Consider the following 72,089-nt stretch of genomic DNA (forward strand, 5'->3'; position numbering starts at 1 on the left):
AAACATTTTGGAACAGAGCTACCTCTCGCGTGAATGCGCGCCAATGAACTGACATCCTTCCCTGGGTCACCAACTTCCCAGCCTTCTCATTCGGATTCTCTGTTCATCATAGACGCCTCAAACAACTTTCTAAAGACTGTTGACATCTAGTGGAAGCCTTAGGAAGTGCAAAATGAATCCTTAGTCACTGTGTGTTCGATTGGCAATGACTTGAAAAACCTACAGGCACCAGATTTTTCATTTCCTGGTTGTATGTTTCTCAGGTTTTTGCCTGCCATATGAGTTCTGTTATACTCACAGACACCATTCAAACAGTTTTAGAAACTTCAGAGTGTTTTCTATCCAAATACTAATAATATGCATATTCTAGTTTCTGGGCCAGAGTAGTAACCTGTTTAAATTGGGTACATTTTTCATCCGGCTGTGAAAATACTGCCCCCTAGCCCAGACAGGTTAAAACCGGATGTGAGTTGTTAATCCCCACTTGAGTCATTTATATAACACAAAGATGATGCATATGTTTTGTATACTGTCTGTAGGGCTACATTATACTTATATAGATTTTCTATATCAATATAAGTTTACCCTTTATTTGCCTATGCATAATATCTAGTCCACAAGAGATATGGGGGGGGTTGTGACAGTCTTCATTTGGTATTTCTGGGACAAACGCTGTATTGTAAGCACAAAAATAATATGGTTTAGCCTAGAAAAACAGCAGGAGGAAATCATTTCTTCCAACTCATTAGCATAAATTTTTTTATTATGCAGAGAAAAGTAACATAATTAGTTCCTCTGGTGTAAAACTAGAAAACTAGGAGCGGAGGTACTAGAGTTAATGTCCCACATCTTCAGTAAACAGAGAAAGGACTATGACTTATTTTGAGGCATGTGCTCTATGCACACAACAGGAGATTCAATGACACATCTAAATAAACAAGAATGCTTAACTTTATATAAGTCAGATCTTTGGGAATTTGGCTAATTTAACAACTTAATTCCGGCAGCCCACAGGATAGATGGATATGTGTCTCTAACTCTGTGTTCTAGTGAAAAATATTACATCAACTTAACAACTCTCCCAAGAACACATTATACAGAGCTTCAGGCTCCTTAGTGGGCAATCATTGTAACCCACAGTGACTTCTTCTTAGACTTAGTTTTGCTCCATTCAGATAAGTTATTATGTTAGGCAGCCTTATTGCACCAGATTGCATCAAATCCAGTGGAGGCTGCTGAGGAGAGAATAAAAAAAATATGGTTTCCATGTGGTTGATACCACTCCATTGACTCTATTCCAGCCATTACTATGAGCCGTCCTCCCCTCAGCAGCCTCCACTGATCAAATCCTTTTATGTCATTCACTCCTTTTTACCCGTCAGAGGCTATTGGAATGAGAATGCATTATTGCTGTTTAACTTTGATTAACTTCTCTTTGTAAAGCTGCCATTGTCCCCATTACTTTCTATCAAGGCTGCAGCCAACTGCAAAAAATATAAGCCCAAAAGATAAATCAACTTATCTGAATCGTTCCATGTTGCACTGTATATTATACAGTACAATGTCCTATACCATATACACTGAACAGCCTCAATTTGTCAGGGCATGGACTCTACAAGTTGTTGAAAGCATTCCACAGGGTTGCAGGCCCATGTTGACTCGAATGCTTCCCACAGTTGTGTCAAGACGGCTGGATGTCCTTTGGGAGGTGGACCATTCTTGATACACATGGGAAACTGTTGAGAAAAACCCAGCAGCGTTGCATTTCTTGACACTCTCAAACTGGTGTGCCTGGCACCTACTACCGTACCCTATTCAAAGGCACTTAAATATTTAGTCTTGTCCATTCACCCTCAGAATGGCACATGTACAAAATCAATGTCCCAATTGTCTCAAGCCTTAACAATCCTTTTAACCTGTCTCCTCCCCTTCACCTACGCTGATTGAAGTGGATTTATCAAGTGCATCAATAAGGGATCATAGCTTTCATCTGGATTCACCTGGTCAGTCTATGTCATAGAAAGAGCTGTTCTTAACGTTTTTGTACACTGTATATCCCAGTGTATATCCATGATACACAATGGTTACACCAACAACAGCACTACATATACAGTGCATTCGGAAAGTATTCAGACCCCTTCACTTTTTCCACATTTTGTTACATTACAGCCTTATTCTAAAATGAATTAACCTTTTCATACGTGAGATCCAAATATCTCTAACGGTTGCCCCAGCGTGAGTTTTTTTTACGCAGCTGATGTTAGAACGTTCTCTCCATTCCAGAATGTGATTGTTACGCAACAGTACATTTAATCCGTGCTGCGCTCAAACCAAGGCAAGCAGCCTGTTTTTATTTATAGGCTGTTTTCAACTTGTCAATTTCAAATGATTTTCTACGTTTTTATTTTCTAAGAACAGTTTCAATTGAGGTGTGTTCCGCCTCCTCATTCATTCACATAAAAATAGTCCTTTTTACTTTTGCGGACAATACATTTTTTTTGGACATTTCTGACTTGTACAAAATTACCCAAGCACTTCCCAATTGTTTGTGCAGTTAAAGTCTGCAGACATTTGCACATCTCCCGTTACAACAGGATCTGCACACACATGTTCACATTTTCCGTCTGTTGCCCACATCGCAGTCATTGTGGTTTTCATTACCAATAATAACTTTGTAAATGTGTGCGTTTCTATCAAAGTGCCTTAATACGTTATAATAGTTTCTGTATGTTGTGTTATGTCGTTTCTACTGTAGCTCACTGTATGTATGGAGCATAATATATTTGTGTATATTCCTTATAACCGCGGACACGCAAAGTAACGTTACTCATTTCATAAACTTAATGGTGTTATATTCAATCGCGCTTATGTAGCTAGCTACATTCTTCTATTAGCTCTGTAAAACAATGCTAATTGAGTCAGATAAGTATTAGCTTGTGTTGTGTTTTAAAGCTGACCTGGCCTTATGACTCCCAAGTGGCGCAGCTGCCTAAGGCACAGTGCTAGAGGCGTCACTATAGACACCCTGGTTCAAATCTAGGCTGTGTTTCTATCAAAGTAAGTGCCTTATTACGTTATAATAGTTTCTGTATGTCATGATATGCTGTTTTTACTGTAGCTCACTGTATGTATGGAGCATAATACATTTGTGTATATTCCTTAGAACCTCGGACACGCGAAGTAGCGTTACAAATTTCATCAACTTTATGGTGTTATATTCAATCGTGCTTATGTAGCTAGCTACATTCTTCTATTAGCTCTGTAAAACAATGCTAATTGCGTCAGAGAAGTATTAGCTTGTGTTGTATTTTGAAGCTACCCTGGCCTTATGACTCCCAAGTGGCAAAGTGCTCTAAGGCACAGCATTTCAGTGCTAGAGGTGTCACTACAGACGCCCTAGTTAAAATCTAGGCTGCGTTTCTATCAAAGTGCCCTATAACATTATAATAGTTTCTGCATGTGAACTGTACTTCCAATTACAAAAAAATATTTTGTTTGGTAATAATGCACCAATTTGTAAGTCGCTCTGGATAAGAGCGTCTGCTAAATGACTTAAATGTAAATGTAAATGAAAAACTATGTGGCCATTGAGGGCAGCAGTGTCGACCAGATGGAAAAATATGTTCTTATACTATTTGGTCATTTTCCGACTGCATTCCACGAAGCTGTTTATCATGTCCGCCTTATCCACTGCCCCCATTTTGAGGTTATAGTCAAGCACACAGTCTGGTTAGATTTTTCTCTCTCTCGTCAGGTGGTCCATCTTCCCTGTGGCCGACATGGTTGCTGTATGGACAGTGGAGAGGACATGGATGTCTGGTTTGTCATGCCACTTTACTGCCAGCTGTTAACCATTCTCCATGAACTCTACCTCCACTCTCTGCATCTGAATGCCGGCATCCCCTTCCTGTTCAACCTGACTGTGCCACAGGCCCCTGTGCTGATGGAGAGCAGATGCTGGAAGAGTGTGGGACTGCTGTAACAATTGTCCACATACAAAGTGTGTCCCTTGCTGAGATGAGGAGCCAGCATGGTGTGGTATGTCAGTGGTGGACCCTGTGTAAACAATAATGTCCTGGACAAATCCTGTCTTCACATCGCACATGATAAAGAACTTGACCCAAAACCTGTACCTTATGGAGGGAATATATTGATGGAACGCCAGTCTACCTTTCCATAACATCAGGGACTCATCAATGCATAGGTCCTTTAATGGCACAAAAACCTGACCAAATGCTGATGTCAGGCTGGTAAGAACATGTCTTATTTTGTATAACGGTTCACTTAGGATGGCAGTAGCATTGTTGATGAAATGCAGGCATCGCAGCAGAACTAGGAAGTGGTCTTGGGAAAAGAAGGGAGTTGCAAACATAAGATCTAATTATCTTAGGGAGTTCTTCTTTAATATCCCCATGAGAAGGACTGTCACTAGGAAGGTATACCTTTCCCTAATTGTGGTTGTCACCTATTTAGCGAGTTTCCCACTCCCGGGGAGCCGTCCTGGCTCTCTTCTCCTGTAACTCCAAGGCATAGTGATTGGTCTTCTCTACTATGTCTCCCACCAGCTCCTCTGTCAGAAACAACTTGAAGCACAATGCCTCAGATGGAAATGGCAAGGGGCGTTGCACTCCAGACTGGGACTCATCAAAGCAAACAGCAGGGCCAGGAGGGGTGAAATGGCTGGCGGCCTTCCAGATATCACAGAACTCCTGTACTTCATCCACTGTCGGTCTGCCTCCATCACCACCAGCATCTTCAAAGGGACCTGGGAATTTGTCAGTGGACAAGGAGTCCTCAGATTCAGGGTTCTCAATGGCTACAAGGTTGGGGGGCAGCTCCTCACTGTCAGAATCTGATTCCTGACTTTCATACTCAGACTCATTGTCAGAATTAAAACATTCTCCAGAATTCCTGCATTTGTGAGTTGTCTCCTTTTGAGAGACATTGCTAATGCTACAGCTTTTCTCACTAGCTACATACATAAACATACATAAACAACAACACTGAATGGCTCAGAGTGGGAGTAAGAGGTTACGTGATTGACTGCAGGCACGCGCCATTTGTAGCAATAAATCACAATCAGAAAATGTTTGTGGTAATTATTTATATATTTACTGTTTTACTCACGTTTTCACATACTATTGTCAAATCATGCATTCCGATTCTTGCATAGATTGTAATGGGCACATACTTTTTTTGAAGGTTGTACTGATTATGATGAGCTAACCTAATTCCAGCTGTGTGTGGAGCCATGCTTGTTGACATACAATGCATTCTGGGTGTCACAACATCATCTGTCGGACCAGAGATGTTATAACAAAATGAGGTGAGTAAAGGTTCACAAATCTTAGAACTTTTTTGAGATACTATAAAACAGACCAAACTCATCATGTCTTCTCTTATTATCTTTGGTTTCTGTGAGAGAAAAAAGCATCGCGGCATGCAGAAACTACCCATCATCAGATTACTTTCAATTTCTAAATATTTTTTTATTGATTAAAACAATAAATAATTTTTTACTCATTTATTTCGATCAATGGTGAGCTCACCTGTGATGTGATTAATTATAATAGTAATTGCTATTAGCTAATTCATATTGTAGTTTATGTCAGCCGAGAGTTATAAAAATGTAGCCTACATTTTTTTGGTTTGGATGATCTGAATAGTTTCAGAATGGACTGCCTACATATGTTGATAAGTATTGTGTTGGCTGGCTGCATGTGTAAACTTTCTCAAAGTGTTGTATTACAGTGGGTAATTGGGAGGCTAAAACCTTTCCTCCTCAGCTTTCATTTATATTCATTAAGTGTGATAAAGTAATTATTACAGTAATTATTATTTATGTAAGGATGTAATTATCTGAGTACATCAATACAAGGGAACCAGTGTTTCGGGGTTCTCACAGTATCTTGGTTTATTGACTCTTCTGCTTTCATGAGCCCCTTTTGTTTTTGTAAAGAATAGAATGTTTACAGTTGGTAATAACAATGTAAATGCCTCACATACAAATGTGAATGAACCTTGACTCTGTTGCCTACTTTTAGTAACACAGAAAATTTAAATCAATACAATATTTAAGCAAAATCCTGTACAAAATGAGTGTATGATTTAACCTATGGACCTGGTTAATAACGCTTCAGTGTCTGTATTTTGTTTACAGACTAAATGTATAGAATATAACTTTGCATTAATGTAAAAAATCATCTGTCCTCAGTTGCAACACTCCCTACCTCATACAAAATGCCTCTGGAAGCAATGTCAGCACAAGAACTGTTCGTAGGCAGCGTCATGAAATGGGTTTCTATGACCAAGCAGCTGCACACAACCCTAAGCTTACCATGCACATTGCGAAGCGTCGGCTGGAGTGGTGTAAAGTTCACCGACATTGGACTCTGGAGCAGTGGAAACGTGTTCTCTGGAGTGATGAATCACGCTTCACCATCTGGCATGCCAGTGGGCATGGGATGCCATCTGGGATGCCAGTAGAATGACAGGAGAACGCTACCTGCCCGAATGTATAGTGCCAACTGTAAAGTTTGGTGGAGGAGGAATATTGATGTGAGGCTGTTTTTCATGGTTCAGGCTAGGCCCCTTATTTCCGGTGAAGAGAAATCTTAATAATGCTACAGCATACAATGATATTCTAGACGATTCTGTGCTTCCAACTTTGTGGCAACAGTTTGGGGAATGCCCTTTCTTGTTTCAGCATGACAATGCCCTCGTGCACAAAGCGAGGTCCATACAGAAATGGTTTGTCGAGATCGATGTGGAAGAACTTGACTGACCTGCATAGACCCCTGACCTCAACCCCATTGAACACCTTTGGGATTAATTGGAACGCCGACTGCGAGCCAGCCTAATCGCCCAACATCAGTGCGGCCCTCACTAATGCTCTTGTGGCTGAATGGAAGCAAGTCCCCGCAGCAATGTTCCAACATCTAGTGGACCGCCTTCCCAGAAGAGTGGAGGCTGTTTTTGCAGCAAAGGGGGAAAGGGGACCAAATCCATATTAATGCCCATGATTTTGGAGTGAGATGTTTGACGTACAGGTGTCCACATACTTTTGGTCATGTAGTGTAAATTGAACACCCTCCCCCCTCATAGAATAAACTCAACATAATGCTTATGACCACAAATTACAATAGCTGTAGCGACCCTGTGTTTATAAACGTGTATATCTACTTTGCTTTTGTGGCACAGTCAATGCCATGCAGGACTACGGACCAGAAGGTTGAGGGTTCGCCGACCACCACAGAGGAGCTCACTCCCCTTGCCTGTTTCATTACTTCACTATCAGAGCCAGCCGGTTGCAGACAATGATCAGCTAGGGGAAATCAGATTTTAAATGTTTTGATGCTATATTTATACATTGATGCTATATTTAAACCTTCACATTTTCCACCAACAGGTTTCTATGTCAATGCACCACACAACCATTAAAAAAAACATTGGCGACATGCGGATATTCTAAAATCTACATGACAACATTTCAAGGTTTCCTTTAGGAAAATATGGCACTGGACAAACGTGACTGGGAAGATTTTAATTTACCTGACATTTGAGAAATTTACCAGACATCCATATCCTGTTTAGGATAGGGGGCAGTATTTTCACGGCCGGATAAAAAACGTACCCGATTTAATCTGGTTATTACTCCTGCCCAGAAACTAGAATATGCATATAATTGTTTGATTTGGATAGAAAACACCCTAAAGTTTCTAAAACTGTTTGAATGGTGTCTGTGAGTATAACAGAACTCATATGGCAGGCCAAAACCTGAGAAGATTGCATACAGGAAGTGCCCTCTCTGACCATTTCTTGGCCTTCTATAGGCTCTTTATGGAAAATAGAGGATCTCTGCTGTAACATGACATTTTCTAAGGTTCCCATAGGCTCTCAGAAGGCGCCAGAATGGGGAATGATGACTCTGCAGTCCCTGGCTGAAAAACAGTAGCGCATTTGGATAGTGGTCAATCTGAGAACAATGAAATGGGCGCGCGCGTGCACGTGAAGAGTCCATTTTACATTTTCAGTCTTTGAACGAAAACGACGTCTCCCGGTCGGAATATTATCGCTATTTTACGAGAAAAATCGCATAAAAATTGATTTTAAACAGCGTTTGACATGCTTCGAAGTACGGTAATGGAATAGTTTGAAATTGTTTGTCACGATATGCACTGGCATAGTGTCTTGAACGCAAGAACAAAACGCCGCTATTTGGATATAACTATGGATTATTTGGAACCAAAACAACATTGGGTGTAAACTAGAAGTCCTGGGAGTGCATTCTGACGAAGAACAGCAAAGGTAATCCAATTTTTCTTATAGTAAATCTGAGTTTGGTGAGTGCCAAACTTGGTGGGTGTCAAAATAGCTAGCCATGATGGCCGGGCTATCTACTCAGAATATTGCAAAATGTGCTTTCACCGAAAAGCTATTTTAAAATCTGACACCGCGATTGCATAAAGGAGTTCTGTATCTATAATTCTTAAAATAATTGTTATGTTTTTTGTGAACGTTTATCGTGAGTAATTTAGTAAATTCACCGGAAGTTTCGGTGGGTATGCTAGTTCTGAACGTCACATGCTAATGTAAAAAGCTGGTTTTTGATATAAATATGAACTTGATGCATGTATGTATTGTATAACATAATGTCCTAGGAGTGTCATCTGATGAAGATCATCAAAGGTTAGTGCTGCATTTAGTTGTGGTTTTGGTTTTTGTGACATTATATGTTAGCTTGAAAAATGGGTGTGTGATTATTTCTGGCTGGGTACTCTCCTGACATAATCTAATGTTTTGCTTTCGTTGTAAAGCCTTTTTGAAATCGGACAATGTGATTAGATAAAGGAGAGTCTTGTCTTTAAAATGGTGTAAAATAGTCATATGTTTGAAAAATGGAAGTTTGGGGATTTTTGTGGAGTTTGTAATTCGCGCCACGCCCTATCATTGGATATTGGAGCGGTGTTCCGCTAGCGGAACATCTAGATGTAAGAGGATATGCATTCAGATCTGACTTGGCGCAGCCAGCACCATCAATAAAACAGGGATATTGGCCAATTGTGTCACATTTACATGTTTTTTTTTAAAACAGTCTATAACAAATTACAAAAACACTATTCCATGAGGTTTGATGTGTAGTATATGCAAAACTTTGTAGCCAATTTTTGTATCGTTTTTTTTTGGCTACTTTCCTAAAATAATAATTGGCGGGCAACCAGGTTATGTCCCAGGCCCATGGGGCGTTATGAGCTCCTCTTCTCTTGGCAGCCCCTCATGTTTCTCTGCATTGGCCCACAACTGGTGGAAGAGTGGGCAGTCACGGCCAAGGAGGATGAGAACTGACAAGTTCGGTGACAGGCCCATCACCATAGTGACCTTTCCCACGGGTGTGGTCATCTTTGTCCGGGGGTACCCTGGACATCGCCGTGTATGCATGATACCTTCACTTCGCCTTCGAGCACTGTCCAGTCATCCTGTATATCCCTTTGGCTGAGGGAGACCATGCTGCCGGAGTCCAGGAATGCAAATGTTTCAGTTCCGCCTATTCTCACCGGAACGCGCTTGGGCGGGGGCTGTCTCTGACTGCCAGCAGGGCACTTCATGAGGAATGTCTCTTTCCTGGGAGGGGCCGGGGCTCAGTTTAGGGGACTCGGTGGGCATGGGCTCATCTGTTTTCTGGCAGTGTCGTGCGGTGTGTCTTAGGGCTTGACATTTAAAACACCGGACCGTGCGGGGAATAGGTTCATGTTTCGTTCTCTCCCTCTCTAATCATAGTAGGGCTTCTTGTGCCGGCTTCCCATGCCTACCGGCCTCTACAAGGGACTCTGTAGCCCTACAGGTCTCAATAGCCCTGACTAGAGCATCCATTGTCTGGGGGTTGCTCTGGGTTACTGTTCTTAGTAGGGTCGGCGGCAGCTCTCTCAAGCACTTGTCAACCGCGATTGTCTCCAGTAGTTCTGCTGTGGACCGGGTGGAACCCAGCCAGCCTTTCACTAGGCAGACAAACTGGAACGCTTGTACACTGGGTGATTCTCCATCCCTGTAGGTCCATCCGTGGAACCTCTGGGCTCTCTCGCAAGGGTTCAGGTTATACCGAGCCAACACCTCTGCCTTCAACTTGGTCTTGTTAGTCTTGTTTGACTACGGCCAGTGTTTGCGCCTGTTGTACGGCACATGCCACCAGCTGGGCCAGAAGGGCCTTGCTCATCTTCTGCACTTCACCTTCGTCTCTGCTATGGGGGGGGGGGGGGGGGGTGGGGGTGATTCGATCAGTCTCAGCTAGACGTGCCCACATTCTCCACCAATGTGAAAGGCCATAACTATTCATTAACAGAATCCTAGGAGCGATTCTGATGACTTTGATGAGTGCTAAACCTGCTGGGTGTCTAAATAGCTAGCCCTGTGATGTCGGGCTGTCTACCGAGAATATTGCAAAATGTGCTTTCACCGAAAAGCTATTTTAAAATCGGACATATCGAGTGCATAGAGGAGTTCTGTATCTATAATTCTTAAAATAATTGTTATGCTTTTTGTGAACGTTTATCGTGAGTAATTTAGTAAATTCACCGGCAGTGTTCGGTGGGAATGCTAGTCACATGCTAGTCACATGCTAATGTTAAAAGCTGGTTTTTTATATAAATATGAACTTGATTGAACAAAACATGCATGTATTGTATAACATAATGTCCTAGGGTTGTCATCTGATGAAGATCATCAAAGGTTAGTGCTACATTTAGCTGTGGTTTGGGTTTATGTGACATTATATGCTAGCTTGAAAAATGGGTGTCTGATTATTTCTGGCTGGGTACTCTGCTGACATAATCTAATGTTTTGCTTTCGTTGTAAAGCCTTTTTGAAATCGAGACAGTGTGGTCAGATTAACGAGAGTCTTATCTTTAAAATGGTGTAAAATAGTCATATTTTTGAAAAATTGAAGTAATAGCATATCTAAGGATTTGAATAACGCGCCACAGGATTCAACTGGCTGTTGAGTAGGTGGGACGCAAGCGTCCCACCTAGCCCATAGAGGTTAAAACTAATTTTTTAACCACTCCACACATTTCTTGTTAACAAACTATAGTTTTGGCAAGTCGGTTAGGACATCTACTTTGTGCATGACACAAGTCATTTTTCCAACATTTGTTTTCAGACAGATTATTTCACTTATAATTCACTGTGTCATAATTCCAGTGGGTCAGACGTTTCTAAGTTTACAAACACTACGTTGACTGTGCCTTTAAACAACAGTCCATCATTACTTTAAGACATGAAGGTCAGTCAATGCCGAACATTTCAAGAAATTTGAAAGTTTCTTTAAGTGCAGTCGCAAAAACCATGAAGCACTGTGATGAAACAGGCTCTCATGAGGACTGTCACAAGAAAGGAAGACCTCTGTTGCAGAGGATAAGTTCATTAGAGTTACCAGTCTCAGAAATCGGTAATTAACTGCACCTCAGATTGCAGCCCAAAAAAATGGTTCACAAAGTTCAAGTAACAGACACATCTCAACGTCAACTGTTCAGAGGAGACTGTGTGAATCAGGCCTTCATGATCGAATTCCTGCAACAACAAAAAACACTACTAAAGGACACCAATAAGAAGAAGAGACTTGCTTGGTTCGAGAAACACCAGCAAACGACAATAGACTTGTGGAAATCTGTCCTTTGGTCTGATGAGTCTGAATTGACGATTTTTGGTTCCAACCACTTTGTCCTTGTGAGATGCAGAGTAGGTGAATGGGTGATCTCTGCATGTGTGGTTTCCACTGTGAAGCATGGATGAAGAGGTGTGGGGGTGCTTTGCTTGTGACACTGTCAGTGATTTATTTAGAATTCAAGGCACACTTAACCAGCATGGCTACCACAGCACTCTGCAGCGATACGCCATCCCACCGCTTAGTGGGACTAATGACCCCAAACACACCTCCAGGCTGTATAAGGGCTATTTGACCAAGAAGGAGAGTGATGGAGTGCTGCATCAGATCACCTGATCTCCACAATCTCACCAGACCTCAACCCAATTGAGATGGTTTGGGATGAGTTGGACCGCAGAGTGAAGGAAAAGCAGCCAACAAGGGCTTAGCATATGTGGGAACTCCTTCAAGACTGTTGGAAAAGCATTCCAGGTGAAGCTGGTTGAGAGAATGCCAAGAGTCTGCAAAGCTGTCATCAAGGCAAAGTGTGGCTAATTTGAAGAATCTAAAATCTAAAATATATTTTCATTTGTTAACCTCTATGGGCTACTCAACAGCCAGTGTAATCCTGTGGCGCGTTATTCAAATACCTCAAAAATGCAAAAACTTCAATTTTTCAAACATATGACTATTTTACACCATTTTAAAGACAAGACTCTCGTTAATCTAACCACACTGTCTGATTTCAAAAAGGCTTTACAACGAAAGCAAAACATTAGATTATGTCAGCAGAGTACCCAGCCAGAAATAATCAGACACCCATTTTTCAAGCTAGCATATAATGTCACATAAACCCAAACCACAGCTAAATGCAGCACTAACCTTCGATGATCTTCATCAGATGACAACCCTAGGACATTATGTTATACAATACATGCATGTTTTGTTCAATCAAGTTCATATTTATATCAAAAAACAGCTTTTTACAATAGCATGTGACTAGCATGTGACTAGCATTCCCACCGAACACTGCCGGTGAATTTACTAAATTACTCACGATAAACGTTCACAAAAAACATAACAATTATTTTAAGAATTATAGATACAGAACTCCTCTATGCACTCGATATGTCCGATTTTAAAATAGCTTTTCGGTGAAAGCACATTTTGCAATATTCTCAGTAGATAGCCTGGCATCACAGGGCTAGCTATTTAGACATGCAGCAAGTTTAGCACTCACCAAAGTCAGATTTACTATAAGAAAAATGTTATTACCTTAGCTGTTCTTCGTCAGAATGCACTCCCAGGACTTCTACTTCAATAACAAATGTTGGTTTGGTCCCAAATAATCCATTGTTATATCCAAATAGTGGCGTTTTGTTCGTGCGTTCAAGACACTATCCGAAAGGGTAAATAAGGGTGACGAGCATGGCGCATTTCGTGACAAAAAAATTCTAAATATTCCATTACCGTACTTCGAATCATGTCAACCGCTGTTTAAAATCAATTTTTCGGCCATTTTTCTCGTAAAAAAGCGATAATATTCCGACCGGGAATCTGCGTTTAGGTAAACAGACGAAAGAAAATAAAGCATGGGGTTGACTCGGGCACGCGCCTAAGCCCATAGTACTCTGATCGGCCACTTGCCATACGCGATAACGTGTTTCAGCCAGAGGCTGCCTCGATATCGTTTCGCTTTTTCCCGGGCTCTGAGAGCCTATGGGAGCCGTAGGAAGTGTCACGTTATAGCAAAGATCCTCAGTCTTCAATAAAAAGAGCCAAGATGAACAATAACTTGTCAGATAGGCCACTTCCTGCATGGAATCTTCTCAGGTTTTGGCCTGCCATATGAGTTCTGTTATACTCACAGACACCATTCAAACAGTTTTAGAAACTTTAGGGTGTTTTCTATCCAAAGCCAATAATTATATGCATATTCTAGTTACTGGGCAGGAGTAGTAACCAGATTAAATCGGGTACGTTTTTTTATCCGGCCGTGTCAATACTGCCCCCTAGCCCTAACAGGTTAAACACTTGTTTCGTTACTACATGATTCCATATGTGTTACTTCATAGTTTTGATGTCTTCACAATTATTCTACAATGTAGAAAATAATAAAAATTAAGAAAATCCCTTGAATGAGTAAGTGTCAAAGTTTTTACTGGTACTGCATATATATATACAGTATGATGTGGATTGGGGCGCGCACTCTCTGCTGTCTCCTGTAGTCCACGTTCAGCTCCTTTGTTTTATTGACATTGAGGGAATGGTTGTTTTCCTTGACCCACTTCACCAGGGCTCTTGTCCCCTCCCTGTAGGCTGTCTCCTCATCGTTGGTGATCAGGCCTATCACTGTTGTGTCGTCAGCAAACTTGATGATGGAGTTGGAGACGTGCTTGGCCCCCATGTTGAGGATCAGCGTGGCGGAGGTGTTTTTGCCTACCTTCACCACCTGGGGTCGGCCCATCAGGAAGTATAGGACTCAGTTGCACAGGGTCGGGTTCAGACCCAGGGCCCCGATCTTAGCGATGAGCTTTAAGACACTCTGGTGTTGAAGCCTGAGCTGTAGTCAATGAACAGCATTCTTACGTAGGTATTTCTCTTGTCCAGGTGGGATAGGACAGTGTGCAGTGCAATGGCGATTGCGTCTTCCGTGGATCTGTTGGGGTGGTATGCAAATTGAAGTAGGTATAGGGTTTTGGGTAAGGTGGAAGTAATATCTCCTTAACTAGCCTCTCAAAGCACTTTGTGATAACAGAAGTGAGTGCTACGGTCCGATAGTCATTTAGTTTAGTTACCTTCACTTTCTTGGGTACAGGAGCAATGGTGGACATCTTGAAGCAAGTGGGAAAACAGACTGGCATATGGAGAGATTGAATAAACTGTCCAGCCAGCTGGTCTGCACATACTCTGGGGACGTGGCTTGGAATGTAGTGTGGCCTTGCGAGGGTTAACATGCTTAAATGACTTACTCACGTCAACCACAGAGTACGAGAGCACACAGTCATCGTGAACGACGATGGCCTGCAGCTCGATGAGGTTTCCTTGAAGCGGATGAATAACGTGTTCAGCATGTCCAAACAATTATTTTATGGCCCGAACAGAATTTCTACTGACCCAGACATGGTGTAGCTTTTAAATGCATTAGGGTCATGCAGGCCTATAGGTTGGCATGCTTTCTCTCTATATTCAGCTATTAATAATCTACATTTGGTTATTATGGTATGCATTAAAAAGCTGTGTTATATAATTTTGCAATGCAAGTCATTACTCTATTCTTTAGAATTGCTTTGTCACAATTGTATTAATTTTTGTTTCTAAAGTATGTCACTTTGAGGAGATTTGAAAATAGAAAGCCGTTCCAAAAGAGATATGGTCATGGCTACAGTAGGCTAGCCAAGATGAATGCTTGTTGTCTTTTTGTGGCTTTTTTATTGCATCAACAGTAATCAGCATATTGCTAGTATGTTCATTATTGAAGGTTTACTTTTGTAAATAAGCTCAGCGAGTAGATTGATGGATGCTTCTTTTTGCTCTGGACAGTTCGTGTGCTGTGTGAAGGCATCAACTCATGTACAGCTCGAGAAGTTGGGACTCACGGGAGCGTGGTAGTGCTTGAATAAGCGACCAATCCTATTCCTCAAATACAAATAGTATGACATTTACGTGTGTAGTCTTCAATGGTTTTCAATGGTAGACAGCGACAGAGTAGGTAAATGTTGAACTGTTGAACTGAAAATTTACTGGACCTGTCAGACCAGTGACTGGCAAGATCCACTGGGCCGACATGTTTTTACTGGCTCCGGGCCAGTAAGAAAATAAATGAATGTGTCAGAAAATAATAGGCTAAGTGGAGTTTTGACTCATCGTTATCACATTATATGGGATGTGCAACATACACACACCCAGGTACCAAGAGGCAGGAAAGACAGCACTGTCAAACCAGCAGTGCTTGCCTGTCATCGCTCACTTTGTGACTGACAGGCACCTGTCTTATCAAGAAATCACTAGAAGATGCATGTAGTTCATTGTAGCAGGAGAGGGCTCAACAGACTTTTTTCTGTATAGCTAATTGAAAAGTAGCTTACTAAATTTAAGTGGAAAAAGTACCCGGCTGAAAATGACTGTAATCGCCTGTATAGCTGATAGCAGGCCCTAGTGGAAAACTGCTGCTGCTGGAGTCCCACTGCTGGCAGCGAGCTTCACACTCGCTCCAGTCTACCAGGTGGTCTACTCTTCTGTAGTTACATCCTTTCAAGTCCAAGAATGTCATTGTTTAAAGTACCCATTCTACTCAGGAACAAGACTGCTCATGACATTGCAGAACTATCCATCCCCTCGTCTCTCTCCTCACTGCCAACATCCAGAAGCAAAGCTCAAGAACACAAAGTGTCACACTCTCCCACCACCACCGACAGGCCCTGAGAGGCCGCATCCGTCTCTCCGATCCAACTCAGACCCATCCATCCGTCTGACTACCAAACTGTACGACCTGAAAGAGCTTTGTGATGCCAACATCAGAGAGTCTGATAGTCCCTTCCCCTCACTGATAGTCATTGTGAAGAAGAAGAGTGGTGCCATCCGGCTATACATCGACTACAGGAAGTTAAACAACCAGACCATCAAAGACGCATACCCCTTACCAAACATCAAACAGCTCCGACAGGCTCGAAGTAGTTCTCTGTCATGCACTTGAAGTTGTGATACTATCAAGTTGAAATGGAGGAGAAAGAAAAACAGAAGACAGCCTTCGTTACACCCATGGGATTCTGGGAGTTCAATCGGATGCCACAAGGAGCAACAAATGCACCCAGCACTTTTCAGCGTGTCATGTATAAGTATATGGGCAGCCTGAACCTGAACGAAGTCCTTGTGTTCCTTGACAATCTCATTGTGTGAATTTACCATCATGACTGACAACAACACACTGACATATGTGCTGGAATCTGTCAAGCTCGATGCTGCCGTACACTAGTGGCTAGCCAATCTGCCAAACTTCAACATCCAGTACAGATCTGGCAAGAGGAATCAAGACGCCGACTGTTTGTCCAGATGTCCACACAACCAAGCAGAGACTGATCTCAGCTCCAAAGCCGAAGACGACAGAGTCCAGCAGTTCATTGCTCGATTCATGAAGGAAGACAATGAACCCCTGTTCCCTAGAGAATTTTTGAAAGCTGTCTGTCAGAGACATCAACTCTCAAGATCTTCAAGCACTGATGTCAGTACTGACTCACCTGCCGCTGTCTAGTGTCTCACCATGGATACCATACCAGCTAAGTTCTTCCACGCTGATCTACTTCCTGGTTCAAGCACTCTTCCCAAGATGTAACAGCAAGATTGGACTGCAGAACAGAGGAATGATGCCACCATCAGCAGAGTAATTACCATTGTCACCACTGGGAAATGTCTGTCGTACCGCATTAGGCAGCAGGAAGTCATGGATCAGCTCGTACTCAACAACGGAGTCCTGTACAGAAAACGGATGAACAGAGGGGAAGCATTCTACTAACTTTTTGTCCCAAAGAAATACAGAGAAATGGCTCTTGAAGGTCGCCACGATGCAGTTGGCTACATGGGAATCAACAGAGGACAATGGATCTCGTCCACACAGATTCTATTGGCCCAGGATGTCCATAGATCAAGAACTGTGAAAGATGCATCAAACAGAAGGCAAAGGCCGAGAAGCATGCCCCTCTAGTAAACATCAAGACCAGTCGACCTCTCAATTTTGTGTGAATGGACTACCTCTCCCTAGAATCTGGTTTGGCAGAGACATGAAGAACATCTTGGCCATCACCTAGCACTTCACTAAGTTCTGCTGTTGCCAGTCCTACTGCAGACCAGAAAGATAAAACTGTTGCCAAGGCACTGTGGAACAACTTCTTCATCCACTATGGTCTCCCTGAGCACCTCAACAGCACCCAAGGCTGTGACTTCCAGTCCGGAGTCATAAAAGATCTCTGTCAGCTGCTCGGGGTAAAGAAAACAAAAACCATCCATGTGGCAATCCCATGGAACGCTTCAACCAGACACTCCTTGGAATGCTTCACTTCAAGAGGAAGACAAGGTGAAGTGGCGTGACTTCGTACAACCCTTGGTTCATGCCTGCAACTGCACCAAGAATGACACAACTGGGTACACCCCATACAAGTTGATGTTAGGAAAACAGCCAAGCCTTCCATCGATGTGGAGTTCAGACTGTGCCCAGAAGGTCAAAGGACAGTTACTCACACTGAGAACATCAAGAAGTTTGTGGAAAGTTTCCAAGAACTCTACAAGATCACAATCTACACAGCGAGAAGACTGCACTGTGAAACAAGAAGGGGTACAACCTGAAAGTCAGAGAGTTCATCCTTGAAGCAGGAGACCGTGTTCTCATCGGGAATGTCAGAATACAAGGGAAACACGATAGCTGGCAGATGGAGCCAGACCGTGTACTCCCCAGTCTACGTCGTAGAAACCTCTGACCTTCCAGAGAGGACGCTACACCAAGATCTGCTGTTGAAGAGGACTAAGACAGTGAACAGAGACCCCAACCAACAACTCCTCAGCAAAGTTCAGTATCTGAGGAGAAAGATGAGACAGAACAACAAGGAGGAAATGATAAAGAGGTGGAGTTCTACTATCCTCAGTATGCTTAGAAAAAGATAACTTACCCGACAATTACCATTGTCCATGAAATCCCTTGAGCAAGTGTCAATCCTACTCCAGAAGATGACCGCATTGAGATGAATCCTGTAGAAGAATTGAATATGAAGCTGAGACATCCCTACCTACTGTGGTGCTGGAAGGAAGAGATCCTGAAAGTGAGGTGTACTTACCTGCCGAAGTGAATCCTAGAGCTGAGGACTTACCTGTTGAAGAGGATCCTGGAGGCGAAGTGGAGGATGTAGAACCTGTTGAGGAAAGGAAAGGGGGAAGAGGATTGGATCCTGTGGAGGAAAGAAAAGAAGATGAGGAATCTACAGTTTAGGGAATGTAATGAAGGGTGGCGAAGAGGAATCTTGAGCCAGTGAATACAATAGAAGAGGAAGAAGAGAAACAGAAGTCAGAAGATCTGCAAGACCAAGAGCAGAACCTGAAAGACTGACTAACAAATCCCTGCGCAAACACCTACTCTTAGTTATGCATTTTATTCAAAAACGGTTTAGACCAAGCATTCTCCCAGGCCTTTACTTATTCCCCGACATCAGCCTGTTGACTCCTACGACTTAACCTCTCTGGGGTATGTGGGACACTAGCATCCCACTCGCCAATAGCCAGTGAAATAGCAGAGCGCCAAATTCAAAACAACAAAAATCTCACAATTCAAATTTCTCACACATACAAGTATTATACACCTTTTTAAAGATAAACTTCTCGTTAATCCAACCACAGTGTATATCCAAAATCCCCATTTTACATTGGCGTGTAATGTTCAGAAATGTTTAGTCTCCAAAACAACCCGGTGAATGAGCACATCAATTTACAAAAATACTCATCATAAACGTTGATAAAATATACAACTGTTATGCATAAGAATTAAAGATACACTTCTCTTTAATGCAACCGCTGTGTCAGATTTCAAAAAAGCTTTACGGCGAAAGCACACCTTGCAATAATCTGAGTACAGCGCTCAGTCACCAAAACAAGCCATACAGATACCCGCCATGTTGTGGAGTCAACAAAAGTCAGAAACAGCATTATAAATATTCACTTACCTTTGATGATCTTCATCGGAATGCACTCCCAGGAATCCCAGTTCCACAATAAATGTTTGTTTGTTTCGATAAAGTCCATATTTATGTCCAAATACCTCCTTTTTGTTCGTGTGTTCAGTTCACTATTCCAAATGCAAAATGCGCGAGCGCTAAGTTCAGACGAAAAGTCAAAAAAGTTATATTACAGTTCGTAGAAACATGTCAAACGATGTATAGAATCAATCTTTATGATGTTTTTATCATAAATCTTCAATAATATTCCAACTGGACAATTCGTTTGTCTTCAGAAATGAAAGGAACTCAACTCGCTCTCACGGCCGAACGCATGACTCAGCTCATGCCATTCTGCCAGACACCTGGTTCAAATAGCTCTTATTCTCTCCACATTCACAGTAGAAGCCCGAAACAACATTCTAAAGACTGTTGACATCTGGTGGAAGCCTTAGGAAGTGCAATATGACCCCACAGACACTGTATATTGGATAGGCAATCACTTGAAAAACTACAAACCTCAGATTTCCCACTTCCTGGTTGGATTTTTCTCATGTTTTTGCCTGCCATATGAGTTCTGTTATACTCACAGATATCATTCAGAGTGTTTTCTATCCAAATCTACTAATAATATGCATATCCTAGCTTCTGGTCCTAAGTAGCAGGCAGTTTACTCTGGGCACGCTTTTCATTCGGACGTGAAAATACTGCCCCCTACCCTAGTGAGGTTTTAAGGAGAGAGTAATACAAGCATGGACACATGCATATTCAGGAGCGGAGGATGTGAACCACATCATTTTCACCAGTGTACAGTCGTGGCCAAAAGTTTTGAGAATGACACAAATATTAATTATCACAAAGTCTGCTGCCTCAGTTTGTATGATGGTGCATATACTCCAGAATGTTATGAAGAGTGATCAGATGAATTGCAATTAATTGCAAAGTCCCTCTTTGCCATGCAAATGAACTGAATCCCCCAAAAACCTTTCCACTGCATTTCAGCCCTGCCACAAAAGGACCAGCTGACATCATGTCAGTGATTCTCTCATTAACACAGGTGTGAGTGTTGATGAGGACAAGGCTGGAGATCACTCTGTCATGGTGAAGACTTTTGGAGGATGGCCTGGTGTCAAGAAGGGCAGCAAAGAAGCCACTTCTCTCCAGGAAAAACATCAGGGACAGATTGATATTCTGCAAAAGGTACAGGGATTGGACTGCTGAGGACTGGGGTAAAGTCATTTTCTCTGATGAATCCCCTTTCCGATTGTTTGGGGCATCCGGAAAAAAGCTTGTCCGGAGAAGACAAGGTGAGCGCTACCATCAGTAAAATGTCATGCCAATAGTAAAGCATCCTGAGACCATTCATGTGTGGGGTTGCTTCTCAGCCAAGGGAGTGGGGTCACTCACAATTTTGCCTAAGAGCACAGCCATGAATAAAGAATGGTACCAACACATCCTCCGAGAGCAACTTCTCCCAACCATCCAGGAACAGTTTGGTGACAAACAATGCCTTTTCCAGCATGATGGAGCACCTTGCCATAAGGCAAAAGTGATAACTAAGTGGCTCGAGGAACAAAACATCGATATTTTGGGTCCATGGCCAGGAAACTCCCCAGACCTTAATCCCATTGAGAACTTGTGGTCAATCCTCAAGAGGTGGGTGGACAAACAAAAACCCACAAATTCTGACAAACTCCAGGAATTGATTATGCAAGAATGGGCTGCCATCAGTCAGGATGTGGCCCAGAAGTTAATTGACAGCATGCCAGAGCGGATTGCAGAGGTCTTGAAAAAGAAGGGTCAACACTGCAAGTATTGACTCTATGCATCAACTTCATGTAATTGTCAATAAAAGCCTTTGCCACTTATTAAATGCTTGTAATTATACTTCAGTATTCCATAGTAACATCTGACAAAAATATCTAAAAGACAACTGAGGCAGCAGACTTTGTGAAAATTAATATTTGTGTCATTCTTAAAACTTCTGGCTATGACTGTAGAATTTGGGTTTTTCCTTAGTCAACACATTCCTCTTGAGGGCGCTATAATATTGTAGCTGAGCATAGAATGTTCTATCAGCCCATGAGTGAGAAACAGCACCAGTCAGATACCATCACAAGCTTGCTAGATAGATTACCACAGAGTTAATCGGAGCAAAATTTATTTGACGTTTTTTCATTTTGATTTGTTTCAAGACAGAGAGTGTGTTTATCAAGAACACGGTGTTGTCAATATCAGTGTGGAAACTCTGGTGAGTTGCATTGCTTGTTTTCTAATAGCATGCTAACTGAGAAAACTATTGAGCTAGCATGTCATTAGCAGGGTTTTGTAGAATAATTATATCGCTGTCATGTTTCTTTTATGAGTATTTTGTAACTAAAAACCAATCGGAATCAAATGTGTAAATGAGATAGTGTACGTTTGTTTTTAGCTCATGAAGTGTTGACACTGTCTAGCTACATGTATTGCTGATGGTCATTCTAGAATGTGTGTTGGCATATTTTCTCCCGCTCATGAAACTGTAAGCTAATTTTATGCGGTCTAATGACGATATCTAAGTTATTTTCTGGAAATAGTATTGTTTAAAGGGTAGGTAGCATAAACAACCACATGTAACATATGGATTTGCGTTAGTATACCCATCAAACGTCCCAATGCAAAGTTACAGGTTTAGGGGTTATTACTAAAACCAATTAGAATTCCGAAAAATGCCGTAGTCATGTCAGAATTTTTTTTTCGAGGTGTGATGTAATATGGAGAACCCAGCAAGCCAGCATATTCCCTATAATGTAAAGTCCAACAGAAATAACTTAAAATTGGGCTTGAATGAAAGAGCGGGAAGACTGAGGAACAAAAGAAACAGCAGCTATGCTATCGTAAATACATTATTGTATGCATTCTAAATTACCGCCCATTTGGAAAAGGAAAATGCAATAAATATTTACTCTGAGCTGCGCTTCGGTAGGTTGGTCGTAGATGCTGGCCGGGTTGGCCAACAGAGATCTTCCTGTCCTCGGAAGAATGTCAATGGTGATAAAATGGATACGTTGTAGTATCTTCGTCGTGTGTGAGACTGGATCCGTCGTCCGTCCTTTCCTAGCCCACGTCTTCAGCGGCCACTGCTAACTCAACGGCTAGGAAGTATCACTTCTGTAGTGAATAAGTTCAAAGTTCATACCATTCGCCACCAAAGCTCACGCCGAGGTTGGCTTAGTTCTGTACTTGACATGTGTGTCCTTTTAACGCAGAGGCTGCAGACCTCACGTAGTGGAACTCTTGTTACATTGTGTCATTGTCTTATATAGTGGCGAGGTGAAAAGGGTGTGTTTCATCGTTTATAACCCCTGTCTCTTCACAGGGGCGGGCCACTGATTAAGCAGGGCACTTTCCTTATGAAAATCCAATTCTCTCATTTGGAAGCTAAAATTACATTTCATCTCCAAACAAACAATCTCAATATCAAACATTTAAATTGCACAACAATTCCATGTGAATTTGATAACTAGAATATGTAGACTTTCCCAGGTACAGTTTATGTCGTCCTGTCATCAGTCATAATGTCTCAGATGACAACCGAACTGACATCCATACTCATTAAGTTCCAACGCATATTTCCAACTGGTTCTATTACCGAAATATGGTTCCTTTTCCCCATTTGTTTGATGTTCCCAGACTCTCTATATTTAACAAAGGCTATTCAACAGTCCTTCAGTAGGGTGAGAGAGAGAGGGGAAGGGAGAAAGGTATTTATGGGGGGGTCATAAACCTTACCCACAGGCCAACGTCATGACACCAGTCACAAGGGCTGGTATGGTTAGGATGAAATAATAAAGACATTTAAAAAAATAACAAAGAAATTTATTACATTTTGTATATTTTTTAAATATAACAACCCAAAAATATGGGAGATTGGAAATTATGCAGACAATTACATTGATAGCAGCATACGCTACTGCTCCTAGAAGCTATTTTCTTTTGTTTTTGAAAATTTAAATTGAAAACTATCACAGTAAAGTACTTACCCAGAAATTATTTGATATTAAGATAAAAATGGCTGCTTTGGACTTTAAGTAACCAGATTTTAAAAAATGTATCATAGGTATTCAAGGGAAACAAAATAACATGTAATATCATATGTAAAAGCTCTGAGGCCAGGCTGGCTAATGACAAATGCAGCAAATCAATGTTTCAAATAAAATATGAAAGACATGCAACCAGCTTACTAGCTGTTCTGATCATTAATCCTTGCTAATAGTCTGACTAGCCATATGACTATATCCCACAATTATTCTACCTACTGTAGGCTAATGTTTAATGATAATATATTGAATGTAGTAGATAATTGGCTGGCATGTAACATTAGCAGAAGATTAAAGTGATGAGTTTAGATATTCTAGTGATACATTCTGGCCAGAAGGGAGCGCTCCATACTCCAGGCCTACTGTTGCTTCTTGTACCATCAGTGAAGCTAATGATAGGAAACATAGAGTTTGCTATTCACGTCAAAGGCTGAACATAGAGATCCTATTAAATTACTAGAGGGGCTATCTCATAAACCCTCCAAGTTATAGAATAGGGTGAAAATGACAGAGAGAAATCATAACCAGCCTAACTGGAATAAATGGCACCAGAGGCATAATTCTGATTTTACTAATAAAAGTAAGGCATGTGATACATCATAAATTGTGCAATAGAATATTATCATATAATTATACAGAAAATACAGTTTATACATGTTTTAAAAAAACATTTCTCTATACAGTGCCTTCAGAAAGTATTCACACCCCTTAATGTTTTCCACATTTTGTTGTGTTATAGCCTGAATACAAAATGTATTAAATCATTGTTTTTTCCTCAACCATCTACACACAATAACCTTTAATGACAAAGTGTCTAAAAACTTGTTTTCATTCTTGTGAATGTATTGAAAGTTAAATACAGAAATATCTAATTTACATAAGTATTCAAACCCCTGAGTCAATAATTTGTAGAAGTACCTTTGGCAGTGATTACAGCTGAGAGTCTTCCTGGGTACGTCTCTTAGAGCTTTCCACACCAGGATTGTGCAACATTTGCCCATTATTCCATTCAAAATTCTTCAAGCTCTGTGAAATTGGTTGTTGGTCATTGCTAGACAACTATGTGCAGGTCTTGCTATAGATTTTCAAGTAGATTTAAGTGAAAACTGTAACTCAGACACTCAGGAACATTCACTGTCTTCTGGGTAAGCAACTCCACTGTAGATTGTGTTTAAGGTTATTGTCCTGCTGAAAGTTGATTTTAATTTTCCAGTGTCAGACTGAACCAGGTTTTCCTCTAAGTGTTTGCCTGTGCTTAGCTCCATTCCACAAATTCTTTATAAGGAAAACTCCCCAGTCCATAACGATTACAAGCATACCCATAACATGATGCAGCCACCACTATGCTTGAATATATAGAGAGTGGTACTCTGTAATGTGTTGTATTGGATTTGCCCCAAACATAACACTGTATTCAGGACTAAAAAGTTAATTGTTTTGCCACCTTTTTTGCAGTATTACTTTAGGGCCTTGTTGCAAACAGGATGCATCTTTTGGAATATTTGTATTCTGTACAAGCTTCCTTCTTTTCACTCTGTCAATTAGCTTAGTATTGTGGAGTAACTACAATGTTGTTGATCCATCTGCAGTTTTCTATCACAGCCATTTCTCCTATCACAGCCATACTATTCTGTAACTGTTTCGAAAGTCACCATTGGCCTCATGGTGAAATCCCTGAGCGGTTTCCTTCCTCTCCGGCAACTGAGTTAGGAAGGACGTCTGTATCTTTGTAGTAACTGAGTGTTGATACACCATCCAAAGAGTAAATAGTAACTTCACATGCTCAAAGGGAAAGTCAATGTCTGCTTTTTATGTGCCTTTCTTTGAGGCATTGGAAAACCTCCCTGATTGTAATGATTGAATCTGTGTTTGCAATTCAATGCTCGACCTTACAGGGTAAATACGGTGCATTCAGAAATTATTTAGACCCCTTCAATTTTTCCACATTTTGTTACGTTACAGCCCTATTCTAAAATTGATTAAATAAATGTTATCCTCCTCACATTTATTTTCTCCTTTCCCCCTTCTGATAACCAGGCGGTGAATCGCATCTCTGCATGTCTGTCAGACATATCAGTGTGGATGACGGATCACCACCTCAAGCTGAACCTCGGCAAGACGGAGCTGCTCTTCCTCCCGGGGAAGGACTGCCCGTTCCATGATCTCGCCATCACGGTTGACAACTCCCTTGTGTCCTCCTCCCAGAGTGCTAAGAACCTTGGCGTGATCCTGGACAACACCCTGTCGTTCTCCACTAACATCAAGGCGGTGACCCGATCCTGTAGGTTCATGCTCTACAACATTCGCAGAGTACGACCCTGCCTCACACAGGAAGCGGCGCAGGTCCTAATCCAGGCACTTGTCATCTCCCGTCTGGATTACTGCAACTCGCTGTTGGCTGGGCTCCCTGCCTGTGCCATTAAACCCCTACAACTCATCCAGAACGCCGCAGCCCGTCTGGTGTTCAACCTTCCCAAGTTCTCTCACGTCACCCCGCTCCTCCGCTCTCTCCACTGGCTTCCAGTTGAAGCTCGCATCCGCTACAAGACCATGGTGATTGCCTACGGAGCTGTGAAGGGAACGGCACCTCCATACCTTCAGGCTCTGATCAGGCCCTACACCCAAACAAGGGCACTGCGTTCATCCACCACTGGCCTGCTGGCCCCCCTACCTCTGAGGAAGCACAGTTCCCGCTCAGCCCAGTCAAAACTGTTTGCTGCTCTGGCACCCCAATGGTGGAACAAGCTCCCTCACGACGCCAGGACAGCGGAGTCAATCACCACCTTCCGGAGACACCTGAAACCCCACCTCTTTAAGGAATACCTAGGATAGGATAAAGTAATCCTTCTAACCCCCCCCCCCCTTAAAAGATTTAGATGCACTATTGTAAAGTGGTTGTTCCACTGGATATCATAAGGTGAATGCACCATTTTGTAAGTCGCTCTGGATAAGAGCATCTGCTAAATGACTTAAATGTAAATGTAAATATACTGCTCAAAAAAATTAAGGGAACACTAAAATAACACATCCTAGATCTGAATGAATGAAATAATCTTATTAAATACTTTTTTCTTTACATAGTTGAATGTGCTGACAACAAAATTACACAAAAATAATCAATGGAAATTCAATTTATCAACCCATGGAGGTCTGGATTTGGAGTCACACTCAAAATGAAAGTGGAAAACCACACTACAGGCTGATCCAACTTTGATGTAATGTCCTTAAAACAAGTCAAAATGAGGCTCAGTAGTGTGTGTGGCCTCCACGTGCCTGTATGACCTTCCTACAACGCCTGGGCATGCTCCTGATGAGGTGGCGGATGGTCTCCTGAGGGATCTCCTCCCAGACCTGGACTAAAGCATCCGCCAACTCCTGGACAGTCTGTGGTGCAATGTGGCGTTGGTGGATGGAGCGAGACATGATGTCCCAGATGTGCTCAATTGGATTCAGTTCTGGGGAACGGGCGGGCCAGTCCATAGCATCAATGCCTTCCTCTTGCAGGAACTGCTGACACACTCCAGCCACATGAGGTCTAGCATTGTCTTGCATTAGGAGGAACTCAGGGCCAGCCGCACCAGCATATGGTCTCACAAGGGGTCTGAGGATCTCATCTCGGTACCTAATGGCAGTCAGGCTACCTCTGGCGAGCACATGGAGGGCTGTGCGGCCCCCCAAAGAAATGTCACCCCACACCATGACTGACCCACCGCCAAACCGGTCATGCTGGAGGATGTTGCAGGCAGCAGAACGTTCTCCACTGCGTCTCCAGACTCTGTCACGTCTGTCACATGTGCTCAGTGTGAACCTGCTTTCATCTGTGAAGAGCACAGGGCGCCAGTGGCAAATTTGCCAATCTTGGTGTTCTCTGGCAAATGCCAAACGTCCAGGAATTGTGTTGGGCTGTAAGCACAACCCCCACCTGTGGACATCGGGCCCTCATACCACCCTCATGGAGTCTGTTTCTGACCGTTTGAGCAGACACATGCACATTTGTGGCCTGCTGGAGGTAATTTTGCAGGGCTCTTGCAGTGCTCCTCCTGCTCCTCCTTGCACAAAGGCGGAGGTAGCGGTCCTGCTGCTGGGTTGTTGCCCTCCTCACGTCTCCTGATGTACTGGCCTGTCTCCTGGTAGCGCCTCCATGCTCTGGACACTACACTGACAGACACAGCAAACCTTCTTGCTACAGCTCGCATTGATGTGCCATCCTGGATGAGCTGTACTACCTGAGCCACTTGTGTGGGTTGTAGACTCCGTCTCATGCTACCACTAGAGTGAAAGCACCGCCAGCATTCAAAAGTGACCAAAACATCAGCCAGGAAGCATAGGAACTGAGAAGTGGTCTGTGGTCACCACCTGCAGAACCACTCCTTTATTGGTGGTGTCTTGCTAATTGCCTATAATTTCCACCTGTTGTCTATTCCATTTGCACAACAGCATGTGAAATTTATTGTCAGTCAGTGTTGCTTCCTAAGTGGATATTTTGATTTCACAGAAGTGTGATTGACTTGGAGTTACATTGTGTTGTTTAAGTGTTCCCTTTATTTTTTTGAGCAGTGTGTGTGTGTGTGTGTGTGTGTGTGTGTGTGTGTGTGTGTGTGTGTGTGTGTGTGTGTATATATATATTTTAGTTTGTTTTTGTAACAGAGCATACGTTTCGGCCTCATGCCTTCAAATTAATGTTATCTAATAAGTCTAATACCCTGGTATCCATGGAGACACAAGATGCAACTGACACTAGTCAGCTAGCTGAAAGAGCCTAGCTAGGGGCTAGCAGGGACAACAACAACAAGAAGTCAGCAGGAGAGGAGGCAGGAGTGGATTGAGAGGCTTGGATTGGCCATGCCACTGCTCATCTCCATAAATTCTGCTGTGAATGTGATTAACTATCAATGCAGGCGGCGAGTCTGATCATCTGAGACTGCAACAAGATTTTTATTTTATATTTCACCTTTATTTAACCAGGTAGGCCTGTTGAGAACAAGTTCTAATTTATATTTGCGACCTGGCCAAGATAAAGCAAAGTAGTGCAACAATAAACAACAACAGAGTTACACGTGGGATAAACAAAAGTACAGTCAATAACACAATAGAAAAATCTATATACAATGTGTGCAAATGGTGTACGGAGGTAAGGCAATAAATAGGCCAAAGTAGCGAAGTAATTACAATTTAGCAAATTAACACTGGAGTGATAGATGTGCAGATGATGATGTGCAAGTAGAAATACTGGTGTGCAAAAGAGCAAAAAAAAAGTTAATAAAAACAATATGGGGATGAGGTAGCTAGTTAGATGGGCTGCAGCGATCGGTAAGCTGCTCAGATAGCTCATGCTTAAAACCTCTCTAGGGTAGGTGGGACGCTATCGTCCCACCCACCGTGCACACTATTCAACAGCCAGAGCGCCAAATTCAAAACCACAAAATGTCATAATTCAAAGTTCTCAAACATAGGACTATTTTACACTATTTTATAGATACACTTCTCCTGAATCGAACCACGTTGTCCGATTTCAAAAAGGCTTTACAGCGAAAGTAAAACATAAGATTATGTTAGGAGAGTACATAGACACAAATAACCACACAGCCATTTTCCAAGCATGATGCATCACAAATACCCAAAACACAGCTAAATGAAGCACTAACCTTTGACGATCTTCATCAGATGACACTCCTAGGACATCATGTTACACAATACATGCATTTTTTGTTCGATAAAGTTAATGTTTATATCCATAAACCCCATTTTACATTTGCGCGTGACGTTCAGAAAATATTTTGCCTCCAATACTGCCGGTGAATCAGCACAACAATTTACAAAAATTCTCGTCATAAACGTTGATAAAATATTAAACTGTCATTCAAAGAATTATAGATGAACATCTCCTTTATGCTAACGCTGTGACAGATTTCAAAAAAGCTTCAAGAGGAAAGCACACTTTGCAATAATCTGAGTACTGTGCTCAGAAAAATACACTAGGCAATACAGATACCCACCATTTTGGAGTCATCTAAAATATTAAATAGCATTAGAAATATTCACTTACCTCTGATCTTCATCAGAAGGCACTTCCAGGAATCCCAGGTCCACAATAAATGCTGCTTTGTTTGATAAAGTCCATAATTTATGTCCAAATAGCTCCTTGTTGTTAGTGCGTTCAGTTAGCTACTCCAAGTGTAGGAAGCGCGCAGAAAATGTCACGACGAAAAGTAAAAAAAGTTATATTTACGTTCATTCAAACATGTCAAACGTTGTAAAGCATCAATCTTTAGGGCCTTTATAACGTGAAACTTCAGTAATATTCCAACCGGACGATTCCATTGTCTTGAAAAATGTTTTGGAACACAGCTACCTCCTCACGTGAATGCGCGCCAATGAACTGATGTCCTTCCCTGGGTCACCAACTTCCCCACCTTTTTGTTCGCTCTGTTCATCATAGACGCCTCAAACAACTTTCTAAAGACTGTTGACATCTAATGGAAGCCTTAGGAAGTGCAAAATGAACCCTAACCCACTGTGTGTTCGATTGGCAATGACTTGAAAGGACTACAAGCACCAGAATTCTCACTTCCGGGTTAGATTTTTCTCAGGTTTTTGACTGCCATATGAGTTCTGTTATACTCACAGACATCATTCAAACAGTTTTAGAAACGTCAGTCTTTTCTATCCAAATCTACTAATAGTATGCATATTCTAGTTCCTGGGCCCGAGTAGTAGGCCGTTTAATTTGGGTACGTTTTTCATCCGGCCATGAAAATACTGCCCCCTACCCTAGATAGGTTTTAATTAAAGTTAGTGAGGGAGATATTAGTCTCCAACTTCAGCGATTTTTGCAATTCATTCCAGTCATTGGCAGCAAAGAACTGGAAGGAAAGGAGGCCAAACGAGGTGTTGGCTTTGGGGATGACCAGTGAGATATTCATGCTGGAGCGCATGCTACGGGTGGGTGTTGTTATGGTGACCAGTAAGCTGAGATAAGGCGGAGCTTTACCTAGCAATGACTTATAGATGACCTGGAGCCAGTGGGTCTGGCGACGAATATGTTGCGAGGGCCAGCCGACGAGAGCATTCAGGTCGCAGTGGTGGGTAGTATATGGGGCTTTGGTGACAAAACGGATGGCACTGTGATAGACTGCATCCAGTTTGCTGAGTAGAGTGTTGTAAGCTATTTTGTAAATGACTTCGCCGAAGTCGAGGATCGGTAGGATAGTGTCATAAAATAAGTTGTACTCATCCTTGAAAATGTCGTACTGGAGAGAAGAGGACCAAGGCGTAGCGAGACTGTGAATACTCATACTTTAATAGACTCCAGTAAGGCATCCACAGGAAAACAATAACACGACAATAACAGTCTGACTATGCACACGGCTAAGCACAGACCAATTCCCCACAAACCCCAGTGACAAACAACTCCTACATATGTGACTCCCAATCAGGAACAACGATTCCCAGCTGTTCCTGATCAGGAGTCACAAGACACACACCAGACTGCCACGTCCTGACCCCCAAACTACTACACCAGCTCCATCTGCTGGTCAGGACGTGACAGATAGTCAGTTTTACGAGGGTATGTTTGGCAGCATGAGTGAAGGACACAGTTGTAAATGAGAACTTGTTCTCAACTAGCATACCTGGTTAAATAAAGGAGAAATAAAACATTTTAAAAAAGGAGGCCAATTCTAGATATAATTTTGGATTGGAGATGCTAAATATGAGTCTGGATGGAGAGTTTATAGTCTAGCCACACAGCTAGGTATTTGTAGTTGTCCACATATTCTAAGTCAGAACCGTCCAGAGTAGTGATGCTAGTTGCGCGGGAGGGTGCGGGCAGTGATCGGTTGAAGAGCATACATTTAGTTTTACTAGCGTTTAAGAGCAGTTGGATGCCAAGGAAGGAGTGTTGTATGGCATTGAAGCTTGTTTGGAGGTTTGTTAACAGTGTCCAAAGAAGGGCCAGATGTATACAGAATGGTGTCGTCTGCGTAGAGGTGGATCAAGGAATCACCCGCAGCAAGAGCGACATCATTGATATATATACAGAGAAAAGAGTCAGCCCGAGAATTGAACCCTGTGGTACCCCCATAGAGACTGCCAGGGGTCCGGACAACTGGCCCTCTGATTTGACACACTAAACTCTATCTGAGAAGTAGATCACCAACTCAGAACTCCTTGGTTTTGGTCGCCTGAGATTGCTAGCCAACAGAAGTCCTGCTCTATTGCACACTAATGTTTACAATATTTTATACCATGGCATTGTTGAACACTTGTTTCTGATTGGCTTGAAGGGCATTCTAGAGGATGCATTATTTTCCTATAACACATGGTAAACTTGCATGGTAAAATGCAATGGCTATAGTTCATTCTTACATGTTCTATGTGTGAGCTGCTTTTGAAAGCAAAAGCGTAATTGATTTTCATTATGGCAAGCTATGACTTATGGTTTGGTAAGCTAAACTAGCAAGTCTGTTTGTTTGGTTACAAAAGCAACTACTGTAGCTATCTAGTAAACTTGCTAGTTACTTCCATTGGATGTTGAACACATTTCTACCGGCAAATGTGTTAAATTATAGCCATGGTATAAAAGGGATAATCAACCCGGAGCTCTATGCGTTCTTTGGAAAATAATGCAACTCTGTGGAAGTTCAGTTCCACTCTGATAGCGTGTCTAGTAACACAACTACCACGTTATTAGTTCATTATTTTCCATAGAACGCATAGCCACTCATTGATTATCGCCAACGTATTGTCCAAGCTGTTATTTCCCACTGGGCACACAGTGGTTGAATCAACGTTGTCTATATGTCATTTCAATGAGAAAGTTACAGATGCACAAATATTATAACCCCAAGACATACTAACCTCTCACCATTACAATTACAGGGGAGGTTAGTATTTTTGGGGTGGTATGATATTTGTGCGTCTGTAACTTTCTCATTCATCATTATTCATGATTAATTCAGGACTATCCGTAATCATGGTAGCATCCACGTTAATGTTTAGGAACATATTCTATTCTTAGTTACAATAAAAGTGAATACAAAATGACACAATACATTTTTTACCATTCATTTCTATTGGGCACATGATAATCGGAAACACAACCAAAACAAATAGCAAATACATACAGTACAAGTTTGTAGCATCACAAGCTTTATGTAATCATTACGTGCTAGGTATTGTTAGGGTTCGTTCCTTACGTCCTTCCTTGTCAATCATTAATTCATTGGTGAAATTAACATTGACAAAATCTTTAATTAAATAATTCAAAAACCTTTATTAATGCAATTGCAGACAGTAGTTGACAAACAGGAACATAGCACGCATGTTTCTGAGTAAGTTCTGCATCAAACAAAAGGTCTCAAGTTGTTTTATTAAACAAGTCCCGCCTTAGTGATGTCACTGACTACGTCATTACCTTTTTACTCCTGAGACCAAAACCCTGCATCCATAGCTATACAAACATAGAGTTTCCGTGTTTATCTAAAAGCTAGGCAATAAATGTCCCCTCCCCAAAGTTGATTTATTGTGGAATGTCTGAGGAGTCTCTTATCTCCCACACTCCCCTGCAGAGTTCTGTCTCAGTCACACATTATATATGTGAGAGAGAGCGAGAGAGAGAGAAACAAACAACTGTGGAACAATTCTACAACTATATAATGAATATATATATAGTTAATCTGTAGTCTAGGACCCTATAAATGTAAGGAGGGAGGGGTCTTATAACTCCTCCCCTTCTATTAATATAACATAAGCATAATCAATTATTCTAATACATCAAACATTTGTACAGCCCCAAGCATGAGCCCTAGGTGAATCCTGACAGTATATGGGACCAAATATTGAACTTCTGACTACTTTAGTACACATTTAAGTAAATTTTTCCCAATAGTTTTGGTCCCCTCAAAAGGAGAGGACTATATAAACAAATTGTTATATTTCTAAACGGTTTACCCGATATCGATGAAAATACCCTCACATTACAGCTGACAGTCTGCACTTTAACCTCATAGTCATTGTATCATTTCAAATCCAAAGTGCTGGAGTACAGAGCCAAATCAACAACATTTTCACTGCCCCAATACTTTTGGAGCTCACTGTAGGTCATGCCTCTCCTTAAACAGCAGGAACCAGGTTGTACAGGCAACCTTCCTACCAGACTCTTGATTATGGTAACACCATTTATCAGAATGCAGCAGCCACTACTCTACCTTAGATGCTGTGTACCATATGGCTTAACTTTATCACAGAAAACAGGTTTAATACTCATCACTGCATCCTTTATCAGAAGGTCGGCTGGACCTCTCTAAATTCTCGTAGATCACTTCATTTCTCCCTTTACGTTTAGAAAGCTTTGCTGCACAAACTTCCAACATATCTCACTTTTCTGTTAAAGTATAAAAGGTCCCTTGTGTTTCTACCAACCTAGGTAAATCACCCTTTCATTTTAAGGTCTCCCATGTTTGGAATAATTTACAAACCTAATTAAATCTAGAATCCCTGGTGCTAAAAGGGCAGTTTAGAAAAGCTGATGAGTAAGGATTTCACTGAGGATTGCAAGTGTTTTGGTTGATTGTAATAATTTATTTGTGTTGTTGAAATGTAGTGTATCTGTAACTGCTATATCTTGTAGTTTCTTTTTTGCTGTTTTATTGAATTATCATGTTGATTTGTGAGGGTCTCATCGAGAATGAGACCCTGGTGTAAATTGGGCTCCCTGAATAAATAAAATAAAAAAAGAAGATAAATAGCTAAGTAGACTACTTGACAAAGTTTTCCATTCACATCAAAATATGATGACATATGTAGTAACACTCATGACTTCTGTGGAATCATGGTTGATTTATGGCAAGTCCGTAACTTCCTAAATTCAGTAGGCTTCTCTCTCTGATTGAAATTCTACAGGGCTGCAGTGCAGCTAACACGATACAGGGCACCTATTCCCCTGCAATCAGTAATTTCATGAATAACAGTTAAGTGTTAGCTGTACTTTTCCCAATCACTTTACCCAAACACTCTCATACGTAGCTCTCTAGCAGAGAGTCTGTAAAATGGCATCTGATTCATAGTGATCCGCAATTAAATAAATAGTGAAACGGAGAGATGGAACCCATCCTGCACTGCCAGCAGGTATTCCTCAACGGTGGTTTTTACACACTGCACTGACTACATGAATTGTGTGAGCACAGTGCGGCTGGAACAATGGATGTGGTTAGGGGCGGTATGTCTCGTTTCATCACATTTAACCAGGGGGCTCTATCAAGAAAACTTACAGCTATGATAGCAAACTCAAAAGAGGGAATGGTTTCCTGTAAAAAAGGTGCTTCACTCTTCATGAGGTTCAATAGGTTTTGCATTACAGAGCTGTTACTATATGGCTGTGTTAAAAACACTCCTTACAGACCTATGCTGTTAAAACCTTTTACTGTACCTACACGTGTCACACTAGTACATACAACGCAACGGTGAGTCATAATTCAAGCTATAGAAACGTGAATATCAGAAGCTATGGCATAGTGGGTTTGTGTGTGTGTGTGTGTGTGTGTGTGTGTGTGTGTGTGTGTGTGTGTGTGTGTGTGTGTGTGTGTGTGTGTGTGTGTGTGTGTGTGTGTAGAGTGCATTCAGAGTATTCAGACCTCTTAACTTTTTCCACATATTGTTACGTTACAATCTTATTCTAAAATGGATTAAATAGTTTTTCCCCCTCATCAATCTACACACAATACCCCATAATGACAAAGCAAACACAGGTTTTTACAAATTCTTGCAAGTTTATACAAAAATATTAAACTGAAATGTCAAGTTTACCTAAGTATTCAGACCCTTTACTCAGTACTTTCTTGAAGCACCTTTGGTTAGTGATTACAGCCTCGAGTCTTGGGAATGATGTTACAAACTTGGCACACCTGTATTTGGGGAGTTTCTCACATCCTTCTTTGCAGATCCTCTCAAGCTCTGTCAGGTTGGATGGGGAGTGTCGCTGCATAGGTATTTTCAGGTTTCCCCAGAGATGTTTGATCGGGTTGATGTCCGGGCTCTGGCTGGGCCACTTAAGGACATTCAGAGACTTGACCCAAAGCCACTCCTGCATTGCCTTGGCCTTGTGCCTAGGGTCATTGTCCTATTGGAAGGTGAACATTCGTCCCAGTCTGAGGTCCTGTGCGCTCTGGAGCAGGTTTTCATCAAGGATCTCTCTGTACCGTTCATCTTTCCCTTGATCCTAACTAGTCTCCCAGTACCTGCCGCTGAAAAACATCCACACAGCATTTTGCTGCCACCACCGTGCTTCACTGTAGGGACGGTGCCAAGTTTCCTCCAGATGTGATACTTGGCATTCAGGCCAAAGAGTTCAATCTTGGTTTCATCAGATCAGAGAACCTTGTTTCTCATTGTCTGAGAGTCCTTTAGGTGCCTTTTGGCAAACTCCAAGTGGGCTGTCATGTGCCTTTTACTGAGGAGTGGCTTCCGTCTGGCCACTCTACCATAAAGGCTCCACAGAAGAACTCTGGAGTCCTGTCAGACTGACCATAGGGTTGTTGGTCACCTCCCTGGCCAAGGCTCTTCTACCCTGATTGTTCAGTTTGGCTGGGCGGCCATCTTTAGGAAGAGTCTTGGTGGTTCCGAACAGCTTTCATTTAAGAATGATGGAGGCCACTGTGTTCTTGGGGACCTTCAATGCTGCAGAAATGTTTTGGTGCCTCTACACAATCCTGTCTCGGAGCTCTACCGACAATTCCTTTGACATCATGGCTTGGTTTTTGCTCTTGCATCCACTTTCAACTGTGGGACCTTTATATAGACAGGTGTGTGCCTTTCCAAACCATGTCCAATCAATTGAATTTACCACAAGTTGTAGAAACATCTCAAGGATGATCAATGGAAACAGGATGCACCTGAGCTCAATTTTGAGTCTCATAGCAAAGGGTCTGAATACTTACAGGAAAGGAAGACCCAGAGTTACCTCTGCTGCAGAGGATAAGTTCATTAGAGTTAACTGCACCTCAGATTGCAGCTCAAATACATGCTTCACAGAGCTCAAGTAACAGACACATTTCAACATGAACTTTTCAGAGGAGACCGTGTGAATCAGGCCTTCATGGTCAAATTGCTGCAAAGAAACCACTACTAAAAGACACCAATAAGAAGAAAAGACTTGCTTGGGCCAAGAAACTTGAGCAATGGACAATCGACCGGTGGAAATCTGTCATTTGATCTGATGAAAAAACGAATTGGCGACTTTTGGTTCAAACCGCTATGACTTTGTGAACGGATGATCTCTGCATGTGATGTTCCCACTGTGAAGCATGGAGAAGGTGTGATAGTGTGGGGGTGCTTTGCTGGTGACACTGTCTGTGATTTATTTAGAATTCAAGGCACACTTAACCAGCATGGCTACCACAGTATTCTGCAGCGATACGCCACCCCATCTGGTTTGCACTTAGTGGGACTATTATTTGTTTTTCAACAGGACAATGACCCAACACACCTCCAGACTGTGAAAGGGCAATTTGACCAAGAAGGAGAGTGATGGAGTTCTGAATCAGATGTCCTGGCCTCCACAATCACCCGACCTCAACCCAATTGAGATGGTTTGGGATGAGTTGGACCACAAAGTGAAGGAAAAGCTGCCCACAAGTGCTCAGCATATGTGGGAACTCATTCAAGACTGTTGGAAAAGCATTCCAGGTGAAGCTGGTTGAGAGAATGCCAAGAGTGTGCAAAGCTGTCATCAAGACAAGGGGTTGGCTACTTTTAAGAATTTCAAATATAAAATAGAATTTGATTTATTTAAAACTTTGATTCCATTTGTGTTATTTCATATTTTTGATGTCTTCACTATTATTCTACAATGTAGAAAATAGTAAAAACCCTTGAATGAGTAGGTGTGTCTTAACGTTTGACTGGTACTGTATGTAAATATGGTATTTTTTGTGTATATTTTTTTAATTTGCAAAAATTTAATAAAACCTGTTTTCACTTTGTCGTTATGGGGTATTTTGTGTTGATTGATGAGGAAAAAAATATAGGTTAATCCATTTTAGAATAAGGCTGTAACGTAACAATGTAGAAAAATCTAGGGGTCTGAATACTTTCCAAATGCACGTGTGTGTGTGTGTGTGTGTGTGTGTGTGTGTGCAGCTCTGGCACGCCGTTGATATTTGTAGCAATGGCTGTGGCATGGTGTGTGTTTTCTGAGTGGGTGTGATGGGTGTAGCTGTGCCATCTTGTTGATTATGAGTGAGACCTGTCCCTTTCAAGTGTTTACCCTACCCTGCCAGAGATGATAAACCTTCACTCAGTCTTCCATCATCTTTTTGGATCATCACAGTAGAAGATTTGCCACCGTTTCTACAGCTATCGCTTTCTGACTAAGCGACAATTTAACTAAGATGGAATGCAGATCTCAGTCGCTGCATCTGCTAGATCACACAGCACACTGAGGCCTGTCGATAAAACAAAATCAAATCCAGCCCTAATTATTCTCGACAGACACTCACACTACAAAGAAATCCAATCAAGAAGAGTTAATTCGGCAATGTTAATGGCCCTATCTGCTTCAGGCAATGCAGATGGGACCCAGCATGTAATAACAGTTTGATCCCCCTGTGTGCAGGTATAAGAGCAAAAATGCAGAGTAAGGGAGGTTGCATTGCGAGAGAAAAATCAATATTGAGATGATTAGATGAGAAGCAGGCAGCTTCCAGCTCCAACTGTGCTATGGCTCTCTAGCTCAGGTCCCCTGGGACAGATGTGATTACTGTACACTACACTACACGCTCTGTGGAGAAAGGCTGCCTGAGCAGACCACAGAGTGAGATGCTTACCTATCCTACACAGCTCCCCTGCTGAGAATACAGCAGATGAAACAACAAAGTGAATTTAAAAAGCAGAGAATGCAGGACTAGAATTATAATTAGTTTACTTCGTTACGGGCAGAAAAACCTTAACAAAATCAAAGAACCAATTCAGGTCTTGTCTCATGTTATTTTCAGAGGTTAAGATACAGTATGTCAGTGGTAAATTGTAAGTGAAACTATCAAAACAGTTACTCATGCTGTACATTTGTACATTTCCTGACATTAATTGATTGTGGTTATGTCTTGAATCTTGATGAGAGTAAATTAAAAACAATGTAGATGTATTCTGTTCCAATGTGATTACTGTCAGATCACACGGGAACATGGCATTTCCTTAGGGATGATAGTACTGTTTGCTTACCATTACTGTGGAAGGCAAAACTAAACAGTTGTGAATAGAAAAGGCAAAAATGAAAAGAGAAGAATTGATGTCCCGTGACTTTCTAAGTCTCCACGGTGAGAACAACTTCTATATCTGTCTAAATTCCCCGTAGAATTAAGCATGAAGCAGCTTTTACGTAATTATGTAATGAACCCGATACTTCCCAGGTCTCGACGGATTTTGTGCAAATCAAATGACGTGTATCTTCTGTCTATTTCACTTGCTTATGTAAAGAAAGGCAGGGAAGGTTCTATCCCATTGCATTTGGATGCCTTTGGGCTTGCAATCACTCCCTAAAAATGTGTGCTCTCATATTGTCCCTACATGACGCTTTGCATCATAAATTATCCCCTTTGTGAGGCAAAGAATCGCTGAACTGAATCAGATAGCTAAATGCTACCTTTAAAAGAATCTCAGCTGTACCTGGAGAAAGTAAGCTAACAAGGACTGCCTCTGGTTGCTCCTGCAAGGGCATCAATAATAAATGGATGCCTGTTTGTGTACAAGCCTCTTCGTCATGCAATGGTGGGCATCCCTTGAGATGTCTCTAGCACTAATATGAACTTTGGCAGGGTCCTTAACTTTGAAAACTATACCAACAGATGTAGAAAAGTGCTGAAATGTTTGTTTTTGTGTTTCCTGGTCTCAAAGTCCCTGTATTTCTCATAAAACCAATCAGGTAATGTGGCAATAAAATGTTTCCAATTGTGCCACTTGCTTTGTTATGCACATATTCTTAATTAGAAAGGAAGCTTTCTCTGTAGAGGCACAATGGTCCCTATTCCTCCAGTTTAGTAAATTTAACAACCCCAGAAAGATATGCTGAGTGTACTTTTAGTTTTTTCCTGTGTTAGTTACCAAGGCTCAGTTTAGTTGTTTACTCCATTAATTGGTGGTTTAAATGTATACCCCAGTAGTTTTAGTCACTGCTGATATATGAATTATTTGAGAATCAATGGCATTTCATTATAACAACTTATATAAGTCAATCTTGTTTAATTAATTAGGGCCCTTTGTCCGAGTGACCCATTGAAGGCAACATTGGGAGTTCATGACCTATATCATATACTGTAGGTCATGAACTCCCAACGTATATTTCGACCTCTAGTTTTAGCATTAATGAATATGCATGAGGTTGTCACACTCATTATAGAATCATAGAACTTCCCAGATCAGAGAAGAGTAGACAGATGGATGTCTGAGGTTGGGGACAGTTCCATAGAGTACTGGGATAGAACCAATTGTCCCAGCTAAATGAAAGGTTGTCATCTCAGCCGAGGAGATGAGCTCATCTTACATAATTATTAGTCTCATTAAGTTTTCTAGACATGTCTCTCTCATTGTCCTAGTGGAACCGCTCATCTTCACTGGCAAACATCCTGCGCTCGACACTCCCATTGTATGGAGCTAGCATTCTTCCTTTGTAATGAGAACGCAGTAACCATGATTTCAGGCTGTTCAGAAAATCTATAAAATACATTGGATACGTTTCTGTCTGCCTGTGCCTATGAAAGGGTTTTTGTGTAGCTATGAAGGCAACAATGTGCTGAAATTACCTTTTCAAACAGCACTTTGAAGTAATCCAATACTGGCCTGTGTGTGTGTGTCTGTTTTTTGGGGGGGTAAGTTGAGCAAATGGGGTAAGTTGAGCCACCCTTGATTCTAGGAAACCATACACAAAACGTATCATTTGATAAAATATTTAGATAGAGGTCATCATTTCAAGGATCTATCTCTCTCAGAATGACCTTCTTGATCCTAATCAGTCAGGTTTCAAGACTGGGCATTCAACTGAGACTGCTCTTCTCTGTGTCACGGAGGCTCTCCGCACTGCTAAAGCTAACTCTCTCTCCTCTGCTCTCATCCTTCTAGACCTATCTGCTGCCTTTGATACTCCTCCGCTCTCTCCACTGGCTTCCAGTTGAAGCTCGCATCCGCTACAAGACCATGGTGATTGCCTACGGAGCTGTGAAGGGAACGGCACCTCCATACCTTCAGGCTCTGATCAGGCCCTACACCCAAACAAGGGCACTGCGTTCATCCACCTCTGGCCTGCTGGCCCCCCTACCTCTGAGGAAGCACAGTTCCCGCTGAGCCCAGTCAAAACTGTTAGCTGCTCTGGCACCCCAATGGTGGAACAAGCTCCCTCACGACGCCAGGACAGCGGAGTCAATCACCACCTTCCGGAGACACCTGAAGCCCCACCTCTTTAAGGAATACCTAGGATAGGATAAAGTAATCCTTCTAACCCCCCCCCCCCCCTTAAAAGATTTAGATGCACTATTGTAAAGTGGTTGTTCCACTGGATATCATAAGGTGAATGCACCAATTTGTAAGTCGCTCTGGATAAGAGCGTCTGCTAAATGACTTAAATGTAAATGTAAATGTAAGGAGTCTGTGAAGGAAAAAAACTGGTAAGCAAGTTAGTTATAAAAAAAAAGCTTTTCACCAAGTTAAAAGCTTTCATGATGCTTGTATCTAAACCAAAGTAGATACTGTTTATATTGTTCTATACATCAGTTGGGGTCTTTATAAGCTTCAATATGAGGTTCTAAACGTAGCATGACAGTGTATCGTTGTAGCTGTATTGGCTAATAGGGTAAAAATGTTTGGCTTGGGGTAAGTTTAGCCACTGGCTATGGGGTAGTTGAGCCAATGCAATGGTTGAGCCAATGGCAAGTTGAGCAAATCAAAGTGTTTTCTTGACAGGCGTATTGCAAGGCATTATAACTGGGATCCCACTGGGCAAAAACGAGTTGAATCAACATTGTTTCCATGTCATAAAAAAACAACATTCTATGTGATGACGTTGAATCAACATGGAAAAATGATGGAATTTGCAAAAAGTCATCGATGTTTTGTATTTTTTTTTTTTTTTTTTGTATTTTTTTTCACCAACTTCTATCCTAATCCAATGACAGGGTGACATTTTTAGTTTATTTCACTATGAATTCCTGTTTGTTGATAACTCAACCAAATGGTAATCAAAACTAGATGTTGAACTAACATCTATGCCCAGTAGGATATGAGGTAACTACAGGGCCTGGCCTTTGTAAAAAGTGTTTAAAAAGTACAAAGTGTTTGTTAGGTGTTAGAAGGTGCTTAAAATGATTAAAAGGCAAAAAAGTGATACTGATTGTGTTGAATTGTTTTTAAGAAATATAGATACACATTGTTTAAAAAAGCTAGTGGTAATATTTCATGCAGTACAGAAATGTGTAGGCGGCTTAACTTACCCTGTCCTGTGGCTCAACTTACCCTATACCCAGGGTAAGATGTGCCAAGAGACTACGTTTTTGGACAAGCTATGTTTTCAAAACTGTAATGTTTACATTAATTCTTATTATTTCCAGGGATACACAACATCCTGAAATATACGGAAACAAAAATATAAAGGCAACATGTGAAGTTCCCATGTTTCATGAGCTGAAATAAAATATATCAGAAATATTCCATATGCACAAAAAGCTTATTTCTCTAAAATGTTGTGCACAAATTTGTTTACATCCCTGTTAGTGAGAATTTATCCTTCGCCAAGATAATCCATCCACCTGACAGGTGTGGCATATCAAGAAGCTGACTAAACACCATGATCAATACACAGGTGCACCTTGTGCTGGGAACAATAAAGGCCACCTTAAAATGTGCACAACCGAAACATTTCTGCACACTGTCAGAAACCGTCTCAGGGAAGCTCATCTGCGTGCTTGTCGTCCTCACCAGGGCCTAGATCTGACTGCAGTTCGGTGTCGTAACCGATTTCAGTGGGTAAATGCTCACCTTCGATGGCTACTGGCACGCTGGAGAAGTGCCCTCTTCACGAATGAATCCCGGTTTCAATTGTACCTGGTAGATGGCAGACGGCAAATGGTTTGCTGATGTCAACGTTGTGAACAGAGTGCCCCATGATGGTGGTGGGGTTATGTTATGGGCAGTCATGAACTACAGACCACAAACACAATTGTATTTTATCAATGGCAATTTGAATGCACAGAGATACCGTGACGAGATCTCGAGACCCATTGTGGTTCTATTTATCCGCCGCATTCAATTCATGTTTCATGGATCTGTACACAATTCCTGGAAGCTGAAAATGTTGCAGTTCTTCCATGGCCTGCATATGCACCAGACATGTCATCCAATGAGCATGTCTGGTGCATATGAGGATGCTCTGGATTGACGTGTTTGACAGCATGTTTCAGTTCCGGCAAATATCCAGCAACTTTGCACAACCATTGAGGAGAGTGGGACAACATTCCACAGCCAAAATCAACAGCCTGATCAACTCTATGGGAAGGTGATGTGTCATGCTGCATGAAGAAAATGGTGATCACATCAGCAACTGATTGGTTGCTGATCCACACCCAACCTTTTTTTAAGGTATCTGTGACCAACAGATGCATATCTGATTCCCAGTCATGGGAAATCCATAGATTAGGCCCTAATGCATTTATTTAAATTGACTGATTTCCTTATATGAACTATAACTCAGTAAAATCTTTTAAATAGTTGCACGTTGCATTTTATATTTTTATTCAGTGTATATGTAGATACTGTATATTTGTTAGACAGAATACTATGTTTCCCTTGGTGGAGAGATGCTGAATGTATAAAACAAACCCTACTCTTCTCATTTAAAGCTGAGCAAAGTTAAACAAGTGTCAGGATTTTTTTTCTCCAAGTTTACAGTAGGCACAACCTCAGGGCTAGCCTGTGCATACTAGACTAACATAATTGGGAGTCCATAATTGAGAGAGCTGGGCTCCGTATTCAGAAATCTACTGCTTTCTTGCCAGCCTAAAGGAGTATTGACTGGAACATACAGACTCTAGGATCAGTGACACTGAGAGATGCTGATTGTTCTAAAGAATATCAATAGCAATGTTTCAGCTTTCTGTCTAAAACCCTGTCTGGTTGTCCATTTGAAACACAAAGATCAGGCTATCCCAAAGCCATTCTCAGGTCCATAGGGAGAACTGAAGAAAATTAGAAGGGAGATACATAATTGACAACCATCAGGTCTCTTGTTGAACAGATGTTTATTGATATGGCAGAGGTGCAACCTGGCATTATACTCACTTCGACAGCAGCACAACAAGTTGGAATAGTTTTAAACTATCATTTGAGATACATTTGAGTAAAAAACGAACTTCAGGTTTTTTCTGTGCTCCAAATAAGTAATGAATTCTAGTGTAATTCATTAGCAACAAAGAAAATGCATTAAAGGCATGCACTGCACACGACTAGAACGATGGAGATTAGGCAAAGAAGATAAAGCTGCTATATTCTCTATTCTGTGGCAGTGATTATGAGAAAACACCATGGTTTATGGTTGATTTCTGCGAATACATCAGTGCCTTGAAGTCACAGGGTGCATGCAATTGTAATGATGTCAGGTGGGGCTCATTTACTCACAATACTGATGAATAATTAGTACAAGGTAACAGTCTGTCTAGTTGTCTTGATTATTTGTGTTCAATTATGTGGGGTGGCTTTTGGCAATAATTGGAATTCAAATTTATCAGCGAATCAAAATTGTGTTTAATCTAATCCTGTTTGTTCTCTTGCGCTCCAAATGTGTTAACTAATGGATGAAAGCACACAAAATCAGCTGGCAATTGTCTTCTTGGGTCTGCCGGCATTGGGAGTATAAATACAATTACACCACAGGGAAAAAAACAGCCTCTGCCTCCCCTCGATATACCAAGACTTAATACCAATTGTTCATCTTTTTTTCTCATTTCAGTTTTTCTCTGTGGAATCTTATCCATGCTCTGAAAATTGCAGTTTGTTTATGGCTTCCATCTTAAAAGAAACACTGAAAAAAACAAATCAATAAAAAACATGATATTTTCCCAGAGCTCATTATGAGCCTAGACTCTCACCGTAGAGGAGTTGCGATGGTAGTAATGTGCTTACTATGTCTGTCTCTCCCTCTCCAGACACACAATGGATACAATTGTGATGCTCATGTTGTTGAATGTTATACAGCTGGTAAGCCCACGCTATGATGTATACAAATTAGATATAAAAGCAGACAAATTCTATTGCGTTTCTCTCAAGGCACTTGTCTCAAACAATGTGATGGCTGATGTGAATGGTAGAATAAATGTTTATATTTATCACAATGGAATTTATACCCACAAATATTCAGCAGTCCATTTTAGAAAGGAGGAGAAAAAAATCTAAAATTGGTCATATTCTGGATGGCTGCGTTGAAGATTTTGATGGGAACGTTATTTCATTGATCCACCCTCTTGGATCGTGATATCTATTCATTTCATAGTTCCCCATAAATCTCTCCATTACATGAGCCAGTACACCAGCCATTCCTTGTGCTAGGGAAGCATGTAGCACAAAAAGTCTATGAGTAGACTTACATCTACATTGACCACTTTGGTCGCATTCTGGCAGTAACATTAATAATGGATTGGGAGAAATTGGTGAAAACAGTAATGGATGTAAACAGTGTAGTGCAATTGTCTGAGACTAAAAGCATTGGTGTCCCATGGTCTCCCATGGTCTCTTGATGTGCCGGATAAATCATTGCCTTATCTTGGAGAAGTCTGTAGTGTTGCCTTCAAATCAGCTACTAAACAAAATTGACGCCTGCGATGGCTAGAACAGGGGAGAGAGATTACTAGTATGGGTGTTACTCAATCTGAAATACTAGGATTTTCGGCTTCTTTGACCACTCTGGTCTGGATATATTATTGAGTGTGACATTTGACAATGCATAATTTCAGCATGATTGAAGGGAAAAGGAATATCTCCTGTATGCCTTCTGTATGCCTGCAGAATCTAGCTCGCTGCAAATAAGTGCAGGGAGGTTCCAGACTCCTGACTTCATGGTCAATATCTTTGTATGACTGTAATGAACCAGGAAGTGGGTTGAAAATCCCCCATCACCACTTGACTCCCCTAATGATCAGCTCTTCAATAGATCTATAAGGACTGCCAATATTGACCACAGGGTGACGCCATACCCCCAGAAATATCCCTGGAGATTAATCTACAGGTATTTAAAAAAATAGATTTACCCCACCACCAGTAGACCATGGATTTTGAGTTTGACCGGGCTTTGCTTTGAGAAATGAGGAGCCATTCGTTTTTTCAGTCAGAAATCTTTATTCCCACATTCTACTGACCATACCACTGAAGTCATTTCAGCTCTGCAGTTGCTTTCACTTGTCAATTAAATGTGGATGGGTCAAATCAAATTTTATTCGTCACATGCACCGAATACAATAGGTGTAGACCTACCGTGAAATGCTTACCTAAAAGCCCTTAACCAACAATGCTGTTCAATAAATAAAGTGTGACTGTAAGTGTGTGTGTGTTTGCACACCTGTGTGCCTGTACATTAATTTGTGATTTTGTGTGAATAGATGATTGGAAGGGGAAACACTTTTCCATCTGGCGGTAACTAAGGAGCATAGCTCCTATATCACAGTTACCACAGGGGAAGAGAGTCAGGGGTCTCCTTGAGGACAACTATGACAGCCACTTTCAGATGAATGCCACAGATGTGAAATAAGCGTGGGCCGTAATTCCTGCAGTAAAAGCCTGTAATAAGGATGGAGCCTGGAGCTTCCAGAACTCTCTGGACTGGCTGTGCCGCGCCTCTGTAGTGAGAAGCCCACACGTTCGGAGGTACTGCATCTGCGGCACTGCATAGGGCCAAGCTGCTCAAACTCCACTGGGAAAATGAGATGATCAGCGGGCATAACTAGCTAGCTAAGCCCCCGCTTCTCGGCCCCGGGTAATGAAAACGTAGCCCTGCCTCACCTTACAGTGCACGCAGCCTGATATAGACTGATGGAACTGCTCCCCAAGCTGTTAGAGGTGTGATCCATCCGGCAGCTAGGCAGGCTGCCCGGATTGCAAGGCTGTGGCTCCATATGGCCCTGTAGGCACAGTGCATGTGTTCACTGTGTGGTGCTGCAGGCCTAATTCATTGGCCAAGTTTGAGAGGCATCCTGAAAATGAGAAAGGAATGATAGAGCAGGGCGTTAAAGGATGGGATGGCCAATGTATCATAGGGAGTGTGTGTCTGCCACAGTGTTGTTGAGACTTCACACTCTACCTTTCATTATGATAATGAACTCTGGGACTGCAGGTCATGGTGGGCAGAGCCTGTGTGTGTGTGCTGCAATCTGTTTGATTGGACCAATTTACAAATTACCCACAACCCCCTCCCCCACCACCACCACCGCCAATCCACCGATACACACACAGACACACACACACACACACACACACTCAAAACCATAACATTTGTCAGGTCTTTTCACTTTCCAGATTACAAATTCAAGTAAATAAATAATGTAAAGTTAATGAATTGCAACGCATAAATAAAGCTGCTTCCTTTTGAATAACATACACACATATAGTATGTACTGCACATTTTGCAACCTGCAATAAGATATTGAATCAACTGGACTAAACACAGACAGGTTTACTGATTACAACCCTTGATAGTTATCATGACTAATCATATTACAGTATTAGTCAGAGTGTATTCATTACCAGAAGAGGTAAGTACAAATGCCACAATGCGAATGGCATATCAAATTGACAGTCCTACAGTAAGTACTTGTGTCCTTCTAAATGAAGGACATCTTTATTGAAAGGATTTGCAAATCAACATAGCTCCCACAAATACATTTGAGTCAAATTCTCATTTGATATGCAAATAGTGTACATCCCAAAGTCCCCCACTGTAGCCCTTTACACTCGTACCCGTATACGGGTTGAAAATTGAAGATTTGGGCATGAATAAGCGCCTACATTGGAATGTAGTGACTATACAGTAACATGCTATACATGACATTGAGCACCACGCGACAAGACGTTGCCCCCTTCCCGCCTGGTATTTAGGCAACTTTTGCAAATGTTTTGTTAACTGAGTGAGGGAAATGCTGTAAATTAAGATGACTCAATGTATTTTGATAGATGAGATGTTGAGGATTATAGTAAATGCCGCTTTGATGTCATACAAGCAAGCCAAACACCTGTGAGTCCAAATGTGCACTTCACATTTCCAAATCATAAAACTCATGTCATATACAGTGTCAACCTTTATGATCACTTTGATGTACAGTTACATGTACAAGATCACATGGCCTTATAAACTGGGTTGTTCTGAACAGAATTAGCCTATGTTTGTTTATTGTGATGAACATTTTCTATGGCACACACACCTAAATGCACTCATTACTTTTTCAATTGCACTAAAATTGTAATCTATTTATCTGAATTGCCTTGTTAAAGCCTAACACACCTGCAAACAATAATGAGTAGTTAGGATGTCCCCATGACGTCATGAAATAGTCGCCTACAGCTGTCAGGAAGTTGTGTCATGGTCCCCTGGAGGTTTTGTCTAGTTCCCAGTTGGTCCCGTGGACGTTTTTAGGACGTTCTTGGGACACAAACTCAAAAAAGTTCTGGGACACTGTATAGTCCATGGAGAATAAGAGCACCTCCTCCCAGCTGCCCACTGCACAGAGGCTAGGAAACACTGTCACCACCGATAAATCCTCGATAATTGAGAATTTCAATAAGTATTTTTCTACGGCTGGCCATGCTTTCCACTTGCCTACCAGTACCCCGGTCAACTTCCCTGCACCCCCCACAGCAACTCGCCCAAGCCTCCCCCATTTCTCCTTCACCCAAATCCAGATAGCTGATGTTCTGAAAGAGCTGCAAAATCTGGACCCCTACAAATCAGCCGGGCTAGACAATCTGGACCCTCTCTTTCTAAAATGATCTGCCGAAACTTTTGCAACCCCTATTACTAGCCTGTTCAACCTCTCTTTCGTATCGTCTGAGATCGCCAAAGATTGGAAAGCTGCCGCGGTCATCCACCTCTTCAAAGGGTGAGACACTCTAGACCCAAACTGCTACAGACCTATATCTATCCTACCCTGCCTTTCTAAGGTCTTCGAAAGCCAAGTTAACAAACAAATCACCGACCATTTCGAATCCCACCATACCATCTCCGCTAAGCAATCAGGCTTCCGAGCTAGTCATGGGTGCACATCAGCCACGCTCAAGGTCCTAAACGATTTCATAACTGCCATTGATAAGAGACAATACTGTGCAGCCGTATTCATTGACCTGGCCAAGGCTTTCGAATCTGTCAATCACCACATTCTTATCGGCAGACTCAACAGCCTTGGTTTCTCAAATGACTGCCTCGCCTGGTTCACCAACTACTTCTCTGATAGAGTTCAGTGTGTCAAATCGGAGGGCCTGTTGTTCGGACCTCTGGCAGTCCCTATGGGGGTGCCACAGGGTTCAATTCTCGGGCTGACTCTCTTCTCTGTATACATCAATGATGTTGCTCTTGCTGCTGGTGATTCTCTGATCCACCTCTACGCAGACGACACCATTCTGTATACTTCTGGCCCTTCTTTGGACACTGTGCTAACTAACCTTTAGACAAGCTTCAATGCCATACACCTCTCCTTCCGTGGCCTCCAACTGCTCGTAAATGCAAGTAAAACTAAATGCATGCTCTTCAACCGATCACTGCCCGCACCTGCCCGACCGTCCAGCATCACTACTCTGGACGGTTCTGACTTAGAATATGTGGACAACTACAAATACCTAGGTGTCTGGTTAGACTGTAAACTCTCCTTCCAGACCCACATTAAGCATCTCCAATCCAAAATTACATCTATAATTGGCTTCCTATTTCGCAACAAAGCATCCTTCACTTATGCTGCCAAACATACCCTCGTAAAACTGACTATCCTACCGATCCTCGACTTCAGCAATGTCATTTACAAAATAGCCTCCAACACTCTACTCAACAAATTGGATGCAGTCTATCACTGTGCCATCCGTTTTGTCACCAAAGCCCCATACACTACCCACCACTGCGACCTGTACTCTCTCGTTGGTTGGCCCTCGCTTCATACTCATTGCCAAATCCACTGGCTCCAGGTCATCTACAGTGAGGGAAAAAAGTATTTGATCCCCTGCTGATTTTGTACGTTTGCCCACTGACAAAGAAATGATCAGTCTATAATTTTAATGGTAGGTTTATTTGAACAGTGAGAAACAGAATAACAACAAAAGAATACAGAAAAACGCATGTCAAAAATGTTATAAATTGATTTGCATGAGGGAAATTTCATTTTTTTTTACTGATCCAGTCACAGCTCTTTGTCTTTTGGTAATGCTAGGGATACCCACACAGTATTTTCACCTTACATACATGATTACATTTTGTATGTTTATTCATACATTATAATTTAACATGTCCTCACCTGTGATTTGAACTCACAACCTATTGGTTAACTGCATTCCAACCTTCCTGCTATGCCACCATGTCTGTATCAATGACTGATTTCACCTCTAGGCCTATTCCTACACTTTGTTTCAAAGTAAATCTCAGCTCTGTTAATAATACACTGAAGAAAAGCTATTATATTTATCATAGTGTTTTAGGAGTAACATTAAACAACTATACCAAAAACCCAAACTCAATTAAAGTAAATTAAATCAATGAAAGAATAATCAGATTAACTGATGGCTCTCTTTTGCTAAGTGCAGAGATGTATTTTTGGTAATGAATGTGTTGGGGACTTGCATTTATATTTCAAGGTTGGTTCGTCAGCACATGGGGCGCACTCATTGGTGTCACCTTGTTAGTCAGTATGTGTTACACCTGTGCTGGTTTGTCATCTTGTTAGTCAGAAGGTGTTTCACCTGTGCTTGCCCAGGTGCTATTTAAGAGTGGCTGGGCCAGCGTGGTCTTGAGAGATTTGGAGGGTTAACACCTTTAGTTAGTGGTCCCTATTTGAGTTCTAGAAAAACACTTTATCTGATCTTCCCTGTTTTCATTTTGCTCCGTTTTTTGATTTCCCCCCCTTCAGGGACCATGACACAACTTCCCAAAAATATCCTCGGATGCATCCCCGGGACCAACTGGGAACTAGACAAAACCTCCAAAGGACCATGACAATGTTCCCTTGGGACCATCATGCGACGTTCTTAAAATGTTCTCAGATTGCGTGAACAACAACAGTAATTGTGTGATGGCGGGGATGCAGGGTTGTGTTCCAAATGAAGCAACTACTAGTGTGTTTGCTGTAGTTCCTCAACGGCACAGCTAGGAGAGCTAAAAAAAAACGTATAAATTGAAATTGCTTTGGAACTGTCCATACTTTGGAGATGTGTGTGGCTACCTGAAGACAATAGTTATTCTTCTCAATCAAACCTTTGTAATTGTTTTGTCTTACGTTACACCTACCCCACATTTTCCAGGAATGGTCATTATGTTACTGAATGGACACCCTCCCCCCCTTGAGGTCCTCACTATCCCATTTCTTTCCTGTTGTGAACTCACCTTTGGTCTAATAATTTCCCCAATATCTCCAAACTGTTCCCTTTCAATTGCCACCATGTTTATGCATTTGCTTTTCATATTTCTTTAAGAAACATTTCAATTTAGCCCTATCCTTATAGGCCAATTCCCAAGACTTAAAGGGTTTTAATCATGGTGAAACAAAGTGACACACTCTCCCATATGTACTGACAGCATGATGAATGGAGGCTCCTGGATTTACTTTACATGGACAAATACACTCTGTATGCCTGCAAGGTGTCTTTGAAACACAGGAAAAAAATAAACACAAAGTTGACTGAATTCATATTCATGATGACCCTCAGGGCGTTGCGGTGTATAGTAGCTGGCATAGAATAGAGTGCACATAGGTTGCGCCTCAAATGACACCCTATTCCACATATAGTGCACTTCTTTTTGACCAGAGTACTATGTGCCCTGGTCAAAAGTAGTGTACTATTTAGGGAATAGGATGCCATTTGGGATGGATCCAGAAAAAAAAAGAAAAAAAAGAGATGAATGCACTTTTCTTCACATTCATCATTAGAATTGAACCTCTGTGTCACATGTGCATCTTATTTTTCATTAAATCCCTGCAGGTTTAGGGAATTCTGCATTGAATTCATTATCCAGATGGTGCCACAGTTTCAGTCTATAGTGAACTGTATTCCAGTCCTGATTACCTTTACTTAAAGCTGCAGTATGTAGCTTTGTGCACAACCTGACATAATTCACATAGTTAACATAGTCAGTTATAGATCTGTAATTTTCATTGAAATCAAGTCTGATAAGCAGTAGATTCATTATATGTGTGCTATTTCTATGCTTCCTCTCCTGCGTTTTTTAAATTTTGGTTTTGTACACCAGCCTCAAACAGCTGACAATATGCGTTTGAGCTAATAATTTGTGTTGTGTCAAGGTAGGAGTGGTATACCAAATAGGGCTAAGTTCATACTCATGGCAAGAACAGCTCAAATAAGCAAAGAGAAACGACAGTCCGTCATTCGCAAAAACCATCAAGCGCTATGATGAAACTGTCTCTCATGAGGACCACCACAGGAAAGGAAGACCCAGTGTTACCTCTGCTGAAGAGGATTAGAGTTAACTGCTTCACAGAGTTCAGGAAACACACATCTCAACAATAACAACTGTTCAGAGGAGACTGTGTGAATCAGGTCTTCATGGTCAAATTGCTGCAAAGAAACCACTACTAAAGGACACCAATAAGAAGAAGAGATGTACTTGGGCCAAGAAACACGAGCAATGGACATTAGACTGGTGCAAATCTGTCCTTCGTTCTGATGAGTCCAAATTTGAGATTTTTGGTTCCAACCACTGTGTGAGATACAGAGTAGGTGAATGAATGATCTCTGGATGTGTGGTTCCCACCGTGAAGCATGGAGGAGGAGGTGTGATGGTGCTTTGCTGGTGATACTGTTGGGATTTATTTAGAATTCAAGGCACAGTTAACCAGCATGGCTACCACAGCATTCTGCAGTGATACGCCATCCCATCTGGTTTGTGCTTAGTGAGACTATCGATTGTTTTTCAACAGGACAATGACCCAAGACACCTCCAGGCTGTGTAAGTGCTATTTGACCAAGAAAGAGAGCGATGGAGTGCTGCATCAGATGACCTGACCTCAAGTCAATTGAGATGGTTTGGGATGAGTTGGACCACAGAGTGAAGTTAAAGCAGACAATAAGTGCTCAGCATATGTGGGAACTCCTTCAAGACCGTTGCAAAAGCATTCCAGGTAAAGCTGGTTGAGAGAATGCCGAGAGTGTCCAAAGTTGTTATCAAGGCAAAGGGGGGCTAATTTGAAGAATCTAAAATATATTTGGATTTGTTTAAAAAAAATGGTTACTACATGATTCCATATGTGATATTTCATCAAATTTGATGTCTTGTAGAAAATATTAAAAATAAAGAAAAACCGATGTGATTTTTTTCAGGGTCTCTATGAGCTGTGCACACCTGGATTGTACAATATTTGCACAAATATTATTTTCAAAATGATTCAAGCTCTGTCAATTTGGTTGTTGATCATTGATAGACAACCATTTCCAAGTCTTGTCATATATTTTGAAGTCAATGACGTCTTGGTAAGAAACTCCAGTGTATATTTGGCCTTGTGTTTTAGGTTATTGTCCTGCTGAAAGGTGAATTTGTCTCCCAGTGTCTGTTGGAAAGCAGACTGAATCAGGTTTTCCTCTAGGATTTTGTCTGTGCTTAGCTCTATTCTGGTTATTTTTATCCCCAAAAACTCCCTAGTCCTTGCTGATGACAATCATACAGATAACATGATGCATCCACTACCATGCTTGAAAATATGAAGAGTGGTACTCAGTGATGTGTTGGATTTACCCCAAAAATGACACTGTCTTCAGGGCATAAAGTTAATTTCTTTGCCACATTTTTTACAGTTTTACTTTAGTGCCTTATTGCAAACAGGATGCATGTTTTGAAATATTTCTGTACAGGCTTCCTTCTTTTCACTCTGTCATTTAGGTTAGTATTGTGGAGCAACTACAATGTTGTTGATTCATTCTATCACAGCCATTACGTTCTGTAACTGTTTTAACTTCTATGGGCTACGTGGGATGCTAGCGTCACACACTATTCAACAGCCAGTGAAATAGCATGGCGCGAAATACAAAACAGCAAAAATCGCAATTTCATTTTCTCAAACAATCAACTATTTTAAAGATAAACTTCTTGTTAATCGAACCACATTGTCCGATTTCAAAAAGGCTTTACGGCGAAAGCATAAAATTAGATTATGTTAGGACATAAACTTCACAAGAAAAACCACACCGCCATTTTCCAAGCAAGGACATGCATCACAAAAACCAAAAATACAGCTAAAATATTCACTAACCTTTGATGATCTTCGTCAGATGGCACTCATAGGACTTCATGTTACACAATACATGTATGTTTTGCTCGATAAAGTTCATATTTATATCCAAAAACCCCATTTTACATTGGCGTGTGATGTTCAGAAAATGTATTCCCACCAAAACTAACGGTGAATGAGCACATCAATTTACAAAAATACTCATCATAAACGTTGATAAAATAGTTATTGAAAGAATTATAGATATACTTCTCCTTAATGCAACCGCTGTGTCAGATTTTAAAATAGCTTTACGAAGAAAGCACATTTTTCAATATTCTGAGTACATAGCTCAGCCATCAAAGCAAGCTATACACATACCCGCAAAGTTCTGGGGTCAACTAAACTCAGAATTAGTATTATAAATATTCTCTTACCTTTGCTGATCTTCGTCAGAATGCACTCCTAGGACTCCTACTTCCACAAGAAATGTTATTTTTGTTCGAAATATTCCATATTTATGTCCAAATACCTCCGTTTTGTTCGTGCGTTCAGATCACTATCCAAAGGCATAACGCGCGAGCGTAAATCCAGACACGAAAAGTCAAATTGTTCCATTATCGTTCGTAGAAAAACACGTCAAATGTTGTTTACAATCAATCCTTAGGGTCTTTTTAATATAAAACGTCGATAATATTCCAACCGGACAATAGCGTATTCATTACAGAGGAAAAAGAATGTGCGGCGCCCCAAATGTGCCCGTGCAGTAAACAACTCACTGGTCCCAGGCAGTCCACTCATTGACTGATCTCCTATTTTCTGCCCAGTAACAGGAGAAGGATTAAACACATTTCTAAAGGCTGTTGACAGCCAATGGAAGCCTTAGGAAGTGCAACGTGACCCCACAGACACTGTAGTTTCATAGTGATTCAAAAGAAGAACTACAATTCTCAGATTTCCCACTTCCTGGTTGGATTTTTCTCAGGTTTTTGCCTGCCATATGAGTTCTGTTATACTCACAGACATCATTCAAACAGTTTTAGAAACTTCTGAGTGTTTTCTATCCAAATCACTAATAATATGCAAATATTTGACTCTGGGCCTGAGTATTAGGCAGTTTATTCTGGGCACGCTTTTCATCCGAAAATGAAAATACTGCCCCTATACCTTAAAAAGTTAAAGCCACCATCCTTCCTCTCTGGCAACTGAGTTAGGAAGGACGCCTGTATCTATGTACTGACTGGGTGTATTGATACACCATCCGAAGTGTAAATATTAACTTCACTATGCTCAAAGGGATATTCAATATCTCCTTTTTTATTTTTACCAATCTCCCAGTCGGTGCCCTTCCTTGCGAGGCATTGGAAAACCTCCCTGGTCTTTGTGATTGAATCTGTGTTTGAAATTCACTGCTCGACTGAGGGACCTTACAGATAATTGTATATGTGGGGTACAGAGATGAGGTAGTCATTAAAAAAATTATGTTAAACACTATTATGTGAGTCCATTCAACTTATGTGACTTGTTAAGCAAATGTTTATTTCTGAACTTATTTAGGCTTGCCATAAGAAAGGGGTTGAATACTTATTGACTCAAGACATTTCAGCTTTTAATTTTTTATTAATTTGTAAAAATGTTTAAAACATCATTCCACTTTGACATTATTGTGTGTAGGCCAGTGTATAGCACTTTGTGACATCTGCTGATGTAAAAAGGGCTTTATAAATACATTTAATTAAATGATTGACACAAAATATAAATGTAACACATTTTTGGGGGAAAAAGTCAAGGTGTGTGAATACTTTCTGAAGGCACTGTAACAATGAGAGGTAGGGGAAGTGGGGGTAATTTAAAAGGCTTTTTTTACATTCAGCATCACTCCATTAAGGGAAATATTGTATTATTTTTGACAAATATATCTACGTATAATTCAGGATATTGTGTTTTCAAAACATAAAACCATGTATATATTTTTTTCCTTAACACAATTCAACACAATCACAATAGTTTTTTGTATTTTAATAATTTTAAGCATATTTAACCACAGGTTTAACACCTAACTAACACTTTAAAAACATTTAACACATGTAACATAGGCCAGGCCCTGTTGCTACCTCATATCCCAGCAATAATAACTTGCATTACTCCTGGGAAGAAAACACTCAAATTTAAACAATTTGCCATTGGCTCAACTTACCCCAAGGCAAACAGTTTGACAATCTTAGCCCACACAGCTACAAGGATGCACTTTCATGCAAAGGTTAATGTTGAGGACAGACGTTCCGCTAGCGGAACGCCTCGCCAAATATCCAATGGTAGAGCGTGGCGCGAAATACAAAAACCTTAAAAATGCTATAACTTCAATTTCTCAAAATATTTTACACCATTTGAAAAATAAGACTCCCGTTAATCCAACCACATTGTCCGATTTCAAAAAGGCTTTACAGCGAAAGCAAAACATTAGAATATGTCAGGAGAGTACCCTGCCAAAAATAATCCCACAACCATTTTCAAAGCAAGCATATATGTCACAAAAACCCAAACCACAGCTAGATGCAGCACTAACCTTTGATGATCTTCATCAGATGACACTCCTAGTAAATTATGTTATACAATACATGCATGTTTTGTTCAATCAAGTTCATATTTATATCGAAAAACAGCTTTTTACATTAGCATGTGATGTTCAGAACTAGCATTCCCACCCAAAACTTCCAGTGAATTTACTAAATTACTCATGATAAACGTTGATAAAATACATAACAATTATTTTAAGAATTATAGATACAAAACTCCTTTATGCAATCGCTATGTCAGATTCTAAAATAGCTTTTCGGCAAAAGCACATTTTGCAATATTCTAAGTACATAGCTCAGCCATCACAGGCTAGCTATTCAGACACCCGCCAACTTCAGGGCTCACTAAACTCAGAATTATGGATTACCTTTGCTGTTCTTCGTCAGAATGCACTCCCAGGACTTCTACTTCAACAACAAATGTCCATAGTTATATCCAAATACCTCCATTTTGTTCGTGCGTTCAGGTCACTATCCAAAGGGTAACGCGCAAGCGCATTTCGTGATAAAAAAATTCAAAATGTTCCATTACCGTACTTAGAAGCATGTCAAATGCTGTTTAAAATCAATTTTTATGCTATTTTTCTCGTAAAATAGCGATAATATTCCAACCGGACAATGTTGTATTCATTCAAAGATGAAAATAAAAAATGGCGGGGTCTTTTGCACGCGCATCTCCAGCCTCTCTGTCACCAGGCAGTCCACTGACAAACTGTGCTGTTGTTATCTGCCCAGAGACAGAAGACGCCTCAATCTGGTTTCTGAAGGCTTTAGAGAGCCAATAGAAGCCTTAGAAAGTGTCACGTAACAGCTCAGATACCATAATTTCGATAGAGATGCAACAGAAGGACTACAAATTGTCAGACAGGCCACTTCCTTGTCACGGCTTTCTTCGTCAGAGGACGATATAGCGAAATCGTCGTCCGAAAAGGTGGACCAATATGCAGCAGAGTTGGTGTTCATTTTCTTATTTTATTAACAAACGTAGAACACGAAAAAACAAGAAAACAATAAGCACGACAAATTACAGTTTTGCAGGCTAACAAAACACGCAATGCAAAAATAATCTCTCACAAATACAAGACAAACACACCCAACTAATATAGGACTTCCAATCAAAGGCAACAACAAACAGCTGCCTTCAATTGGAAGTCCACCCCAATTAACTCAACATAGAAACACACTCACTAGACTACACATAGAAATACATAAACATAGACCATAACTCAAAACCCGGAAATAATAAATCAAACACCCTCCTAACTAACACACCACCCTGAACCACATAAAACAAATACCCTCTGCCACGTCCTGACCAAACTACAATAACAATTAACCCTTATACTGGCCAGGACGTGACATTCCTGCTTGGAATCTTCTGAAGTTTTTGCCTGCCATATGAGTTCTGTTATACTCACAGACAACATTCAAACAGTTTTAGAAACCGGCTGTGAAAATACTGCCCCCTATCCACAACAGGTTTTAAGGACCTCATATTGAAGCTCATAGAGACCCCAACTGATGTATAAAACATTCTTAAAATGATCTACCATTATGTGAATTTCGTTATCAATGTTCATAAACTTAAATTAATCTACTCAGTCTGCAACCCAGAGTTTGTAAGATTCTGGTTGAATGAAACAAACAAGAGTCCCAGCTTTCAATATTCAAAATGTTTATTCATGAGGGTACTCTGAAGTCCATAATACAAAGACATCCATTTGATAGTTCACTTCTTACTTACGCACATACATCCACACAAACAGTAGGTGGGTTGTATCCCTCCCCAGAGTTCTCACCACTGTTTATCATTACCCAGCGTTGTCCGTTTATTCCCCCGAGATTAGAGAAACCTTGAGAAGTAATCCCTGTCCTATCATACGTTTCTCAGAGTTCTAGCCAGGTCGAGTCAAATACAGTTTTAATTGTTCTCGGTATTTTCTTCGGCACACACATACACACATTTATCTCCCTCCCAGTCCAACCTAGTTGGACTTATGTTTAATAATTTAATTATTCATTATACATGCTACATAAACAACTAATTACTAATTAGTTACGTTTCAGGGAAGAATTATTTAATAATTATCTTTAAACATATAAATTGTTTTATCATCTACTTTGGTTTAGATCAAGGGTGTTGAACTAATTTTGCCCCCGGTGCCGCATCAGCTGCACTGAAAGTAGGCTATATTTCCTTGCTGTCAAAAATTGTCTATCCATATTTTTTGGAATTTCCAATACTCCCTGACTGTCAAGTGATTATTAGCGAGCTGGACAGTCAAGAAACTGTTTCTATTTCTTTTGAGTCATTTTAAAGTATATTGTGTTTGTTTCCCTGTATGTTTGACACCCCTGGTTGAGATACAAGCATCATCAAACCTGTAACACAATACATTAATTTGACAAAAATAATGTTTGGGGAACTAATTTGCTTACCACCTTTTCCATGTGTTTTTTTCCTTCAGAGACTCCATTAAATGAATAAATATTAGGTCAAATAATACATTTTGTGAATGGTTTCCTAGAAACAAGGATGGCTCAACTTACCCCTTTGGCTCCACTTACCCCACTCTTCCCCGCAGTATTTCTGCAGTTCAGTGTTTAGATCAGAGTGTAAAATGCCTGATTCTCCACTGGTTTTGTCAGGTCCAATTTGACTCTGTCCGTCCACACCTCGTGCACCAAACATGCACAATTAAGCCACTGACTCAATCCTGTGGTAAAGGAGACATCTCTGGTTCATTGTAGTGTAATATGAAGAATGTAGACAAGAGAAACAAGTCTTGCCCATAGCCATGAGTGATGTGTGCCATAACTGATTAACGTGTCATTCACCCCAGAGGCATTGTGACACATCTTAAAAAAACACCAAGCATGAAACTGACATAATCATGTCATAACATTGCCTAGATAAAGAACACTATAAAGAAACATACAGAGTTGTGTTTATAAGGTTTTACGTTTTATGACCTGTTTAAACAACAAATATTTTGTCCAGAGGATGTCTTGAGAAACTTTATGCAAATCATATTTGATTTTATTCAGCTTTCTGTTAAATTGCAGCCCCACATCATGCCTGATTTAAAATGACAGCCATTAAATATCAGCCACTTATTTTCACATTAAAGACTTACAACTACTGTAACCCTTACATTCCTCAGGCTATTACAGTACCATAGGACCTTGACTACAGCAAAAAAGCACATTTGAACATCACTGTGGTTATTGAACCACAGGGGCGTAGCCAGAAATTCATTTGATGGGCAAAGTAGGGGTGCTGAGGAGTATTTTTTTAATAATAATGTATTTCTTTTGGTTTTTGCTCAATCTGATTGAGTGGGCCTGGCAATCGGTGGGCCTGTGTCCACCCAGGCCCACCCATGCCTATGCCCCTGTTGGGCCATAACTTTTTCCACAATACATGAAAAGTAATATACCAGTTCAATAATGCGAAAGGACCAGGTATTCTACTTAAATGTGTTTTTCTCAAAGTTAACAATTTCTTTTATTTCATGGTGAATTAACAATAATTAAGACACAGTAAGGCACTAGGCTACCAAAACACAGTATTATTACAACATTGATGCTATGGAAATACATTTATTTTTCTTTCTTGTCAAATGACCATTTCATTATTTTATATTATTAAACCTCATACTACCAACATATTTTACATGCTTTACTGTAGATACTGTATGACCGCAAGAAGAAACGATTGGAAAAATGTACATCATAAAATAGCTAAATATAAAAATAATTCTTATCAAAAACATCATTGCACATGTAAATAATGTTACATATAATGCTACCATTCAAACGTTTGGGGTCACTTAGAAATGTCCTTGTTTTTGACCATTCAAATAACATCAAAATTATCAGAAATACAGTGTAGACATTTTTTATGTTGTAAATGACTATTGTAGCTGGAAACGGCGGATTGTTTTGGTGAAATATCTACATAGGCATTAAGAGGCATATTATCAGCAACCATCACTCCTGTGGTCCAATGGCATGTTGTGTTAGCTAATCCAAGTTTAGCACTTTAAAAGGCTAATTGATCATTAGAAAACTATTTTGCAATTATGTTAGCCCAGCTGAAAACTGTTTCTCTGATTAAAGAAGCAATACAACTGGCCTTCTTTAGACTAGTTGAGTATCTGGAGCATCAGCACTTGTGGGATTGATTACAGGCTCAAAACAGCCAGAAACAAAGACTTTCTTCTGAAACTCGTCAGTCTATTCTTGTTCTGAGAAATTAAGGCTATTCCATGTGAGAAATTGCCAAGAAACTGAAGATCTTGTACAATGCTGTGTACTACTCCCTTCACAGAACAGCGCAAACTGGCTCTAACCAGAATAGAAAGAGGAGTGGGAGGCCCCGGTGCACAACTGAGCAAGAGGACAAGTACATTAGAGTGTCTAGTTTGAGAGACGCCTCACTGGTCCTCAACTGGCAGCTTCATTAAATAGTTCCCACAAAACACCAGTCTCAACGTCAACAGTGAAGAGGCGGCTCTGGAATGCTGGTCTTCTAGGCAGAGTTGCAAAGAAAAAGCCATATCTCACACTGGCCAATAAAATTAAAAGATTGAGATGGGTAAAAGACCACAGACACTGGACAGAGGAACTCTTCCTAGAAGGCCAGCATCTCCAGAGTTGCCTCTTCATTGTTGATGTTGAGACTGGTGTTTTTCTATCAGTTGCAAGAATTTTGTATAATCATTTAAATGGACAAACTCAAAGTTTTGAATCCAGCGTTTTTTTGTATCAGTTCATAAACCATGTGCCATGGAATTGGAAATATTTTCCCAACAATTTTTCAGACAGATGACTTTTTTTTCCTTAAATGAAACCGGTATAATTTTTTATTTTTCACAATTTTCTTTAACCAATTTTGGTCTTTAATTAAGGCTAGGGGGCAGTGTTCGGAAGTTCGGATGAACGATGTGCACAAAGTAAACTGCCTGTTACTCAGGCCCAGATGCTAGGACACAGTGGGGGAAAAAAGTATTTGATCCCCTGCTGATTTTGTACGTTTGCCCACTGACAAAGAAAGGATCAGTCTAGAATTTTAATGGTAGGTTTATTTGAACAGTGAGAGACAGAATAACAACAAAAATATCCAGAAAAACGCATGTCAGAAATGTTATAAATTGATTTGCATTTTAATGAGGGAAATAAGTATTTGACCCCCTCTCAATCAGAAAGATTTCCGGCTCCCAGGTGTCTTTTATACAGGTAACGAGCTGAGATTAGGAGCACACTCTTAAAGGGAGTGTTTTGCAGAGGGGTCAAATACTTATTTCCCTCATTAAACTGCAAATCATTTTATAACATTTTTGACATGCGTTTTTCTGGATGTTTTTGTTGTTTTTCTGTCTCTCACTGTTCACATAAACCTACTATTACAAATATAGACTGATTTCTTTGTAAGTGGGCAAACGTACAAAATCAGCAGGGGATCAAATACTTTCCCCCCCCCCCCACTGTATGCATATAATTGGTAGTATTGGATGGTAAACACCTGGAAGTTTCTAAAACTGTTAAAAAAAAATCTGTGAGTATAACAGAACTGATATGGCAGGTGAAAACCCGAGGAAAATCCATCCAGACATTTTTTTTGAGGTCACAGGCCATTTCAATGATTGCCTATGGGAAAAACAAATAGATAGGACCCAGATTGCAGTTCCTATGGCTTCCACCAGATGTCAAGTCTTTTGAAAAATGAACGAGTAGTAGTTTTTCCAAGGTGTCCCTCAGTAGAAAAGTAGTCTTGTTTCGTGCATGAATGAGGTTTGCGCTCATCGTTATTTATCTTGCCTATTGAACATAATATTCTCCGTCTTAAATTGAATTGTTAATTTAGATATTAAGAGTACCTGAGGATTAATTAGAAACATCATTTGACTTGTTTGGACAAACTTTACCAGTCATTTTTTGGATTTGTTTGTAAGCATGTTGAACGAGTGCATTACTGAAATCAATGGCGCCAACTAAACTGACTTTTTGGATATAAAGAGGGACTTTTTTGAACAAAACGACCATTCATTGTGTAGCTGGGACCTTTGGGATTGCAAACAGAGGAAGATCTTCAAAGGTAAGTGATTTATTCTATCGCTATTTGGGATTTTGTGACACCTCTGCTGGTTTGAAAAAGTATTTTGATGTGGGGCGCTGTCCTCAGATAATCGCATGGTATTGTTTTGCCGTAAAGCCTTTTTGAAATCTGACAACGCGGTTGGATTAACAAGAAGTTAACCTCTAGGCTAGGGGGCAGTATTTTGACGTCCGGATGAAAAGGATGCCCAAAGTAAACTGCCTTTTACTCAGGCCCAGAAGCTAGGATATGCATACAATCAGAATCATTGGATAGAAAACACTCAAAAGTTTCTAAAACTGTTAAAATAATGTCTGTGAGTATAACAGAACTGATATGGCAGACAAAACCGCGAGAACAAACATCGCAAAAAAAGAAATATTCTGCCTTCCACTGTTTCCAATGGCTTTCATGTTTATTATGAGGCCAACACCTACCAGATTGCAGTTCCTAGGGCTTCCACTAGATGTCAATAGTCTTTAGAAAGAGTTTCAGGATTGTTTTTGGAAAAATGAGCTAGAATCTGTAGTTTTTCTAAGTTGCTCCTATTTTGGCTGTAGTGTTTTCAGGCGCATGGATGAGAGCGCGTTCTTTGTTGCTTATTTCCGGTAAATAAAATAACGATTCTCCATCTTAAATGTTATCATTTATTTACATATTAGGGTACCTTACATTTGATTATAAACATTATTTGACTTGTTTGGATAAGTTTATTGGTAACGTTTGGGATTCATTTTGTATGCATTTTGAAGGAGGGAAACCGGTGGATTGTTGAATGCGGCGCGCCAGCTAAACTGAGTTTTTGGGGCTATAAAGAAGGACAATATCGAACATAAGGAACATTTGTGATGTATCTGGGAACTTTTGGAGTGCCAACAGAAGACGATCATCAAAGGTAAGGCATTTATTATATCTCTATTTCTGATGTTCGTGGCGCACCTGCCTGGTTGAAATAAGTTTTTCATGCTTTTGTATGCGGGGCGCTGTCCTCAGATAATCGCATTGTGTGCTTTTGCTGTAAAGCCTTTTTTAAATCTGACACAGCGGCTGGATTAACAAGAAGTTAGGCTTTATTTTGATGTATAACAACTTGTATTTTCATGAATGTTAAATATTAATATTTCTGTAATTTGAATTTTGTGCTCTGCAATTTCACTGGATGTTGTCGAGGTGGGTCGCTAGCAGAATGCCTGCGCTAGAAAGGTTTTTAACCTGTCTGGGCTAGGGGGCAGTATTTTCACGGCCGGATGAAAAACGTACCCAATTTAAACAGGTTGCTTCTCTGGCCCAGAAACTAGAATATGCATATTAATAGTATTTGGATAGAAAACACTCTGAAGTTTCTAAAACTGTTTGAATGGTGTCTGTGAATATAACAGAACTCATATGGAAGGCAAAAATCTGAGGAAAATCCAAGCAGGAAGTGAAAAGTCTGAGAATTGTAGTTCTTCTTTTGATTCTCTATCGAAGCTCCAGTGTCTGTGGGGTGACGTTGCACTTCCTAAGGCTTCCATTGGCTGTCTAAAGCCTTCAGAAAGTGGTTTGAGCATTTTCCTGTCACTGGGCAGATAATAGGAGCTCACTTACTGAGTGGTCTGCCTGGCAACAAAGGGATTGGATATGCTTGGTCCCGCGAGCGCGCCCCTCCTTCTTTTACTTCTTGAATGAATATGCTATAGTCTGGTTGGAATATTAACGCAATTTTACATTAAAAATACAATAAAGATTGATTTTAAACAACGTTTGACATGCTTCTAAGTACGGTAATGGAACATTTTTACTTTTCGTCTCTCGTTCCATGCTCGCGCGTTATGCCTTTGGATAAGTGATCTGTACGCACGAACAAAACGTATTTTGGATATTTGGACATAAATATGGATTATTTGGAACAAAAACAACATTTCTTGTGGAAGTAGCAGTCCTGGGAGTGCATTCTGACGAAGATCAGCAAAGGTAATACAATATTTCTAATACTAATTCTGAGTTTAGGTTGCCCCAAATTTGGCGGGTGTCTGAATAGCTCACCGTGATGGCTGAGCTATGTACTCAGAATATTGAAAAATGTGCTTTCTCCGTAAAGCTATTTTAAAATCTGACACAGCGGTTGCATAAAGGAGTAGTCTATCTATAATTATTAAAATAATTGTTATGTATTTTGTCAACGTTTATCATGAGTATTTTTGTAAATTGATGTGCACATTCACCGGGGGTTTTGGTGGTAATACATTTTCTGAATATCACACGTCAATGTAAAATGCTGTTTTTGGATATAAATATGAACTTTATCGAACAAAACATACATGTATTGTGTAACATAATGTCCTAGGAGTGTCATCTGATGAAGCTCGTCAGAGGTTAGTGCTTCATTTCGCTGTGTTTTGGGTTTTATTGACACATGTCCTTGCGATTATTTTTGTCTATGTACTCTCGAAACATAATCTAATGTTTTGCTTTCGCTGTAAAGCCTTTTTGAAATCGGACAATGTGGTTATATTAACCTCTATGGGCTAGGTGGGACGCTTGCGTAACAGCCACTGCCAGCCTGTGGCGCGATTTTCAAAACCTTACAAATCCTATTACTTCAATTTCTCAAACATATGACTATTTTACAGCCATTTAAAGACAAGACTCTCGTTAATCTAACCACACTGTCCGATTTCAAAAAGGCTTTACAACGAAAGCAAAACATTAGATTATGTCAGCAGAGTACCAAGCCAGAAATAATCAGACACCCATTTTTCAAGCTAGCATATAATGTCACAAAAACCCAGAAGACAGCTAAATGCAGCACTCACCTTTGATGATCTTCATCAGATGACAACCCTAGGACATTATGTTATACAATACATGCATGTTTTGTTCAATCAAGTTCATATTTATATCAAAAAACAGCTTTTTACATTAGCATGTGACGTTCAGAACTAGCATACCCCCCGCAAACTTCCGGGGAATTCGCTAACATTTTACTAAATTACTCACGATAAACGTTCACAAAAAGCATAACAATTATTTTAAGAATTATAGATACAGACCTCCTCTATGCACTCGATATGTCCGATTTTAAAATAGCTTTTTGGTGAAAGCACATTTTGCAATATTATAAGTACATAGCCCAGGCATCACGGGCTCGCTATTTAGACACCCGGCAAGTTTAGCACTCACCATAATCATATTTACTATTATAAAAGTTTGATTACCTTTTGTTGTCTTCGTCAGAATGCACACCCAGGACTGCTACTTCAATAACAAATGTTGGTTTGGTCCAAAATAATCCATCGTTATATCCGAATAGCGGCGTTTTGTTTGTGCGTTCCAGACACTATCCGAAATAGTAAAGAAGTGTCGCGCGCATGGCGCAATTCGTGACAATAAAATTCTAAATATTCCATTACCGTACTTCGAAGCATGTCAACCGCTGTTTAAAATCAATTTTTACGACATTTTTCTCGTAGAAAAGCGATAATATTCCGACAGGGAATCTCCTTTTCGGCAAACAGAGGAAAAAATCCCAAAGGCGGGGGCGGTCGGGGTCACGCGCATAAGCCCAGTGTCCCTTGATCGGCCACTTGAGAAAGGCGATAATGTGTTTCAGCCTGGGGCTGGAATGACGACATTCTGTTTTTTCCCGGGCTCTGAGCGCCTATGGACGACGTGGGAAGTGTCACGTTAGAGCAGAGATCCTTAGTAAATGATAGAGATGGAAAAGAAGTTCAAGAAATGGTCAGACAGGCCACTTCCTGTAAAGGAATCTCTCAGGTTTTGACCTGCCATTTGAGTTCTGTTATACTCACAGACAACATTCAAACAGTTTTAGAAAATGTAGGGTGTTTTCTATCCATATGTAATAAGTATATGCATATTCTAGTTACTGGGTAGGAGTGGTAACCAGATTAAATCGGGTATGTTTTTTATCCAGCCGTGTCAATACTGCCCCCTAGCCCTAACAGGTTAACGAGAATTGTATCTTTAAAATGGTGTAAAATAGTCATATGTTTGAGAAAGTTGAATTATGACATTTTGTTGTTTTTGAATTTTCCGCCCTGATATTTCACTGGCTGTGTCCCGCAGGTGGGACGCTAGCATCCCATCTAGCATATAGAAGTTAAGCTTTTAACCTCTTACATCTAGATGTTCCGCTAGCGGAACACCTGCTCCAATATCCAATGATAGGCATGGCGCGAATTACAAATTCCTCAAAAATACAAAAACTTCAATTTTTCAAACATATGACTATTTCACAGCATTTTAAAGACAAGACTCTACTTTATCTAACCACACTGTCCGCTTTCAAAAAGGCTTTACAGAGAAAGCAAAACATTAGATTATGTCAGCAGAGTACCAAGCCAGAAATAATCAGACACCCATTTTTCAAGCTAGCATATAATGTCACAAAAACCAAAACCACAGCTAAATGCAGCACTAATCTTTGATGATCTTCATCAGATGACACTCCTAGGACATTATGTTATACAATACATGCATGTTTTGTTCAATCAAGTTCATATTTATATCGAAAAACAGCTTTTTACCTTAGCATGTGACGTTCAGAACTAGCATTCCCACCGAACACTTCCGGTGAATTTACTAAATTACTCACGATAAACATTCACAAAAAACATAACAATTATTTAAAGAATTATAGATACAGAACTCCTTTATGCAATCGCGGTGTCCGATTTTAAAATAGCTTTTCAGTGAAAGCACATTTTGCAATATTCTGAGTAGATAGCCCGGCCATCATGGCTAGCTATTTTGACACCCACCAAGTTTGGTACTTACCAAACTCACATTTACTATAAGAAAAATTGGATTACCTTTGCTGTTCTTCGTCAGAATGAACTCCCAGGACTTCTACTTCAACAACAAATGTTGGTTTGGTTCCAAATAATCCATAGTTATATCCAAATAGCGGCGTTTTGTTGTGCGTTCAAGACACTATCCGAAGGGTAAAGAAGGGTGACACGCCCGGAGCGTTTCGTGACAAAAAAAATTAAAAAACGTACCCGATTTAATCTGGTTACTACTCCGCCCAGTAACTAGAATATGCATATAATTGTTTGATTTGGATAGAAAACACCCTAAAGTTTCTAAAACTGTTTGAATGGTGTCTGTGAGTATAACAGAACTCATTTGGCAGGCCCAAACCTGAGAAGATTCCAAACAGAAAGCGCTCTCTCTGACTATTTCTTGGCCTTCTTGATCATCTCTAACCAAAACAGGGGATCTCTGGCATAACGTGACATTTTCTAACGCTCCCATAGGCTCTCAGAAGGCGCCAGAATGATGAATGGTGATTTTGCAGGCCCTGGCTGAAAAACATTAGCGCATTTGGATAGTGGTCGATCAGAGGACAATGAGACTGGAGGCGCGTGCACGAGCCGACACCATGTTTACATTCTCTCTCTTTGAACGAAAACAACAACTCCCAACTCCCGTCACCCTTCTTTACCCTTCGGATAGTGTCTTGAACGCACAAACAAAACGCCGCTATTTGGATATAACTATGGATTATTTGGAACCAAACCAACATTTGTTATTGAAGTAGAAGTCCTGGGAGTGCATTCTGACAAAGAACAGCAAAGGTAATCAAACTTTTCTAATAGTAAATCGGAGTTTGGTGAGTACCACACTTGGTGGGTGTCAAAATAGCTAGCCTGTGATGGCCGGGCTATCTACTCAGAATATTGCAAAATGTGCTTTCACCGAAAAGCTATTTTAAAATCGGACATAGCGAGTGCATAAAGGAGTTCTGTATCTATAATTCTTAAAATAATTGTTATGTTTTTTGTGAACGTTTATCGTGAGTAATTTAGTAAATTCACCGGAAGTGTTCAGTGGGAATGCTAGTCACATGCTAGTCACATGCTAATGTAAAAAGCTGGTTTTTGATATAAATATGAACTTAATTGAACAAAACATGCATGTATTGTATAACCTCTCCAGCGTCCCGTCCCGTATGCGGGATCAAAATCCAGGGAAAACTCCTAGCGACATTAGCATAATGAAATTTAATTTAAAAAAAATTCAAATATAGGACTGTCTCATATTGTTTTATAGATACACCTCTCCTGAATCGACCCACGTCGTCCGATTTCAAAAAGGTTTTACAGGAAAAGCAAATCATTAGATTATGTTAGAGGAGTCCATCGTAAAAGCAGCAACATAGCCATTTTCCGACCAACCACATGCATCACAAATAACCAAAAAACAGCTAAATGCAGCACTAACCTTTTACAAACTTCATCAGATGACACACCTAGGACATCATGTTACACAATGCATGCATTCTTTTGTTCAATAAAGTTCATATTTATATATGAAAACAGCATTTTACATCGGCGTCTGACGTTGACTAACTATTTTCCCGTCAAATGCATCCAGGGAAACAGTGCTACAATTTACTGAATTACTATTCGAAAACATTTTTAAAATGTAATATTGTCATTCTAAGATTTATAGATGAATATCTCTTGAAAGCACCTGTCATACCAGATTTAAAAATAACTTTACTGGGTAATCACACTTAGCGATAAAAGGGGATGCGATACTCAGAAAATTAGCTAGTAAACCGAGCTCGGCGCCATCTTGGAACAATCGCATCTAATCTTGTATAATATTGTCAATAATCGCTTACCTTTAGTTGTCTTCATCAGAAAGCACTTCCAGGTATCCCAGGTCCACAACAGATGTATTTTCGGTCGAAAAAGTCCATCCTTTATGTTCCATTAGTTTGCTGTTGTTAGCGCACCTGAATGCTGTATCCAAATGCTCTGCCGATCGCGGGACAGCCGTTTTGAAATAAAACATTTTTTTCCCATTTAGGTTCGTTCAAACATGTCAAACGTTGTATAACATAAATCTTCAGGGCCTGTTTCAACAAGAGAGCCAATAAGATTCGAAGGGGGACGATTGTATTGTGTTTCAAAACGTTTCCAAATGTGGGGGTAGACAGGGCCGCCGGCGTCATAATGGTGATGGCCCTCCCCCTGTGACCAATTTCCAATGCGTGTCATTCACTGAGTTTCGACAGTAGAAGGCTCAAAATACTTTGTAAAGACTGGCGACATCTTGTGGAAGCAATAGGAAGTGCTCAATGAACGATAGCTCACGGTGTGATTAATAGGCAACGACGTAAAGTTGAGTCCACAATTCAGAATTCCACTTCCTGTTTCAATCGGTCTCGGGGTTTTGACTGCCATATGAGTTCTGTTATACTCACAGACACCATTCAAACAGTTTTAGAAACTTTAGGGTGTTTTCTATCCACAGGTATTAATTATATGCATATCCTAGCTTCTGAGTTTGATTAGTAGGCTGTTGAAAATGGGCACGAATTTTTTCCAAAATGCGCTTTGGCGCCCCCTATCCTAGGGTAACGTCAAGAGGATAACATAATGTCCTAGGATTGTCATCTGATGAAGATCATCAAAGGTTAGTGCTGCATTTAGCTGTGGTTTTGGTTTATGTGACATTATATGCTAGCTTGAAAAATGGGTGTCTGATTATTTCTGGCTGGGGACTCTGCTGACATAATCTAATGTTTTGCTTTCGTTGTAAAGCCTTTTTGAAACCGGACAGTGTGGTTAGATTAACGAGAGTCTTGTCTTTAAAATGGTGTAAAATAGTCATATGTTTGAGAAATTGAAGTAATAGCATTTCTAAGGTATTTGAATATCACGCCACGGGATTACACTGGCTGTTGAGTAGGTGGGACGCAAGCGTCCCACCTAGCCCATAGAGGTTAGATAAATATGTGGAACGAAACACACGCTGCACTTTGATCCGCTCCTTTTGACAACCGTGACGGAATAACCCACCATCAAAGGACCAAGCAGCGTGGGCAGGAGGACTGGATTAAGCAGCGTGCCCGGGAGGAGATGGTATCCTGGTCGCTGGAGGAGTTGGAGGAAAGGATAGACTGGACTTGGGAGCAGGTATTGGAGAGATGCAACAGCCTGCCCGGGAAGCAGGTGGAGACACGATACCAACGGCGAGGCAAGTGCAAGAGGCAGCCCCAAAAATGTATTTTGGGGGGGCACACGGGGAGATTGGCAGAGTCAGGTTGGAGACCTGTGCCAACTCCCCGTGCTTACTGTGGGGGGCGAGTGATCGAGCAAGCACCATGTTTTGCTGAGATACGCACTGTGTCGCCAGTGCGCAGCTACAGCCCGGTGCGCTCGGTGCAAGCTCCTCACAGGTGCCGTGCTAGAGTTGGCATTCAGCCAGGAAGGAGTATGCCTGCTCAGCGTTCCTGGTCTCCGGTGCGTCTTCTCGGCCCAGGTTATCCTGCGCCAGCTCTACGCACGGTACCCCAGTTCACCAACACAAACCTGTGTGACCTGTCACAACTTCTCGCGCTTGTCGGGCTACGGGGGTATCCAGCCAGGATGGATTGTGCCAGCCATAAAGTCCAGATCTCTAGTGCGCCTCCACGACCCAGTATACCCTGTGCCTGCTCTGCGCACCTGGCCTCTGGCGATGCACTCCAGTCCAGAGCCTCCAGCGACATTCCCTTGTCCAGAACTCCCAGCGACATTCCCTAGTCCAGTGAGACCTATTCCAGCTCCACGAAGGAAGCCTCCAGAGACGTTCCCTAGTCCAGAACTCCCAGCGACGTTCCCTAATTCGGTGAGACCTATTCCAGCTCCACGAATGAAGCCTCCAGTGATGATCTATGGTCCGAAGCCTGTAGGGTTGATCCATGGCAAGAAGCCTGTAGGGATTATCCATGGCCCAGAGCCTGTAGGGATAATTCATGGCAAGAAGCCTGTAGGGATGATCCATGCCCCGGAGCCTGTAGAGATGATCCATGGCACGAAGCCTTCAGTGATGATCCATGGCACGGAACCTGCAGTGACGATCCATGGCACGGAGCCTGCAGTGACGGTCCACTGTCCGGAACCTCCTGAGACGGCCTGCAGCCCGGAGCCTCCTGAGACGGCCTGCAGCCCGGAGCCTCCAGCGGCGGCCTGCAGCCCGGAGCTTCCAGCGGCGGCCTGCAGCCCGGAGCCTCCAGCGGCGGCCTGCAGCCCGGAACCTCCAGCGATGATCTACAGTCCGGTGGTACTAAAGCAGAGGGATCAGCGGGTGGAGCGGGGATTACGCCCCGAACCGGAGCCGCCTCCTCCTCTGCTTATGTGGACTGCTTTTGAGCCGCCATAGACAATTATCACCCTCCCTGCCCTCCCTTTTGTTTTGTGGTTTCTTTTGTTGTTTTATGTTGCATTCGGAGTCTGCACCTTTCAGGGGGGGGGGGGGGACTGTCACGTCCTGACCCTAGTAAGAGGTTATTTTCTATGGTAGAGTAGGTCAGGGCGTGACAGGGGGTGTTTTGTTCTATGTTTTCTATATCTATGTTTAGTTCTAGTTTTCAATTTCTATGTTTTTTTGCCGGGTTGATCTCCAATTGGAGGCAGCTGGTCCTCGTTGTCTCTAATTGGAGATCATATTTAAGTAGGGGTTTTTCTTCCTGGGTTTTGTGGGTTATTATATTTTAAGTAGTGTTTGTTTCTCTCTGCGTCACGGTTTGTTGTGTCCTTTTCAGTTATTTGTGTATTGCAAAGTTTGACGGATT

Source organism: Salmo salar, chromosome 05 (assembly GCF_965601325.2).
Source record: "Salmo salar chromosome 05, fSalSal1, whole genome shotgun sequence".
Taxonomy (NCBI): Eukaryota; Metazoa; Chordata; class Actinopteri; order Salmoniformes; family Salmonidae; genus Salmo; species Salmo salar.